The 62,224-nt window shown below is 44.2% G+C and overlaps 2 protein-coding genes and 1 pseudogene across 3 annotated transcripts; 2 read left to right on the top strand and 1 right to left on the bottom strand.

Annotated features, from left to right (window-relative positions):
- The first annotated feature begins 3,868 nt into the window (after positions 1-3,868).
- MFAP5 (microfibril associated protein 5) lies at positions 3,869-15,980 on the top strand. 2 transcript variants are annotated; one of them, XM_047868594.1, is made up of 10 exons: positions 3,870-4,081; positions 4,611-4,670; positions 5,964-5,999; positions 9,723-9,767; positions 10,019-10,051; positions 10,471-10,506; positions 12,447-12,476; positions 13,191-13,278; positions 13,860-13,933; positions 15,566-15,980. In XM_047868594.1, exons 2-10 carry the CDS (start codon positions 4,613-4,615, stop codon positions 15,676-15,678), a joined length of 513 nt encoding a protein of 170 aa, XP_047724550.1. In that variant the 5' UTR covers positions 3,870-4,081; positions 4,611-4,612; the 3' UTR covers positions 15,679-15,980. The 2 variants fall into 2 exon arrangements, with proteins under 2 accessions (XP_047724551.1, XP_047724550.1); XM_047868595.1 differs by lacking the exon at positions 10,471-10,506 and having other exon boundaries at positions 3,869-4,081.
- Positions 15,981-22,139: 6,159 nt separating this feature from the next.
- LOC125170558 (ribosomal protein L18-like) lies at positions 22,140-28,627 on the bottom strand (annotated as a pseudogene).
- Positions 28,628-37,520: 8,893 nt separating this feature from the next.
- On the top strand, positions 37,521-49,401 carry AICDA (activation induced cytidine deaminase). Its single transcript, XM_047867193.1, has 5 exons — positions 37,521-37,630; positions 44,041-44,188; positions 46,268-46,538; positions 46,818-46,933; positions 47,366-49,401. Exons 1-5 carry the CDS (start codon positions 37,521-37,523, stop codon positions 47,417-47,419), a joined length of 699 nt encoding a protein of 232 aa, XP_047723149.1. The 3' UTR covers positions 47,420-49,401.
- Positions 49,402-62,224: the final 12,823 nt, after the last annotated feature.

Raw genomic sequence — 62,224 nt, 5'->3', positions numbered from 1 at the left:
AGTTAACGGCACTGAAGGAAAACGACATGTTTTCCATACACTGATTTTACAGCCTCCCTGCCAAAATTCCTTTGTTTCTAGAGTAGCTGTTGCCCAATTAAAGGCCTATTTCTGTTTGCTCTATTTGCCTCTGATCACTTCAATACATTGGCTATTTGTTCCACTTGCTATACTCCTTGTGAATTCTCTAACTAGTTACTTCTCTAGAATTCTATCCTCTCTACATATTGGCATTTGACTCATTTTTTTGAAATGTTTTACATAGAAATAGCAATTTTACTATTTTAAGTCTTCATCTCAATCCAATTCAAATGACCAAATTTTGATTTTATTTAAATTTATTAAAAAAAATTTTTTTTGACATTTATTTATGAGACAGAGAGAGACAGAGCATGAATGGGGGAGGGTCAGAGAGAGAGGGAGACACAGAATCTGAAACACGCTCCAGGCTCTGAGCTGTCAGCACAGAGCCCGACGCGGGGCTCGAACTCACGAGCTGTGAGATCATGACCTGAGCCGAAGTCGGACACTCAACCGACTGAGCCACCCAGTCGCCCCAAATTTCGACTTTTTAAAATAACGTTATTTATGTATTTATTTATTTTGAAAGAGAGAGCTCAGTGATTGAGGGGGAGGGGCAGAGAGAAAGGGGGAGAGAGAGAGAGAGAGAGAGAGAGAGAGAGAGAGAACCCCAAGCAGGCTGTAAGCTGTCAGCACAGAGCCCAACATGGAGCTGGCTCCCACGACACGGGAAATCGTGACCTGAGCCAAAATCAAGAGTCTGGTTAACGAAGTGAGCCACCCAGGTGTCCCCAAAGTTTGCTTCTTACATGCTAATCATTCTACCTGCCAGGGATGAGTAAGACTTCACCTCTGCAATCAAGGAACTGGAAATAAATACAAAGGTAGCTCGGTAGAGAGAATGATAAGCTCTTGAGAGGCAGCGGGTGCCTGGCTGGCTCAGTCTGTAGAGCGTGCAGCTCTTAATCTCTTGGTCATGAGTTCAAGCCCCACGTTTGGATGCATAGCTTACTTTAAAAAAAAAAATTCATCAGAAGAAGAGGAGACCAGAAAAGGTTTCTGGGAAGAGGCAGAGTCTAACCTGGGCTTTGATGTACACATGAGCATTTACTGACTGGGATTGGGAAAGGATATTTCATAAAGGAAGGAACAGAAGGTGCAAAGCGCAGAGGCATGAGGTGTTACAGCAAGTATGGGTTATTAATGAGTGGGAAGTTGTCTGAGGATGCACGTTTCCTAGCTTCTAACTCCTGCACTGAGTCCATCGTTTAAGTTGGGCTGTTACTAGTTTATTGCTTCATTTTCCACACACATTGCTCTCTGCCTTTCCTCCCTCCCCACCTCGTATAACCCTCCTCCCTTCTTGCTTTCCTTTTATGGGATTTCATTTTGGCTTTTTTTTTTCTTTTTTTGCGTTTAGGCCCTGGATTTAATTTAGTTGGATTGGACTGTAGTAATAACTTTTCTGTACATTTGCCCAGAGGCCTTCAGCTAATGGGTGTATTCTTTACAGGCCAATAAACAGATGAATAGAGCCGGTGCGCCGTCTCGCTTGTCTGCCTCCCTTCTCTTCCTTTGTACTTCCCCCATCTGCCATTGACTGGAGACCCTTTTCGAACACGAAAATTTTCCTATGTGACTCAAACATGAGCTTGCCTGTATTAAGTGGCCTCTGCACCTGCCAGCCTATTCCATAGAGGACTTTCCTGTTCGCTCCATCCACAGGCGATCAGCTTGCATTGGATGGGATCGTGGACTGCTGCCCAGGGAGTTCTTCCCCCGGGGTCAGTGGGAACCTCAGAAAACCAGAGGCTCACGGCTCTGGTTGGCAGTTGTTCATTTCTGACCCGTTGGTGTTACTACTTGCGGAAACATGCAATTCGACGATAAACCGATAGTGTAATACAACGGAAGCTGACCAAATCACCTCGGGAAAAGCAAATCTGAGGTTCTCTCCCTACCTGGGCTCTGACAACAAATGGGGAACAATGCTGGAAGGAAAGGGCCACCATAACTGCAAGGAAGAGAAAATTAATCAGACCACTTCAAGACAAACTGCGTTCCTGGAAGCCTAGGAAGCCCAGCAGGAAGAAATGGTGGCTCTTACACCAGTGAGCCCATGCTTCCTCTCCTTTCCTTCTAAGCTGCTGCTCCCTGCCTGCCTTCTCCCTCTGCCTGACTCCGGACATTCTGTTCCACTGTCGCTGCCCTAACTTCAGACTCCCTCCTACGACCCCAGGAGAGCACCCCCTCCCGCTGCCTGGGGAGGCTCTTCTCTGCTATGGTCTCGAGCTGGGCCAGCACATTGAGGTCATTGCTCTCCCTGCCAAATGACTGGGCTGAGTTCAGTTTGTCCATCTGTCTGAGCTTCATGGAAAACATGATTGTTGCTCTAAGCTCTCTATTATATGTCCTGCCTCAGCTCTGCTTTGCCTCTGCTTTTTTGTGTTTCCATCCCCACCCCCACCTCCCTGCCTTTTCTTTGCCGACTCTCACCAGACTGGAATCACATCTGTTTTCCAGCCTCTGCACTCTCACTGCAGAGCACATGGGCGAAGGGCAAGTTCTCAGTAAGGCAGGTCAGGAAGAGCAGGGTTTTATGCTCAGATTTGTTCTAAACTGTGACCAGAACCCATGTGTCTCAGAGATGGAACACGTATAGCCCCTTTGGAGGAGCTGAAGGTGCTATTTCCTTAGTTCTGCTTAAATCCAATGCTCTCCCTTCGTCCCAAATAACTAGTTTCCTTCCTCCCCTCTTCCCTCCTCCGCTCCTTTCCCCCTCCCTTATTTTTTCTTTTTCTAGTCTGTATTCTGTTAACACGATCTGCTCTCTGTCTACCTGTACTCTCCTCTAATTTAGCTCCTTTGGTCTACATTGTTTATCTCCTGACGAGCCAACAGATTAACTTGAAACTTAGACACTTAAATGCGTACAAGGTCAATGATCCCTCAGATTTGAGTTTCTGTAATTCAAGTTTGTTCCCTCCAAAGTGGAGATCTATCTTTTTTTTTTTTTTTTTTTTTAACCAGTCAAAACCTCTAGGTTTCTATGAATAAGAGCAAATACAAAGTCTTAAAAGCTCCTGGATCTGAGAAAGTTATCTATATGTTACACGATGTGGGGAAAAGTATGGTTGGAGAATAAGGCCAGCAGAATGAAATCGGCTCCCAATTTCCTTTGGGCTTCAGATAGCATGTTGTCCATAAGATTCCAGAAACCAAGATGCTTAGCATAAGCTTAAACAAAGACAAAAGACAGAAGAAGGTTGGCATGTCCTCTCACAGAACTCCCTTACATTTCAAAAGGATTCAGAGAGTAGTGTATTTTTCAACTTTTCCTAAGCCTAAAGCAGCCAACCCTCCTCCTGGGCAAAGCTTATGTAGTGTCTGTGTTTGTTTGAAAATGGAATAAATAGGATGGGAAGGGAGGGGCAGGAGGGGCAGAACCACATTCTGGAACGCCTGTGTCAAGAAAGAGGCAAAGAAAAAAGAGAAACACGGGGATATAAAGGAATTTGGTGGCGCTGAAGAGGTAAATGTCAATAAAGAAAGTGAGAGGGGAGGATGGCAGGATGACTCAAACATAGAAGATGGCCAGAGAAAGGGCAGACTGTGCAATGATGAGATGGAGCTACTTAGGTAAGGAGCCCAAGGAAAAGGAGGTGGGTGGAGGCTGGGGCCTGGGGCCAGGTTGCAAGAGGGAAAAGAAACTCATGGAAGAAAGGCACATGAGCGGGAGCCAGGCCTCCTAGGGAACGGCATATCACTCACTGGTGTGGTCATAACATTTGGAATGAGGGTGTGAGTGACTGCGAATCCCAGCCCCTTCTCAGTCCAGCCCCATCACACTCCTCTAGCCTGGCTTTCTCCCTCTCTGTGTGTCTCTCTCTCTCCCTCCCTTTCCCTCATCTCATTGTTTCAGAGTAGGCCAAATTTGAAGTCCTTCCCAGGGAGTGGCCCTGTTCGTCTTATTCTCCAGCCAAAGTAGAAACAGCGAGAGAAGGAGAGACACGTTCAGCAGCCAAAGGACTCGGTGGAAAGAGCAGAGAAAAAGTACACAGTGAGTTGTCTGATTGTATATAACCCTGAACAGACAGAGGGAGCGTGTGCGCGCGTGTGTGTGTTTGTGCGTGGGTGAAGTTGAAATTGAAAGGCCGGAGGGGGGGCAATGGGAAATGCCACTGCCTTAGAATTGAGCGGATATCCCAATTATCCATGGAATTCAACAGGAGACACCAACTTAAGCAGATGATATTAAAATAGCCACAGATATCAAAAGGGAAAATTAGACACTGGGGGATGAAGGAGGCCAAGAGTAGGGGCAAGCACAGACCATTTAGAACACAAAGTTTCCTCTGACTGGGCAGAAAAAAGTAATGCGAGTTAGAATAATGGTAAGTGATCACAGAATAGAATTGGGAAAAGAATGCTGGGTGAACGAAAAGAGAGAAAGGGCTTGAGTCACATGGGGGACCAGGAAAAACCCTGGGAAGACAAGGAGAGGGGCCCTGCAGGTACCCCTGCCTGAAGTCAAAATGCTGATGTGTCCCTGAGCATCACAACCTCTACTCTCCCAACACCCCCGTCAGATATGCTGCTCTTGGGACCCAAGGTGCTTCTGTGTCTCACTGCGTTCATCATCCCCTCTGGTGAGTCCCTACCTTTGTTCTTTCCTCCCTACAATGCCAGCTCCTCAGCTATACGTGAGTGTGGAGGTGTAGGCTGGAGGGCAGGATGGAGGGGAAGTTGAAGAGGAACCACAGCAGGAGCGCCGGCTACTGAGTTCTAGAATAGCCGTTAGAGAAATGAACAGGGGTGCCCGAGTGGCTCAGTCGGTTGAGCGTCTGACTTTGGCTCGGGGTCATGATCTTATGGTTCGTGGGTTCGGGCTCCATGTCGGGCTCTGCGCTGACAGTGTGGGACCTGCTTGGGATTCTCTCTCTCTCCCTGTCTCTCTGCCTCTCCCCCACTCATGCTTTCTCTCTCTCTCTCTCAAAAATAAAAAAATAAGCTTAAAAATTTTTAAAAAGAAAGAGAGGAACAGATTTATGTCTGAGAAGAAAGGGCTAGGAGGAGATCAGAGATGACCTCGGACCCATACTAACCATAAGAGGGTCGCACACATAAACGTACAAGCAAACAAACGCCAAAGAAAAAAGAAATGGGCACACAATTGCGTGCACAAACATACAGAGACGGCTAGTAAGAAACTGGACCAAATTCAATTCATAAAGGGAATTGGGAATTCCCGTGGGAATATATACACTCCCACTTAACCAACACTGGCTCCTGCAACACACAAACATATCCACACGCACACAAAGAAACACGGGCCTAACCACACACGCAAGTAAACTCACTGAGCTAGAAGAGGGGCCATGGAAAGCGAACCCTCGGACGTTGACAAAATCCTACTCTATTTTATTTTCTCATTCTGCCAGATACAGACTGTGAGAAAATCACTTTTGAGGTTGTTCAGTAATGTAGCTCGTACAATGGAGGTTGTGATAGAACAGGGCACATTAGAAAGGCTGCTGGCCCCGTCCGCCCAATAGGACCCCACTCCTGCGGGGGATTGAGGGCAAGAAGGCACCCCCAAGCCAGGGCTTGGCAAAGCAGGGCTTTGTTCCCAGGAACTTGCTTTTCTTTGAGTGTTTCCCTGTCAGCACTAACGGGCTGAGTAATTTTGAAATTTTTCATTTTTGTGTTAAATAGGCTCCACGCCTAACGTGGGGCTTAAACTCACGACCTTGAGATCAAGGGTCGCATGCTCTACTGACTGAGCCGGCCCGGCACCCTTGATTTTGTAGGGCACTATACAGAAATCCAGTGCAGAAAAATCAAGTAAACGATTTGCCCATCATTTTCTGGTTCATCTTATAAAAGCTTTATGGGGTGTAGAGCTAGAGTCATTTATCCCTTTTCTCTTTCCTTTGCCACAGACTGGACACCACTAGGAGCCAATGGTCAACGAGGAGGTACGTAACCCCATGGATCCGGGCTCTGTGTGTATTTTTTGTGTTTTGGTTATTATTATTATTTTTTTTTTAGTATTTATTTAAGTAATCCCAACCCCCAATGTGGGGCTCGAACTCATGACCCCGAGATCAAGAGTCACATGCTCTTCTGACTGAACCAGCCAGGTGCCCGCCCCATCTGCTGGGGTTCTCATCGGTATAATATGGATTAATGGTCCCAGTTAAAGAATCTGTAATATAAGAGAGAGACATATTGCCAATTTACAGGAAATAGGGTCTAATTCACCAGTTTCCAAAATCCTAATATCCTCTCGAAAAACTTCTTTTGTTTGTCAACTGAAATACCTTTCCCAAAACCTCCTCCATGACCATCCCTCATTTTTACTCTCCTATATATATATATCTCTTAGCTTCCTCAGAATATACCACTAACAAAAGAAAGCATTTTCCCAACCACGTAACAACGGAGAAGCTAACCGACAGACAGGATAAGAAGCCATCTCAGTACGACAGTGAAATTCTGGCACTAAGGGACAGAACCCAAGTCTTGGCTCCCAAAGGGCCACTTCCTTCAGCCTGACGAAGGAAACTCCAATGAACATCTCCACTCTGCCTCCAGACAAACATAACTACAATTTATCTCTTACTTTCCCCGACCCTTGAGAGCCCATTAATGGATCATAAAATCAAATTAGCAGATCACAACTGGCCTTTTGTTTTGGATAAATTAGCATAAACTAAAACAAAAAAAGGAGTACTTTGCAAGTACCTTGCAAGAGTAAAGCGGCATCATATACATCTGGTTTCAATTTTCTATGCATACACTGGGGCACAATACGATTTCTTCCTGGGCATCCTGGTACAGTAGATAAAAATGTGGAAACATGGCATTTTCTTTTTCCACTGCTGTGGGTAAAGAGGTCTGAATCCCTCAGTTTCTGAACCCCCATTAGAGTTCTGAATTCATTTTTCTGGGCCCGTTACGGTCCAGTCCTTTTCCAGATGTTTGTGATGCTTCTTTAACAGAAATAGAAGATGTGCTAAAAATGCCTGCTTAAGATTTCTTTTCAGAGAACATGCGTGAACCCTAAAGAAACATTTACACGCTGGCTGCTCACGGATAAGGTGGGTGACCTGAGGAATACACGGGCAAACAGTACTCTATCCAGAAATTCGGAGGCGACAGCAAGGAAACACTTCCAACCCCTCCGCTCTCCCACTGGTTTGCTTCCATCTCTGTGAGTGGCTGGACTGGAATGTAGGGCAGGAAGGGAACTGGTGGGATGGCACCGTGTCCTGGAGAGGCTCCACGTCCCTCACGGTTTTTGGAATGACTCGGGTTAGTGGTTTTTCAAATGTCCTAGAGGATTGCAACAGCCTTGGATTTTTTTTTTTTCACATTTATTTATTTTTGAGAGACAGAGAGAGACAGAGCGTGAGCAGGGGAGGGGCAGAGAAAGAGGGAGACACAGAATCTGAAGCAGGCTCCAGGCCCCGAGCCGTCGGCACAGAGCCCGACCCGGGGCTCGAACTCACAAACCGCGAGATCATGACCCGAGCCGAAGTCGGACGCTTAACCGACTGAGCCACGCACGCGTCCCAGCCTTGGATTTCTTTTACCAAAATTTGTCCTGAAGTAAGAAAAGCTAATGTTCAGTGTTAGAGATAAAAAGCCCCTTCTGTAGGATCTAATGACTTTATTTCTATTTTTTTAAGAGGATGATGTGGGGTTCTGGGTGGCTCAGTCGGTTGAGCGTCGGGCTCTTGATTTTGGCTCAGGTCATGATCTCACGGTTCATAGAATTGAGTTTCCATCTGGCTCTGGGCTGAGTTAAGCTTGGAACCTGCTTGAGATTGTCTCTTTCTTTCTCTCTCACCTCTTGCTCCCCTCTCCCTCCCCAACCCCCTAGTAGGGCTCTCTCTCTCAAAATAAATTGCTTCAAAATGTTTTATTTTTCTTTGCCCTCTACCACAATGATCAATCGCTCTGGCACGCTTTATGAAAATGCTATTCTTTCCAGATTTAACCTGCCATTTAGACACTGACGGTTAAGGAAAAAAAGTCAAAGGAAACTATGTGAATTTGGTGACCCCTGGTGGGCAAAATGGATTGTGATGACAAGCCGTCTACAAGGAAGGATACTTCTAGATGGGATACTTGCTGAATATTTAGATGCTGGGGTGCCTGAGTGGCTCCGTCAATTAAGCGTCTGACTCTTGATTTCATCTCAGGTCTACATCTCACGTTTCACGAGTTCGAGCCCCCTTCTGAGCTCTGTGCTCGGCAGCGCAGAGCCTGCTTGGGATTACCTTTCTCCCCCTCTCTCTGCCCCTCCTCTGCTCACACACCCTTCCTTTCAAAGTAAGTAAACATTTAAAAAAGAAAAAGCAAAGTAACAAAGCTGTGTTGACATCTAAATATTGTTTAAGTTTGTTTATTTTGAGAGAGAGAGAGAGAGAAAAGGCGAGTAGGGGAGGTAGAGAGCAAGGGAGAGAGAGAATCCCAAGTAGCAATCTCCATGCTCCGTTAACACAGAGCCAGGTATGGGGATCCATCTCACGAGCCAGGAGACCATGACCTGAGCTGAAATCCAGAATCTGACACTTAACCGACTGAGCCAGCCAGGTGCCCCTGTGTTTTAAAGCAGAGAGAGACAGCTGGTTTTCAATAGTGCTGTTATTTGTAGTTTTGATACAGTTTGCTTGTTTATCCTAATAGATTCCACCTTAAGGCTGGGACCGCTTATTATTATGTCTCCTCCTGCCTTTACCTTCCAATGTTCAACTGCAAGGTCATTCTCTACTATCATTGGAATTTCCCCTCCCCCCCGCCCTTCACCTCAGTTCTCACTGAGCATCAGAAAATCATCCACATCACCCTTTGGGAACACGCTTATATGTAAGCGTTTCAGCAAACGGATAGCCAATTATGTCAAAATTATAATTATCATACTCAATGTCTTTGGTAAAGACAATTTTCATTTAACGAAAGCATCGCCAAGAGGCCATCAATCCATGGTACTTATAACAAGCTGTAGGACCTTGGGTAAATTTTTTGTCTGGTGCTCGATTTTATCATCTGTAAAAACAGATTTCAATGGTGCTTGGCGCATAGGAAACCCAAGCTAGCTGTATGCTTATTATCCGGTAGGACAACGAAATGATGTGATTCTTCTCTTCCTATGCTTAACCCACGTATCATGAAGAAAGGGGGTGCCAGTGGAGGATTGTCTGACGGGCACGGAGGGGAAGGCACACAAAGGGAAAAGGATATTCTAGGCTAGGACTGTGTGGGTATATTCAGGGAAGTGGCAAAGCGTGACATCTGTTTGGGTTGCAGGGAAAGGACTTGGTTTGGGAAGCAAACAAAGAAAATCAACCGTGGGATACCCGCTACGTGTGGGCAGCCGTGCTGGACAGTTTCACTTCCTGGGAGTGCGAGAAGGGGAGGGGGACGGAGAGCGCCCAAAAAATATTTTCTGGGGGGGGCACCCTGGTGGCTTGGTCAATCAAGCATCCGACTCTCGATTTCGGCTCGGGCCATAATCTGGCAGGTCGTGAGTTCGAGCCCTCCCTTGGGCTCTGCCCTGGCAGCACAGATCTTGCTTGGGATTCTCTCTCTCCCTGTCTGTCCCTACCCCGCTCGTGCTCCGGGTCTGTCTCTCTCTCTCAAAATAAATACATTGGAAAAAAATGTTTTCTGATTTTTTTTTTTTTGCTCAGATGATGTGACTCCAGTGACTCCAGAAGCATTCACAGAAGATCCTAGTAAGCTACCCTTTTTATTTCTGTGCTTTCACACTGGGGCTAGAGGCCTACCACTGATGCTGTGAACCTGTCCGATCTTTTCTCTCCCATTTCCTTCTCTGAGAGTCCCTCACCTTGGCCCAAGAGGTCACACTCTTTCACTGCGATTTTTCTTGCCTCCTTTAAGATCGTCCCTATGCCCTCCTTCCCTTTCCCTCTTTGCCACTTTTGCTTCCTGCATTTTTTTTATTCTTTGTGTTATATGTTTGCAGACCTGGTGAATGAGCCCTCTACAGATGAAACAGGTAAGTTGTACTACAGATCTCTTCAAATGGCATGATTCTTGTCAATGTTCACAACATTTATTCCAGCGTTTGACTTAATCCTGTATTTTTATCCCTGAGAAAGGGATAGAGGGATTGTGGGTATTTTGTTCAGTGACAAGTGGGATAAAAGGAAAGAGTCCCACTCGTTTTCTGAAAAAGATGAAACAAAGTGGATTAATAGCTAACATAAGGCACGTGCAATAAAGGATACTGCCAGTAGGGCACATACTCTCCAAAAAAATATTCCCCATTACTTCAGTTAACTCTATTCCCTTGGATAGAATACACAAACCCAGCCGTAGCCTTGACTTTGCCGTGATAACGTCCATTTTTCCACTGTGACTTCCCCCTTGCCAATTCAAAGCCCTCCTCACACCTGCTGTTTTGTGCCTTTTCAGTTCTGGCCGATATCGAGCCTTCCACAGATGACCTGGGTGAGTTCAGATCTGGGATCCCAGGGCCACTGGGGCCTTTCTGGGCTTTCCCCAGAGCCCATTACGGAAGGCGGTACAGCTGGTTAAGGTTCCTAAATAGCTACCACTACAGTTTGTGAAAATTCTTCCAACAGTTCAGTTTGAATTAGTGATATTTTTGATCCCCCAGTAGGTCCAGGGAGGGACTGTCCTAGGCGTCTGACGTACGAAACACCGAAGTGCGATATTCCCCTCAAAGTTTCCAAGACTGGATGGGCGAAGGCAAGATAAATACATACACAACTCACTGCTTGGGAAGATAAAAGGAAACTTTCTAGAAGTAATGGTTGAACTGATTCTTGAAAGAATTGGAGCCAGCCAGGCGGTCAAAGAAGGGACAGTATGCACAAAGATGTGAACGCAAAATAAGGCTTGGCACATTGGAGAAACTGAGCTTTTTAAATAATCAGGGCAAAAATCTACAAGGAATAAGTGGTAGGATGTAAGAAAAGGAGACAGAAACTAGATTACCTTAAAGAAATGGTTCCTGAGAACCTGCTACTAGGTTTATAGGAATATAAACCGGGAACACAAAGGTGAACGACACTGATATCCTCCTACGAGATATTTTTTGTCTAATGTACAAGATAAACAAATGGCTGACTTTGACTTCATTCGGTTTCACAAAATGCCACAATCAGGATAAGCAAAAGAAGCTGTCCAAGATGTGAGAAAAGAGTCCCCCGGGTTAGGAAAGGCTTCCAGGGAGGGCACAATGACTAAGTTGGTTCTTGAAAGACAAGTAGAAGTGAATCAGGTAAATAGGGAGAAGAGCCTTGGGGTAAAAAAAACAGTATGCGCAAAGGCTTAGGATAGAAATAAAAACCAATCGGAGAATAGTTTACACAAAGAAAGGTTCTCATCAGAGTTATGAATTAGAAACCCAGTCAAGATGCTATGGCAATAGTCCCAGTAAAAAGATGATCGCCTGAACTGAGGAAGAGGTAGTGAGAATTAAGTGTGAACTGTAAGTGAGAGGGGACTGTGGAGATGATGTCCAGTTTCCTGTTGGGTAGCTGGTGGTACCATTCGCTGAAGAAGAATTTGAATTGGTTCAAAGATAAGACAGTTTAAGATGTACTGGATTTGGGGGATCTTTGAAATACCCACAAACTCTTCCCTAAAGTGGCAGATGGATTTACGGGTCTGGAGCTTAGAGGAGATCTGGGCTAGAAGCAGAAGCTGGAGAATTCTCAGCCGAGAAGCCCGCAATTGCAACTAGGGGGTAGATAAGACCACCCAGCATATTCCTATAGTATCCTGACTATAAACAACTCTTCCAGTGGCATTTGTACACATCACTCCCATGGCTAGTGAATTCCTTCAAGACGGTTCCCTCCTTGATTTATTATTCATTCTACAAGTTAAGCCCGTGTTTAACTTGACCCTAGGTTAGGTTTGGCTATGGCTGTGACTTTTGCTATTCTTTGCTGAATAACACTTTCATCTAAGAACCCATGATGATGTATCTGATTTACAGAGAAGAACTTTTCCTTGATGAGCAAGAGCTTCTACAGGATAACAATCTCTTCTCTCCTTCGCTCTAGGATGAAGCTCTTCTGGGCATATGGCTTTTGTCCATACTAAATTTGCTTCTCAGCAACAACACAAAGCTACTCAAAATGCCATCAATTTTTCGATTCTAGAAGAGAGAGGACAGAGGCAAAATCAGATTTCCCATCCTAACTTCTAAATCTGTTCAGTTTTGTGGATCAAAGCAGTCCATTATGGGCTTTCTTTTAGAAGTTGCTAAAAGCATTATCAACCCATTTTTTATTCATGGGTGCCCCATATGGGCCCCAAGTGAGGCCCCAAGGTTACAAAGGGAAAAGGATATTCTAGGTTACAGAGGTAGTAAGTCCTAGAACTCATGATAACTGAATGAAATTTCTGCCTTCCAGCTCCGGCCAATGATAAAAATACCACAGCAGGTATGATTGCCTTTTGCATGTCTTTTTCTTCAGCTTTCTTCTTGGGGATTCCTTCTCTCCTTGTTCTTTGGTGGGTACTTGATGTACCTTCTAGTTTGCTTTCCATTCTTTCTCAAAGAGTATTTTTAATGCCCTTCATTCCTGCTCTCCTTTATGAGCTCCTGTCCTCGAGGTCATGAAGAAAAGAGGGGACCACTGTTGGATGATCCCAAAGCAGTCCTCTTCCTGAGCTACCTTTGGACTTTCTGTGGTGGTTAGTGTGTTGGGAACTGACTGCAAGGACAGGAGGACTGTAGGTGTCATGGGCAAGGTCGCTTTCTGTAATGTACTGCTGATTCTGATGGGCAGCTAGGACTGAAAACTACTGCAACAGAAGAGTTCTTATTCTCGAGAATGGAGTCAGCAGCATTTCATTTCAGTTTGGTATTTCACACTGCCGCCTGGATAACCCTAGAAAGACTTTCCTAGAAGAACTCTCAGAGATTATTTTAGCTACTTCTGGGTCCAGGTAGGAAAGCACCTAAATTTTATTTCAGCCAGTTTCCTACTGTTCTGCTTTGTTGAACAGGAAGGGCATTCCCCACATTACAATGATCCTGTGTAGAGACTACTTTGTATTCCCGCCCCCCCCCCCCCCCGCTCTCTGTACCTTCCTCCATGTCTTTAATCCTTTGTTCATGCCTCTCCCTGTTTTTCTGTATTGGACTTCTTCAGATTGCCGGGATGAAAAATTTGCTTGCACGAGACTCTACTCGGTGCATCGGCCAGTCAAGCAATGCATTCACCAGTTATGTTTCACTAGGTAAGGGATCCCAGGATGTGCAGAAATCGCCTTCCCTGGTAGTGGTTTCGTGTCAGTAACTATGCAATGAGCACCCACTGTGGAACTTCAGTCTTTAGTGGCAGAGAAATTTTGAACATGACCCTCTCAGGGCGGTGCCAGACAGAACCTGGAGTCAGACTTGAGTTACGCGGAAAACAGACTGACTATTAAGACTGGATGTTAGAAGGCAAGGGAAGTGAGGGCTGGAGAGAGAAATACTGGTACAGTGAATCTATGACCCCATAGAAAAAGGCTGAAGCAAAGGATCCAGCTCTCCATGTCAGAAATAGTGAAGAGCAGTATTAGGCTTGACTCCAGGAGGAATGTGCAAAGTGGCACTAAGAGCAATTCATACCATTCCGTCCCCTTCCCTCCTCTGGGAGGGAAAAATCAGCCCAAAATACTTAAGGAAAGAAATCGAGAGAGGAGGAAAACAGACAGGGGAGAGTGGGGAGTACAGGAGCTGACGAGGCACCCCTGGCCTATATACAGACTAGAGATCCCCCTCCCGATGGTTTTTGCTATCTCTTTCCTTAACCATGTTACTGGGACTCTGGCAGTTTACGACGTATGTACATCATCAACAATGAGATCTGCTCTCGTCTTGTCTGTAAGGAACATGAAGTAATGAAAGGTAAGATGATATCTGGTTTTTTAGTGGGGAGGGGCAATGATGAGAGAGGTAAATAGAGGCGTGATCCTGATGGATCCAAGGTCTGGCTTCGGAGGAGGGCTTTAGGTCACCCCCTGAACTCCCATCAGTGCCTGCCCCACCAACTTGTGCTAGATAAGCAATCAAGGTAAAGCAGTGTGCTTCGTATATAAAGATAACCCTAAGGAAAATATCTTGGATCTCTTTTCAGCAAGATTGTAACTCCCAACCTCTCCCATAGATAGAGCTTTCTGAAGCTGGAACTGTTTTGGAGATCATTCACTGGAGTTCTAGGTGAAAAGGCCGAATCAGGGGCACCTGGCTGACTCAGTCTGGGAATTCAAGCCCCACGTTGGGTGTAGAGATGACTAAAAATCAATAAATAAAAACTTTAAAAAAAAGGCCAAGTCAGCCATCACAAATAATAGACTCTACTACCGGCAGCCATGTTCACAAATGAAAAAAAAAAAAAAAAAACCTCTCTAAAGGAAAAAAAAAAAAACAAAAAAAAAAACCTCCACTATTTGGAGACAATTGATGTTTGGACAGGGCCTATCAGTAAATACAAAACAGGACATTTAGAAGCTGGCTACATTTGAAACAGTGTATCAATTCCAGGAACTATTTACATTACTTAATGCAAAAATTCAGGGGTAGAGGAAGGTAGAAAAACCTGATAAAAACAATTAAAAGGGTCCAACGTGTGTGGTTATACACCGTGCATTGTGGGAACAAAGATACCTCTCACCCTCTCCCTGGCCAGCCCCAAACGATAAGTGTGGTTGGTGAAGGCACCACAGACACAGCCCCTTCTGACTCAACAGCCCGTCTTGCACGGAGCTGCTGAGTAAGAGCTGTAGTTAACTTCGCAGAAGGAAACTTGTTATTTGCCCCCATTGGCTTTGTGCAAGCCACCTGCAAGGGAAGCACCTTGAGACTGAGGATGAGTATTTGGGACTTAGGCACTTTCAAGTGTCTCAGGGGACTTACTAAAGTTAGCCATTTGCACACAGTAAACACTTAGATAGATAGTGAATAATTGAATGTCACTTTTTTGCTATTTAATAAGCCCATGATTAGAAGCATCGGGAGCTAGGCGTGTAGAGCAGCCTAAAATTCACCGGCCAGCAACCTGTGCTAGGTACTTAGCATACATTATTTTGTTTTAATACAACTACACTGTTGAGGCAGGTATTTCATGCTTCTTTTACTGCAAGGGATAGTGAGGTTCAGAAAAGTTAAGTAACTTTCTAGTAAGCAATAAATAACCAGCGAGCTGCAGATTGGGGGTTCTAATCCAGATCTGTTTCTCTTCAACCTTTCACGACAGCACACTGCTGTCTTCTCTTTCTTTTTTCAAAAGTTTATTTACTTAGAGAGAAAGTGAGAGAGAATGTATAGGGAAGGGGCAGAGAGAGAGAGAGAATCCCAAGTAGGCTCCGCGCTGTGAGCGCAGAGGGCAAGGCAGGGCTCGAACTCATGAACCGTGAGATCACGGCCTGAGTTGAAATCGAGGGTCGGACACCCGACCAACTGAGCCACTCAGAAGCCCCGGGTCTTCTCTTTCTCCCAAAACACCAGCCCTTTAGGCATTATTCTCTGCTTCTCTTCTAGATGAACTTTGCCGTCAGATGGCTGGTTTACCCCCAAGGCGACTCCGCCGCTCCAACTACTTCCGACTTCCTCCCTGTGAAAATGTGAACGTGCAGAGACCCAGTGGTCTGTGATGATCAAGGAAGAGGAAGGAAGAACATGTGGGTGGGAGGAAGAGAATGCTCTAACAAGAGCAACCATTGTCAGCTAACCCATAGACATTAGTAGTTCTTAAACCAATCCCTTTGTAGTGTCTAGCTTTGGCCCCCCACTCCCTGATTTATTACCCAGACCGGTAACAAAGTCTATGTTATAGCATGGTTTTGCCGCTTCTCACTACCATAGACATAGTAGATCAATGATAACCAAGTGGCTTATGTACAAACAGTCTACATACGGTTTCAAAGGAAAATAAACGTGAGGTTCATATTTACAATTTGAATCTGTCTGAAATAGATCTTAGGGTGGAAGAAGCTGTCACTAGTTTGGCCACAGGACTTCATTTCTTTGACTTTCAAGCATGTCCTAGATGAACTCCCCATTTGCAAGTTCCTCTTTACTCTTATGCTAACTATTTTGCTGGATTTGCCTGGCGGGTCTTCCGGAAGAGTCATGGTAATGTGCGTAGTCCCAGAGATTTCTGAGGCCAAGAGTTAGACAATCCTACCAGCAATATCTAAAGACCCAAGATGAGATCTGCTAAGGCTGAGGCTAACGAGGAGTAGGCCAAGTATGGAACTTGGACTCATGGTTCCCTATTCAATTTTTCACGCGGTTGTCCCAAACAGGCAAGTAGGGCTAAAAAGTCCTATTTACTTACTCATTTATGGTCGTGTGGGGTAGGGGTTAGCCCACCTTCCCAAATTAATTAGACAACTTAATGTTGGTGTGAATTTCCTTGGCTACTCCTTCCACCCCATTACTAAACGAAATTTGTAGAGATTATTGTGCAAATGGATTCTGGAATAGCCTGATTGGGGCCTTAAGAAGGACATTCAGACCTCATCTTTAATGGGCAGACAAAGTTTACCTAGTGGTTTATAAGAAAGAATAAAAGAAATAATGTTCAGACAACCTACATTCTTAAGACATGCTGCCACTGTAGGCCCTGGTAAAAGTCCCCATCTTTACCACGACAAGGTTAAGTTTATGTGAGTTCTAAGGTTTTTTAATTCTGTGATTGAAGATTTAAATGCATTATTCATATTTCTGGAAGCCTAGATGCAATCTGATTCACAACCACCATGTCTGCTTTATGAGGGGAGAGATATCCTATATTAGGAAGCAGTCCACAACGTAATAGAAAAAAATCCCATTGTAAGTGACCAATTACAGATTGTAGCTCCTTCTACCTGAAGAACTTAGCAACTTTCCACAAAGGCCAATGAAGTTCAAGTAGGAAATAGAGGAATTTGAGGCAAGTTATACACCACAGAATTCCACTTGGTAGTGTTGAATCCTTTTCATATTGTAAGAAAACTGTAAATGAGGATCAAACTCTGGAGGCTGAGAAACAATTTAGCCTAATGGGATTTGCTCAGCTGACTGAAGAGAAATGCTAGGAAAAGACCAAAGCATGTAATCTCTCCTCCACAGCCTCTAAAAGTAAATTTGCTCCTATATAGACAGACATGTTGAATGCATATTGTAACCACTGTAGAGAAAACTCACAGGCAGAGTTTCCAAGAATCGTTTAAGAATCTCTCCACGAACGTGACCCTCCAACGGAGCACCTCAATCCCAGGATTGTGTATATTGCAAATTAAACACTCTAAAATAAATGTTTCTAATTTCCTCCTCAGAAAAGAGCGGTCTCTGATCTGTTTCTTTTTCTCTTCTATGTTTAGAAAGACCCCAACTGATGTTTTCATCCCCCTTGGGAAAAGGGAGTGCCAGTATCGCTCTCCACTATTCTCTATTGCACCCTTCCTACAATTTTGCCATTGGTTCTCCCAACACTCCAATTTACTCTCCTCCAGAAAACTCCTCAATTCACCAGAAAGTTCCTTTTCTTTCCTGCTCCGTGTGACAATCTTTACCTACCAACAGTCTTGCTAGGTAAAGCTTCATGCTTCACTCCCTTCTCTTTTGCTTGATCATGTGCCAGTGTTTTCCATTTCTCATTGTTCTTACGTGATTGACCTTTTTTTTTTCACTCTTGACATATCAACCAACACTTCTTTTTTCTGTAATGCTTATTTTTGAGAGAGAGACAGAGACAGAGTGTGAACGGGGGAGGGGCAGAGAGAGGGAGACAGAATCTGAACCAGGCTCCAGGCTCTGAGCTGTCAGCACAGAGTCCGATGCAGGGCTCAAACCCACGAACCTCGAGATCACCACCTGAGCCGATGTCAGACGCCTAACTGGCTGAGCCACCCAGGTGCCACCAACATTTCTAACTTGCTTCCCATTCTGTCTTTCCTCCACAACTTCCCCCTAAGGACAGTCCCAGGTCAGTTTCAGGATGTTTTTTGGTCCTGTTCTTTCCCCGTGTACCCTTGCCCCCTGGCAGAATTTCATTCACCTCCTTTTTGTTGTTTTTCACCCTTGCCCCCATTTCAGGTTCCTGATGCTCTAGTTTTCGTCTCTGGTCACTTCCATGAAAGGATCTGCAAGCCTTGTTCTCTTTTAGGCATTAATATTATCCCTTTCCTGGTGAGCACAGATGACCATATTTTATAGCAAGGAACTTATAGTTTGACGAAAAATGATTTTTTTTTTAATTTTTTTTTTCGACATTTTTATTTATTTTTTTGGGACAGAGAGAGACAGAGCATGAACGGGGGAGGGGCAGAGAGAAAGGGAGACACAGAATCGGAAACAGGCTCCAGGCTCTGAGCCGACAGCACAGAGCCCGACGCGGGGCTCGAACTCACGGACCGCGAGATCGTGACCTGGCTGAAGTCGGATGCTTAACCGACTGTGCCACCCAGGCGCCCCGAAAAATGATTCTTTGAAACAAAACAGTGCAACTTTAATGTTGGAACTAAAGGATTTTGTGAAAGTATCTCCAGGCAATTTTTGAGATTGTATGCCTTCCTGGCACCTTGAAAGATGGCAGCGTCATCTGCCTATCCATGAAGTCTACTCTTGTTTTCTCTGCCCAGATTGAGTTGATCTGGCTCTGAGCCTAACTTTTTCTATAAAACATGCTTATGAAAATTCTCCTTTCTCCTTGAATGGGAAAAATTCAAGTGTGCACTGTACTCTAAATATAGTTCCATGCACACTTTCTCTGAGTATTCTTTTGACTCACAGGCAGATGGTGCGAACCCCAGCTGGTCTCCCCACTTCTGAGCCTTACTTTTGATGACATCAAGTCGTATATGTTGCTAGCCACAAGCTCCTCCCTCCTCTGCTTCGGGGTGTTTGTGTGTAACCAGATATGTTACACCCGGTCCGAGGCGCAAACAACTTGCAACCTCTAAGATGCTCCTTCCTTCTGTACCGAAGCAACCGTAAGAAAGAATTCTGAGAAGAAACAGAAAAGAAGATAGAAAAGCATCAGACAAGGGGAGTCAGCGGATGGGAGAGGAATGACAGGTTGACATCAAGACAGGGGACCACGATGCTTGAAGACGGGAATCCACAGATCTGATGGGAAAAGGGAGTGCAGCGAAGAGGTTCTGAGAGACCTGGAACTTTCACAGGGTAGAGTGGAAAGACATCAGGGGCACAGTGGAAGGGAGGCAGGACTGTCCTTATGGATTTGTCCCCTCCTGGAGGCAAAGATTTGGTTAAAAATACAGAACTCTAATCAAAATCAAAATCCTGTATCATTTAGCATTTTCACTAACCAAACATCAGGGAAAGTGACTTGTTGAGGTTCTCTGTGGTAGAGAAAGGAACGTGTGGCTACAGTTTTTTTCTTTCTTTTTCTTTTTTTTTTTTTCTCTCTAAAAACCAGTCAAGCAGAGCCAGAAGCAGCAGTCAGACGACAACTTCTGGGCAGAACCTAAGATGGAAAAAGCAAATGCTGTTTATATAAATAGAGGTGCAGAACCGTAACTTCCTGTTGACAAAATAAGCTTCACTTCACCTCAAACCCTCAATTTCTTTTTTAAATAGTTGATAAAGGCTTTTTTTTTTTTTTTTTTTTTTGTCCTTTCAATTTGTCCGATCACTTTCAGCAAGGTTCTGGTTTTTTCCTAAGCCAGGGGTCCTGCATTTTTGGTCTCTATCTCTGGTATTTTTCTTTCCTCTCCCTTTTCCTTTCTTCTGTGGGATTACCTCGTCATATATTTGTACTATGTAGCTTTATGGGGTACATTATTAAATTTACATAATAAGCCATGAGGATTGAGTTCGGGATGATCTCCTAAATTTGTATGAGATTCACCTCCTCTCCTAACCGCCCCCCCCCCAAAAAATAAGGAACAGATGAGCTTTGAGCAAATATAAGGAACTGTTTAATGGAAAATAACAAGAATGATACTTAAGGGATTGATGGGCATTGAGATATCAACTGTGTCATTAGATACTATTTCCTAACAGGGTGTTCTGTTCCTAAAGGTCAAGCACAAGGAGTTATAATGAAGAATAATGAGGACTGCACAGGAAAACACTTCTTCCATTTGTATAAAATTACATCTATCTATCTATCTATCCATTCATTCCTGAAAACTGCTGAAAGTTTGGGGGGAAGAGAAAGTTTTGGGTTTTGTTTTGTTTTGTTTGTTTGTTTTTTCGATTTTGTGTATTTAAGAAATCTCTACGCCCAACACGGGGCTCAAACTCACAACCCCGAGATCAAGAGTTGTAAACTCCAGGGACTGAGCCAGCCAAGTGCCCCCCAAAAAGTACTACTAACACAAAGAAGCTTATGAAAATGGGTAATGTTGACCTCAAAATCAACACGTGTTGAAAACAAAAATTGCTTCAAAAATGTTCACATAAAATCAGGAATGGCAGCTCCTGAACTGGTTTTTCAGAGAAACTAGTTTGCTGGAAGGTAATCTATAACTTGATAATGTTAAACTATGTTCTTCTGTTGCCAGTATCTCACAGAAACGGGGATGGAAAGATCTGGCACAGGGTAATAAGTGGTAAAGTACAATATTTCATAAAATAAATTATGACTTGAATTTGTAAGTACAATTCCTTAGTAATAGGTTCTGATGACAGGGGGCAGGAATAATTTCTCTCTTGCCACACAGCGACTGAAAAATATATCATGGAGCACCTAGGTGGCTCAGTCGTTTGAGCGTCTGGCTTCAGTTTAGGTCATGATCTCATTCATGGTTTGTGGGTTCAAGCCCCGCATGGGGCTCTGTGCGGACAGCTCAGAGCCTAGAGCCTGCTTTAGATTCTCTGTCTCCCTCTCTCTCTACCCCTCCCCCGCTCACACGGTCTGTCTCTCTCTCCCTCTCAAAAATAAACATTAAAGGCGCCTGGGTGGCTCAGTCGGTTAAGCGTCCGACTTCGGCTCAGGTCATGATCTCACGGTCTGTGAGTTCGAGCCCCGCGTCGGGCTCTGGGCTGATGGCTCAGAGCCTGGAGCCTGTTTCAGATTCTGTGTCTCCCTCTCTCTCTGCCCCTCCTCCATTCATGCTCTGTCTCTCTCTGTCTCAAAAATAAATAAACATTAAAAAAAAATTTTTTTTAAATAAACATTAAAAAATATATACATCATCTATGCATGGGGCATCTACACTCAAATCAACATGGTTCTAGGTATAATAATATATACTTATATATTCTTGTTCATTTTCTTTTCTTAAGGTTTACTTATTTCTTTGGAGAGAGAGAGCATGCGCACACAGGGGAAGAGCAGAGAGAGAGGGAGAGAGAATCCCAAGCAGGCTTCATGATGTTAGTGCCACCAGGGGCAGATCTCACCAACCATTGAGATCATGACCTGAGTGGAAACCAAGATTCAGGAGCTCAACCAACTGAGCCGCCCAGGAGCCCCCATCTTGCTCGTTTTAACATAAAAGAATCTGTGTTTGTTTCAGGGCCAGTTCTGATGTAGCATTCACTATGTGTGTGTTTCTGAGTGAATGGCTTCTCTACTGTCAATTTATGGGAGTACATCTATGTTAGGAGTGGTTCTGAGAATTAACAAGGTCATGTATTCAAAATGTTTAGCACCTGTAATATTACATATTTAAGAAAACAATACGATTTTTTTCCGCTTAAATGCACTGCTGTCTTCCTAACTGTTCTTGACCAGGGTGACTCTTCTGTTCTTTTCCTTGTAACATAATGAGATAACCCATGCTGACTCACCACTGAGCAGGAGGGTGGGGAAGCCTGCAAAGGGTGTTTAATGTCACCAATGCCAGTTTCTCTACAGTTTATGGTTTCTAACTTTAAATTTTTTCAGCACCCAAAATCTTCTTTTATTTTTTTTTAACGTTTATTTATTTTTGAGACAGAGAGAGAGACAGAGCATGAATGGGGGAGGGGCAGAGAGAGAGGGAGACACAGAATCGGAAGCAGGCTCCAGGCTCTGAGCCGTCAGCCCAGAGCCTGACACGGGGCTCGAACTCACGAACCGCGAGATCATGACCTGAGCTGAAGTCGGACGCTCAACCGACTGAGCCACCCAGGCACCCCACCAAAATCTTCTTTAATAAGTCCGTGGGATCTGGGGTTAGTTTTTGTATCCCCTGGCAGGCCCCTCCGTCTCTGGCACATTCCGCCCTTGGAATGAACTTTGGGTTTGGTGTGGCTGTGTTGGGTTGGCGAGACCTTGCCCAAATGCCTGTACACCTCTTGGCCCTTTCCAGGACGGCGCCACAGCCCTTGGGGGAGTCCGGGGCCAACTGGTCGAAGGTGAGGATCTTGCCCCGGCCTTGAGGACAGGGCCTCAGGGGCAGCTGTGCGCGCGCACTACCTTGGGGACATGCACGTCATCCGTTATTGTCCCTACAACCACAGCTGTTTTGTCATCTCGGCCAGGAAGGTTCAATTTCCAATGGTCTGGGAAGGACTGAGGCAACTGGTTGGTGCGACACAAACCTGTTCATTAGAACTCTGTTGAAGGTGTAATTGCCTCATCTGACCAGAAACCTATTCAGCTCGCCCAGCCTTGGGCAGATGCTTGTGTTCCTTGCGCTCAGGTTTCCCGACCTTGTGGCAGATGGCAATTCGCAGGATGCGACCTTTGACCGCAACAATCCCAGACTAAATTTAACTTTATTTATTTAAAAAAAATTTTTTTGGGGCGCCTGGGTGGCACAGTCGGTTAAGCGTCCGACTTTGGCTCAGGTCATGATCTCGTGGTCCGTGAGTTCAAGCCCCGCGTCGGGCTCTGTGCTGACAGCTCAGAGCCTGGAGCCTGTTTCGGATTCTGTGTCTCCCTCTCTCTGACCCTCCCCCGTTCATGCTCTGTCTCTCTCTGTCTCAAAAATAAATAAACGTTAAAAATAAAATTAAAAAAAAAATTTTTTTTACCGGTTATTTTTGAAAAAGAGAGAGAGAGAGCAAGCACAAGTAGGGGAAGGGCAGAGAGAGAGGGAGACAGAATCCGAAGCAGGCTCCAGGCTCTGAGCTGTCAGCACAGAGCCCGATGTGGGGCTCGAACTCACGAACCCTGAGATCATGACCTGAGCCAAAGTCAGATGCTTAACCAACTGAGCCACCCAGGTGCCCCCTAAAATTAACTTAAAATTTTTCTTACCAGGTTTTCTTTCTTCCTTCCTCTTCAAAGATTGTATTTCATTCTGAAAGCAGCCCCCAAGAGGTGGATATTTAAAGGGATCATTGCTCCTATGATTCCACTGCTGACTGGAAACAAGATTTCGAGAGGCCAAGAGGTTCTGCAGACTCCCTAATATTTAGTGTCATGGAACCACAGCTGAACTTACACATTCTAAAACTTAGGTTAATGTTTGTTCCACTGCAAAAATAAGATTCAGAGACAAAGGTGTTTAGAAATCAGAAATATTTGGCCTGCCAAAGGTTTGTGTAAGAGAGTCTAGACTTAAAAAAAAAAAACCGGTGGGGGCACCTGGGTGGCTCACTTCGTTAGGTGTCCGACTTCGGCTCAGGTCATGATCTCACATTCGTGAGTTCCAGCCCCGCATCGGGCTCTGTGCTGACAGCTCAGAGCCTGGAGCCTGCCTCGGATTCTGTGGCTCCCTCTCTCTCTGCCCCTCCCCTGCTCACACTCTCTCTCTGTCTCTCTCAAAAATAAAGAAAACGTTAAAAAAAAATTTTTTTAAAAAGCATGCATAAAAAATACAGCATATTTCAAAAAAGAAAACAGACTCCTGAGGTAACTAAAATTTACTATCAGTCTGTTCCTGGTGGAAAATCCACAATTTTAAAAAACATGATTACCATATTCTCAAAGGCTACCTTCAGACGTCACCTTTGCCAAAGATAGGGATACAACTGCTGTTGCCAGAGGCCAGTCATTTACAGGAGACTGAAGGCTATATTTATTTTAGACAATAGAACTAGATGGTACAACGCTGCAAATTTCTTTTGTGTATCTCAGGGTGCAGAACGTTATTTTGCCTGCTGAGGGATATGATGTGTGCTCCCTTATTCAACGTAGAGGCTGAAAGAAGGTGTCGCTTGCTTTCACACACTGCCATTCACTACTCAGGAACTAGGTTACTTGGGAATTGTTTGCATACAGCTAGTTCTTGAGAGCTATGAGTCTGGCCAGAAGAGAGAACGGGGAAAATGCCAAAGAGGTTCATAGTTTTTCCTCTTCTAAGAGGGATACAAGAGAATCCATATGTTTGCTGACCAGTCTTTTAATCATTGTTTTTATTATCATATTTTTAATGCCATCAGGAAATATAACAAGCGTTTCAGAACATCAACTCTGGAGCTAGACCATGGGGGTGCAAACCCTAACTCTGCCATGATGACTGTCACCTTTCTGTGCCCCAGTTTCCTCATCTGGAAAAGGAGAACCCCGGGGGCACCTGGGTAGCTCAGTCGCTGAGACTCTTGATTTTGGCTCATGTCACGATCGTGTCTTGGGATCAAGCCCCCACATCGTTCACGAGCTCTCTCTCTCTCTCTTTCTCAAATATAAATAAATGGTTGCTAACTTTATTTAAAAAGGGGGTGGGGGGGGAGGGAGAACTCAATGACACCAAACCCTGGATCATTGTAAGATTAGGTGCATCAGATGGTTAAAAGACCTGAAACATTGAGAACTTTTGACTATCAGTGCCTGGCACAGTGCTGGGGATCCAAAGTTGAGTAAGCCATGCCCTCTGCCCTCAATAAGATCAGAGTTGCTTCTTGGTTACTCAACTCGTTTCTTTCTGCTTTGAATAACCACTTTTGCCGCATACAATGGCATACATTTTGTTTTCTTTTCAGATTTCATTTCTGATTAGAGATAAAACAATGCTTTAATGTATACTGCAAATGTATTGTCTTTCCTCCTGTTCAGAAACTACGGGCACTTAATTCTGTGCAGTCATGCCCACGGCCTTCACTTTCCCATTAGCACCGGCTCCCTAAGTGTTGGTCAAATGAACTTGGCATTTACACCTGAGTTCTTCCCTCCTATACCCACTACTATTCGTCTCCTCTGTCCCTTTACTTCCCTTACTTATGGACTCTCTCCTCTGCTTATACATACTAATGGCTAACGGTATGCAGGAAGAAAGAATAGCCGTGTCATCATTCTCATCCATTTCCTGGCTGTTTAGTCCCTTCAGTCTCTGAATTAATCCACAATTTTTTTTTCACATGAGGTGAAATTCACATAACATAAAACTATTTTAAAGAGGACAATTCAGGGGTGCCTGGCTGGCTCAGTCAGAGGAGCGTGTGACTCTTGACCTCCGGGTCTTTAGTTCAAGCCCCACATTGGGTGTAGAGATTACTTCAACAAACTTTTTTTTTTTTTTTTTTTTAAGAGTACAGGGACACCTGGGGGCTTAGTTGGTTAAGTGGACTCTTGGTTTTCGGCTCAGATCATGATCTCACAGTTCATGAGTCTGTGCCCCACATGGGGCTCTGTGCTGAATATGCAGAGCCTGCTTTGGATTCTCTTTCTCTCTCTCTGCCCCTCCCATGTCCTTCTGTCTCTAAATAAATAAATAAACTTATTAAAAAGATACTAAAAAGTACAATTCAGTGACATTCAGTACATACATTATATATATCCAGTAATAAAACGTTATCGCTGTGGAAGAGAACTCCATATCCATTATGCAGTTACTCCCTATTCCTCTTCCTTCTAGCCGCTAAGCAAGCACCAATCTGCTCAGTTGGTTAAGCATCTGACTTAGGCTTAGGTCATGATCTCACAGTTCATGAGTTCAAGCCCCGCTTCGGGTGAGCTTGAGCCCCGCTTCTCTCCCTCTCCCTCTCATGGGATTCTCTCTTTCCCTCCCTCTCTGCCCCTCGCTCACTTGCGTCCTCTCTCTCTCAAAGACAGAAAGAAAGAAAAAGAGAAAAAAGAAAGAAAGAAAAAAGAAATTACAAAGAAAGATTATCTATATGGGCATAAACAGCTAGTTACAAAGCATATTCAAGATACCGTCTCAACAGGGAGCCCTTGGACTTTACTTTTTTTAATGTTCATTTATTTATTTTTATTTTATTTTTTTTTTCAACGTTTATTTATTTTTGGGACAGAGAGAGACAGAGTATGAACAGGGGAGGGGCAGAGAGAGAGGGAGACACAGAATCGGAAACAGGCTCCAGGCTCTGAGCCATCAGCCCAGAGCCTGACGCGGGGCTCGAACTCACGGACCGCGAGATCGTGACCTGGCTGAAGTCGGACGCTTAACCGACTGCGCCACCCAGGCGCCCCAATGTTCATTTATTTTTAAGAGAGAGAAAGAGATACGGCGCAAGCTGGCGAGGGGCAGGACGAGAGGGAGACACAGAATCAAGAGCAGGCTCCAGGCTCTGGGCCGACAGCACAGAGCTCACGTGGGGCTCAAACCCATGAACTGTGAGATCATGACCTGAGCCAAAGTCGGACACTTAACCGCCGGAGCCATCCAGGCACCCCAGGACTTTTCTTCTTTTTATGCTATAGCCGTACCTCCTCTATGGAGCCTGTGGATGGAGGTCTAAAGTAACCAGGATGTGTGGGAGGCAGGACCATGTTGAATAAATTAACCAAGTATTGAGTGTATTGAATGGGTTGGTGGTGTTTTTTTTTTTCCTAATACTGCTGATGTAGTATCTCCCAGTTCCCCTGGTAAAGGGAAGAGATCCTTGTTGGTACTTTCAGCCAACGTATGGGTGAGTGGAGGAAGAGAAAAGATGTGGGGGTAATGGGGGAGGAGGAAACCAGGCCACAGAATTTGGAGTTGCTGATATCAAGTAGTTTCTCAAATCTCATCAACCCTACCGAGTTTAATTAAATCAAGGGGGTTGTGATTTAATTACTGGAGACAGAACAATTATTGAGAAGAAAAGGCAATGATCAGCAAAGACCCTACAAAAGAAGAGGAAGAATTTGCCAGTATGGTGCCAGGACTCCACCATAGCATAGACGGTAATTTGATTTCAACTGTCAGGGACTATTTAGAGAGAAACAGAATGGCAATTCTACAGATAACATATTGTCCCTATAATGCTACACCTTCTCTACAAACTGTCCCTTATCCCTTTCAGAGCTATTTTGTCAAGATTGGAATCATCATTCCTTAGATTACATCACTGAGCAAACAAATAACATGGGATTTGGTCTTTGGTATGCACCTACCCACAAAAAGAAAACAGATCTCTGTTATTTAGAGCATCTCTAATTTTCCCTGGCATTTCAATGGACTAAAAAGCAATGAAGCGAACACACACCAATTTTTCAAAACTATATGAGGTCATACACACCCAGAATTCTAGACAGAAGTCATACAAACACAGAATTTCGGAGCTGGGAGAGATGTGAGCTCTTCTAGGGCAGTATTTTTCAAAGCCAGGTTCCCAACAGACCACCTGCTTTGGAATGAATGGCCGCTTGTCAGAAAGGCAGAGAACCTGGGCTGGATTCCAGACTCGCTGAATAAACTCTTGAGGGATTAAACACTGGAATGTGCAGTTTTCTACACTCACTCACACTGAAGTGTGAGAACCTCCGAACTCCTCACTCACATTTAATTACCAATCACAAAACTATGAGCTCCCGTGACGTGCTGGATCACAATCGATAGTTTTGAAGTGGCTGGTCTTCTAAACGTATTCGTTTTGTAAGATAATCTTTAATAAAGCCAGGTCCGTACAGAGTACGTTCCATGCACTAGGCCACATGCAGAGCCCCTTGCTTGCATCATCTTTAACAATCCCGCCAGCCATGAGCCTCAGTGTGCCTGTCTGAAAACTGGGATAACAGTCCCTACTTCTCGGCTATAAATAAGATAATTCACGCAACACGCTCAGCACAGAACCTGGTATGGGCTGCACGCACAGTGAGGGACAGCGATGACTACTATTTTTTTGTTCACACTTCACACGTGGGGAAACTGAAACACAGTCAGACACCTTGCTAGGAAACAGTGACGATTCGGGTCTTAACGTACTTGCTTTCAAAACCTAACTTTTCCCACTGCTCTATGCTATTTTTCATTATGTGCATGATCAATGAAGCTTCTTTAGCCATTTTTCCCAGCAAAAATAGCTCTTTTTCTTCAGCCCTCTGCCCAGCCCTCAGGCTTTTGACGAATACTTGTTTTTTTGTTCTCTCAACCTCAGTGAGTCCTGGGCAGCTGCGAGGCAGAAGCTGAGTGAGTAATTCCTGTATGTGTTTAAAGGTCCTTCCCTCTGCTTCATACCCCAGAGAAATTCAGTGATGTGTCTGGCCGCCAACTGAGAAAAACAAAAATCAGGAAATGCAGAAGTTGAAGCACTCCAAAAACCGCACTTTCACCCACACGGATCCCTTTTTTGGGCTTTTTCAAAAACAAGAAAGTATCGTATTGAACAATCTACCTGGTGTCCAAAAATAGTGGCCTGGGGAGTCATTGTCTGAGCATCTTGGCCCTCAGACCCGGGAATGTATGCTCTGGAAGATCCCCAGGGGGCCTGCTGGCCTCACACGCTGGCCAGAATGAAACCTCACCTTGGGCTAACCATGCTGAAAATCAGCAGTGGTGAAGTCCAGATGTCCAAAACTTCACACAGCCACGAGAGGTACAATTTCCAAGTCATATTGTGTTCGTTAAAAATAAACTGACCAGGTTGTCCTGTGGTTTTTCAAGAGAAGCTGGTGAAGGGAGCAGGTAGCTAATAAGGAAAACAAGTTTTAAAAACAGCATGATGAAACCCCACAAAATTGGCTTTTTAATCACACTAACGCCAAATGCCCGGGAATGAAAAATGCCATTGTAATTATAAGAGAGTAATTTTCCTTCCTTTAAAAGAAAAATAAACAGGGAAAACGGCTTTCTGGGGGGAAAAATGTTACTCTCAGTATGCTGGACAAATCACACTTCTTCAATAGCTTTTTAAAAATTAAGAAAAAAAATTTTTTTTAATGTTAATTTTTTTTGAGAGGGAGAGAGAGAGACAGAGCACAAGTGGGGAAGGGGCAGAGACGGAGACCCAGAATCTGAAGCAGGCTCCATGCTCCGAGCTGTCAGCACAGACCCCGACACAGGGCTCGAACTCACCGACTGTGAGATCACGACCTGAGCAGGAGTCAGACCCTTAGCTGACTGAGACACCCTAGTGCCCCTACGCTTTTTTTTTTTTTTTTTAGAGAAACAAGGGAGAGGGGCAGAGAGAGGGAATCTTTTTTTTTTTTTTTTTTAATCTTTTTACCTTTACTTATTTTTGAGAGACAGAGTGAGACAGGGCACAAGCCGGGGAGGGGCAGACAGAAGGAGACACAGAATCTGAAGCTGGCCCCAGGCTCCCAGCAAGCGGTCAGCACAGAGCCCGACGCGGGGCTCGAACCCACGAACCGGGAGATGACCTGAGACGGTCACTTAACCGACTGAGACACCCAGGCTCCCGAGAGAGGGAATCTTAATTAAGCAGGCTTCATGCTCATTGTGGAGCCCAACATGGGGCTCGATCCCTCAACCCCGGGCCAAATGACCTGAGCCGAAATGAAGAGTTGGACGCTCAACCGACTGAGCTACCCAGGCATCCCCTTCAATAGCTTTTTATTTACAGCCGTTGTGCAAGACTCTCGACTTTGTTCCAAAAGTTTCCTTAATAAAAAGCTTAAATGAAATATGAATTACATCGCAGTTTTATCTGTCATCATTGTTTTCTTACGAGCCATCGCGCAAACCAAACTAACCTAAGCTACTCATTGTTGCTAAAACCTATCAAGCACATCACACAGTCCTTTGCTCATGTGGTTTCTGTTACCTGGAGAGAGGATGAAAAGTTTTCATCAGAATTATTCCATATATTCCAAGTACCATGCTTTCATATTCACACATTATACCTATCTGAGCCCATGGCATTAAATAGGTGATGCACATCCTGTTACTGGAATTATATAAGCATTTGGGGTACTTTAGGATCCGTGCTTTCTATAGAGAATTACAGAACCATCGTGTCTCGAATTTGTCCCCCATTCAAATATCCTGTAAGACAGTAAAATTAGGGGCGCCTGGGTGGCTCAGTCGGTTAAGCGTCCGACTTCAGCTCAGGTCACGATCTCGCGGTCTGTGAGTTCGAGCCCCGCGTCGGGCTCTGAGCTGATGGCTCAGAGCCTGGAGCCTGTTTCCGATTCTGTGTCTCCCTCTCTCTCTGCCCCTCCCCCATTCATGCTCTGTCTCCCTCTGTCTCAAAAATAAATAAACTTTAAAAAAAAAAAAAAGACAGTAAAATTAATGCTGAGCATCTGAGGATATAATCCCAAACAACCTGCGTTCGGCTGAAATATCCCTAGAATCTATGTTTTATTCTTAACACTTCCATGGTCCTATATTAGCAACCACACGTGTATGCCTGCCACACGTGGGCTCACTCTACATACAAGGGAGCATAATAATCTTTGAAATCGTCCATGTTTCGAGCACTTTTACTTTTTACATGGGGATGGGAGAGGACAATAGGGAAAAGCCACAAATGTGAGGAAAATGAATGTGCATGTTATATTCTACTCTAAATAATTTTTCAGATAAAAATGCTAGGGCGCCTGCATGGCTCAGTCAGTTGACTGTCCAACTCCTGATCCTGGCTCAGGTCATGATCTCACGGTTCAGGAGATCAAGCCCCGAGGCAGGCTCTGTGCTGACAGTGTGGAGCTGCTTGGGATTCTCTCTCTCTCCCCCTCTCTCTGCCCGTCCCCTACTCTCACTCTGTCTCTTTCTCTCTCTCTCAATAATAAATTTTATTTATTTATTTTTTCAACGTTTATTTATTTTTGGGACAGAGAGAGACAGAGCATGAACGGGGGAGGGGCAGAGAGAGAGGGAGACACAGAATCGGAAACAGACTCCAGGCTCTGAGCCACCGGCCCAGAGCCCGACGCGGGGCCCGAACTCACGGACCGCGAGATCGTGACCTGGCTGAAGTCGGACGCTTAACCGACTGCGCCACCCAGGCGCCCCAATAATAAATTTAAAAAAAATTAATAAAAATAATAAAGAAACAAATAAAATAAAATAAAAACGCTCTTTTCTCATACCTTTGGAAACCATTTATATTCTAGAATAGCATGACAAATTTATCCTGTGGTTTCCATCTACTTCTGATGTATTGTCATCCACTCATATTTAGGCCTATCTCCAAATATGCATGTCATTTTGAGAAACGTAGGGCTAAGGTTCCTGCAACTCTTTTATATTGTCATTTAAGTATTACCTACTTTTGAAGCTTTAAACAAAAGTATGAATTCCTTGAAGAACTGTCGTGTGAATCACTGTTCCCCTTCAAAGCTCAGTCTTATGCTTTCTCATAATAGGCCTTCAATAAATATTAACTAATTGAGTGAATTTCAGTTTTCAAAGACTGTGTCCATAAATTACTTACACAAGCATGTTTTACATTGCTCTCAAAGGAGTAGAACATCAAAACAACCACAACAGAATTTTTTTTTCCCCAGCACCTTCATTGTCAAGTCATAAAGATTTAAAACATTTACACTTGTTGGAGAAAATCTTGTGTATAGTCTATACACTGAAAAGTAGGATTTTAAAATAGAAAATGCAAGAATGCACAATGAGTATTCCATGTTGTGTTTATAGATTTTGCCAGCACCGTATCAAATCTACATCATTTGTAAAGCAAATATCCAGAGATAATTCTGCTTCAGAAACCAATCTGGAAGAATTGACTCTCCCCTGCCCTCTAGTCTTGTATGGTTCCCGATATGCAGCATTTAATTTCCCACTGGTGCCAGGCTGGGACTCATGCCCCGTATTTAAACTGAGAGATGAGAAAAACATTCTGGCTAAAAACACGTCCCATGGATAGTCTCTTGACGAAATAAAGGGCTCCAAAGTGTATGTTTCAATTATATTTAGATTTAATTACGTGCTGGACATTTACGTTGTTGTATCTGGGAGAGAACTTGTATCTCACATAAGTAGTTCATTGAATTTGCTTGACATATGTAACCAGACTCAATTCTAAATGATAGAGTAATACAGGGGAAAAATCCTCTGCAGCTCTTATGTGAAGATTCCCAACCTGATATGGTCAACCCGATTAAGGTCTGTGGGACTGGTTTTCCAATATGACCTTATTGCATGGACAGGACGGCTGACTCGGGTTCAGATCTCAGGTCTAGCTTTTCTACTTCCCAGCTAATGGCTGAGCTTGTTAAATAACACGTTCTGAAGACAAGAATAAAATCCCTCCCCGGCCAGAGGCTGAGCAGAAAGGATGGCCCTTAGGGTGGCTAGCTCAGGCAGTGGAGTGTGCCCCTCTTGATCTGGGGGTTTGAGTTTGAGCCCCACACTGAGTTACTGGATGTTCAGATTACTGAAACGAATAAATGTTAAAAAAAAAAAAAAAAAAGAAGACGAAGACCCTCATATGAGGAGCTATTGAGTCTTTTAAAAGTATAATTTCATAATTTCGGCCATAATTTTTAAGAGAGAGTGTGTGTGTGTGTGTGTGTGTGAGTGTGTGTGTGTGTGTCATTCAGAGGAAATGCCATTCAGGTGACTCCACTTCTAGTTATGAAAACAAAGACTCATGCTTATACACAAAGCTTCACTGCCACACTGCACAATAACCAAAGTGTGCAAGCAACTCGAATGTCTATCAACACATGAATGGATAAGTAAGATGTGCTGGATACACACAATGAAACACTATAAATGTATAAACCATAAAAAGGAATGAAGTTTTGACACACACTATAACATGGATGAATCTCGAAAACGTTATACAAAGTGAAATGAACCAAGCACGAAAGGAAAAACATTGTATGGTTTTCACTTCTAGGAAGTATCTGGAATCAACAAATTCATAGAGAAAGCAGATTCAGGGGCGCCTGGGTGGTGCAGTCGGTTAAGTGTCCGACTTCAGCCAGGTCACGATCTCGCGGTCTGTGAGTTCGAGCCCCGCGTCGGGCTCTGGGCTGATGGCTCAGAGCCTGGAGCCAGTTTCCGATTCTGTGTCTCCCTCTCTCTCTGCCCCTCCCCCGTTCATGCTGTGTCTCTCTCTGTCCCAAAAATAAATAAATGTTGAGAAAGCAGATTCTAAGTTACCAGGATCTAGAAGGAGGAGGTAATGGTGAGTTCGTGCTTCATGGTTATGAAGTTTCTTTTTGGGGTGACGGAGACGTTTTGGAAAGATAGGGGTGACGGTTGCACAACACTGGGAACGTAATTAATGCCACTGAGTCGTACAATTAGAAATGATCAGAATTGCACAAAATAAAAACAGACCAAACCAAAATCAAACATAGGGGCATGGGGATCAGCAACAGGCCAGTTTTCTTATTTCCAGCTAGAACAAAGGGGCATCATTTTTAAAATTTTTTAAACGGTTTTATTATTTTTGACAGTCAGAGAGGGACAGAAACAGTGAGGTCATGACCTGAGCCGAAGTTGGAAGCTGAACAGACTGAGCCACCCAGGCGCTCCCAAAGTGGCATAATTTGAAGAGAGAATATACAAAGGCCACTAAGAGTCCAAACTGTAATATCATTTGGGCGACCGGAACATTTTTTTTTTTTTTTGAATTTAGAGATACTACCATCGCTAAGAATTAATATTGATCTTTTTGGAGCATGTGTGTGTGTGTGTGTGTGTGTGTGTGTGTGTGTGTGTTTCTCTGGACACCTGGATGAAAACACGGTAAAGGCCCACCTCATATATGAGGAGACAATTTAAAGGGGTCAGATCACCCATGGCCATGCCCCATCGTGGTCTCTGCAGAGGAGTTTAAAGTCTCCTCTACCCTTTCCCTGGCCATCTGTCCCTTCAATTCGGTGCTAAAGGTGACTGGCTATCATCTACTATCTTTCCTGTGCCCTGAGAATCTTTTTCAAAATAAAGACTTGGAGAAATACATGTCTACAGAGAAACATGGATCCATGGGTGAGAATAATCCTGGAAAATACAAGGCAGAGTTTCCCTGTGGAATTGAGAAAAAGAGGCTTTTGGACAGGAGTGGACTGGAGGGCAGGAGAACAACTCTAGGAATGGGATGTGGTCATGAGCAGATCCCTGTGAAGAGACTCATTCTTTTGAAATTCTTTCTTAAGCTATAAAAAGCCATAATTAACCTATTAACTAATATGACTTCTCTCACATGTATCATTCCCTTAGATTTCTCCAACACTTCAGTGAGATCTGTGGTACCTTGATATTTTGGTTGGTTTATTGGAGGCAAGTGAGAGAGCACTGTAAGGCTTGCTCACATTAGATCCACTCACTCTCACTTAGAGAGTCCTTGAGAGTGAACTAGCATCGGGCCATCCTTGGCTGGGTACCCACGGTGAAGCAAAGTTGAATTTGCAATCCATAGAATCAGGGACCATGAGCACAATTCAGGAGCCTATAAGAAACTTTATCCCCATCACAGTTTTCCTAAATATGTGTACTTTGTCTTGAAAGGGCTTAGTGTAATGTCTAACCACAGTAAGCACTCAAAACTATTAGCTGTGATTTGAAATAAACCACTTCAGAAATTTCCCTTAATGTTCCTTCCAGGTTTAATAGAGTGGAGAGAGGAAGGGTAGCGCAAATAGGAAACTCTAAACTTCTGTGTTTGACAAAGGGTGTGATTAGAAAGTTTCTGGGGGCGCTTGGGTGGCCCTGTTGGTTAAGCATCCGACTTCAGCTCAGGTCATGATCTCATGGCTCGTGAGTTTGAGCCCCACATCTGGATCTGTGCTGACAGTTCGGAGCCTGGAGACTGCTTTGGATTCTAACATTTCTCTCTGCCCCTCCTCAACTTGTGCGTGCTCTCACTCTCCCGCTCTCGCTCCCTCTCATAAATAAACAAACTTAAAAAAAAAGAAAAAGTTTCTGAGTCAGGGCACGGAATGTTAAGACGCAGTGGTAAATACTTCCTTTCTTCCATAACCCAACCATCAAAGAATCTCAGACAGAGAAGGGAGCTAAGACATTGGCTATTACCATTTCCCAATCAGGAGTCCTCCCACTGATCACAGACCGGTCAGTCTCCTGTTACTATGTGTACTTGTCTTTCGTAGCAAATACCAGTTTCAATGACATAGTTACAGGTTCAGTTACTTGATTAATGCGTCTTTCCCACTCGAATGTAAGTTCCATGAGATCCTTATGGATTCATTCATTCAACATTCATTCAGCATCTGCTATATGCCAACATTGTACTAGGTACTAGGAATATCTTGGCCGGGCGAAAAGAAAGACAAAAATCCCTCTGTTCATAGACCTAAGAGTCAATGAGGAGCACAGATCACAATATATTTTAAGTGATAAGTGCTAAAGAGAAATATACATTCGAAAGGGGAACGGAAATGCTAGGATAGTGGGATAGAGTTGAAATTTTAGATATGGTCACTAGGAAAGGCCTCAAGTATAAGGAGGTAGTTGAGTAAAGACATAAATAAGGAAATCAAACTGTGATGATCTAACACCTGAAGCTAATATGATATTGTATGTGAACTTATACTGGAATTAAAAACTTAATTTTAAAAACCCATAATGAAAATGAATTAATTAATTAATACATAAATTAGTCAATAAAAACCCCATAATGATGTACAGGGAAGGAGCACTCCGGGCAGGAGAGCCAGTAAGTGCAAATGAGGGGGCGGGCATGTGTGTTCTGTGAATAAGCAAGGGAGAGAGTTGAAAGTATTTATTTTAAGATTTCATCTTTTTTACAGTAATCTCTACACACAAAGGGGCTCAAACTTATGACCCCTGGACCAAGAGTTGCGTGCTCTACCAACTGAGCCAGCCAGGTGCCCCTAAAAGTGATAATTTAGAGGCAAAGCAGAGGCAGATGATACAGGGTCTTGTGTGTCATGGAAGGATGTTGACTATTACTGAGAGAATAGAAAACCATGGAAAGTTTTGACAGACGAGTTATGTGATCTAAAGTGTCTCAAAGGGAGGCACCCGGGTGGCTCAGCTGGTTGAGCTTCCGACTTCGGCTCAGGTCATGATCTCACATTCCGTGAGTTCGAGCCCCATGTCGGGCTCTGTGCAGACAGCTCAGAGCCTGGACCCTGACTCCGATTCTGTCTGTCTGTCTGTCTCTGTCTCTCAAAAATGAATAAATGTTAAAAAAATTTTTTTAAATAAATAAGCATTAATAAAATAAAAATAAAGTGTTTCAAAAGGATTATTCTGATTGCTGTGTTGAGAATAGACTGTAATCGAAAGACAGGGAAGCAGGAAGACCAGTGGGGGGCGGTAATCCAGGTTGCTTGCACCAGAGGTGGTGAAAAGTGGTCAGTCCTGGATTTATTCTGCAAGTAGAGGCCACAGGACTTGCTAATGCAATGGACTTTAGAAGGAAGAGAACCACCAAGGAAGACTGCCAGGTTGGCCTGAGCCGTGGGAGGGACGACACCGTCATGGAGATGGGAAAGATGGCCAAAGGAGCAGGTGTGTTGAGAGAGAGAACAGGGGATCAGTTTGAGGCATGTTGGCGATGCCCCTCGGATATTTAAATGGGGATGCTGAGGTGGCAATTGTTTGCCTCTGTGTTGAGTTCAAGGAAGTGGTCCAAGCTGGAGCGACAGATCTGGGAATCAATGCCTATGGGGTATTCAAAGCCTTGAGGCAGGAAGGGAGCAGAGACCTTAGCTGCTTTACTCACGACTGTACCCCCAGCACCCAACAGTTTCTCTCACGTAGTTAGGCACTGAGTTTCTATTGAATAAAGAAATAGAAAGGATTTATACTGAGTTAGGAGGGAGAAGCAAAATCTTTAATAGACCAAATTGTATGAGGGCAGGAATTTAAAGCCTTTTACTTGAAAAGCCCAAACGGTTTTCCAAGTTCACTGGAGTCATCTGGATGCTGATTCCGTCTGATGAAATAAACATTTTTTAATGCTTTGGGATGCCGCTGCTTCTGACTTCAAAATATATGGCTTGTGGAAAAGACAGCTTTTGCAAAAATTACTCTTGTGCAATCGTCTAGTCTTCTAGCAATTCTTGTAATGCAATCAGAAAGGGGGGGGTGGAAATCAGTGGTTTAGGGTGCATAATTTCTATTCCTAAGTCCTACATAACTGACCACATTTACTTGCTTGGCCACAAAGCAGGAGGTGTTAGTGCTGGTCTCTACTGAGATTCAGAAAGTGTGCACTTACACAAGGGAACAGATGCCTTCAGCTCACAGAAAACAAGATGCTATTTCATTGAACATTACTAATATTATTATTGCACTTTTAAAATTAAAGATGTTATTGGCCACCAGGCTTACAATTTCCTAAGTGTCTCTGGCTATTGTTTCCTGATCTTTGTTACCTGTGGAGCATAGACTGGATTTTTACAGCTGTAGCCCTAAAGGAGCCTATACCTTAAGCAGAACGGCCCTCAGTCATTTACCCACGTGACTTTGCCAATGACAGCCCCGCCTATCTTTTTTGGACCTAAACAAGAGGAAGGCTGTTGGGGTACCTGATGGTGATGATGCCTTGGGGGGGGCGGAGCCTAAGAGGGTAAGCTCAAATTTGAATGTGTGGGGCCAATGCACTGCCAGACAGAGTCAGTGAGGCAGCAGGACTTGAGGCAAGCCTTCCTTGGCCTAAGACTAAGAAAGACACCCTGGAATCCACAATGGACAGGTAAAGCCATCTCCTCATGGGGCGGGGGTGCACTGGCTTTCCTCTCCGAGCAAATCTGAGCTTTCAGATTGGTAGCTATCTGCTTCTCTCCTCTCACTATCTGACTCACTGCCTGGGCAATCTGCACGTTTATTTCTCTGGATCTGTCACATCTGTTCAGATCTTACACGCTGTCTGCCTGATTCTCTCTGTTCTCTCTCTCTCTTCCATATTCAAAAGAACTCCTATGTGCCACGTATGGACTCGTCCTGAGATGTGTCGTGCAGTCAGCACTAGTTTAGAGATTCAATTCATGGAAAGGTATAGCAAGACTATAACTATATTACAAACGGTAGTGGAAATTGTACTAATAATTTTGTCAGCATTCACCTACAAAAGGACTTGTAAACCTTCCTGGGGACTCTTTACTGAAAAATTTAGTTACAGAGTAAGGAGATTATTTTTTAATGCCCATATTCAAAATTAACTGCTTGAAAGTCACTAGGATGATATGTATCTGTTACAGGGAGAAAAATCAGTCAAGCATCAGGAAATAACTTTATTTAGTGTTAATTGTTAGGCAGTTAGTGGCATTTTTACTACTTATCTAGTCTTCCTTTTAATTTTTTAATTTTTTTTTTTATTTTGAGAGAGAGAGAAAGAGAGAGAGAGCAGGGGAGGGGCAGAGAGAGAGGGAGAAAGAGAATTCCAAGCAGGCTTCATGCTGTCGGCACAGAGCCCAATGTGGGGCTTGATCTCATGAACTCTGAGATCATAACCTGAGACAAAATCAAGAGCGGGACGCTTAACCAACTGAGGCACCCAGGCGCCCCTACGTATATAGTCTTTCAGTTTCGTTTAACTTACTTCTTAAATGTATTTTTAAGATTATCAGAATGTTTTCACAAGCAGTTTATAAGTTATTATCACATAACTTATTTTATTCCTACTTACTACAGAAGTATGAGAATCATACTTAATCCTTATGCTTTATCTCAACGCTTTTACAAAGCGTTTACACTACAGAATTGATTGTTTAGATTAAAAAAAATTTTTTTTCAAAAGATTTCAGGTAATCTTTATACCCAATGTGGGGCTTGAACTCACAACCCCAGGATCAAGAGTCTCATGTTTCATCGGCTGAGCCAGCCAGGTGCACCCAGAACTAAGATTTTTAATGGGAGTCTAAATGTTCTTCAGCAAATTTTCTTGAGGGCAAAAATGTCAAATGTCTGCTCAGTTTGCAATCAGATTTTGAAAATTCATCTGAGGTATAAAGAGGTAAAGGGTCCACTGAAAATATTCGTGCATAATGAAATGCAAAGCAATGATTAAATTCGTAGTTGAAGTTCAAAGACACAAAAAGGAGAAAAGATGAAATTCAAGAGGAGAAAAGGGGAAATATACAATTATCATTAAGGAAAAGAAAATCTGCAGAGGGCATTCGTCAGGATTATTTTTAACCCATTTGTCTCTGTTTGCATTGCTGGGGATACAGCGATGTTCTGCCTCACGGGGCACAGCTGTCCAGAGCAGCTGGCAGCCCGCGACCTTGAAGGACTACCTCTACAAAGTCCTTTGTACCCAAAAGAGAAACCAAGAGAACAGGATACTGGAAATGGGCTCCTAGCTACAGTTGAAGGAAAGTGATGGACCTAGAGGGTTAACTAACAGGTCACAATCAAGCGATTCGCTTCACTGTGGTCGCTTCTGACAAACAGTAACGGACTGCTGTATTTCCCCGTGAGGCAGAAGGCAAAAGTCCATCTGAATTCCCTCACCTATCTCACATCCCTTCCAGAACACCTTTTCTTCCTCCCAGCAGCGGATCCCTGCTGTGTGTGATACGGTACCCCTCTCCACACTTTGCTTGGCCATAGAGCCCAGGAGGGTACGTTAGGTGTTTAAAGAAATGTCTCAGTAAGAGATGATGCTTAGTCTGTTTAAAACCGAGCCCCCTGGGGCACCTGGGTGGCTCAGTCGGTTGAGCGACCAACTCTTGATTTCAGCCCAAGTCATGATCTCACTCACGGTTGTGGGATCAAGCCCTACGTTCAGCTCAGCCTGCTTAAAAATCTCTTTGCCTCTGCCCCTCCCCCCGCTTGCTCTCACATGCCAATTTTTCATTCTAAAATGACATGATTAAGCCATTCTTAAATTGCTTGATATACATAATGTGTAGACTGGTGATAAACCCAGTTCTCTGCCTCAGGATTTAAAGTGTATTTCAAGAAGCTTCACGTGTGTGAGGCGAGACATTTTAAATTGAGATGGCTATAAAAAGCTCGTCCTTGCTCACCTAATTGATAAGGTTGACACTTGGATACTTAACTCTTGAATTCAGGGTCTATCACAGGTATTGCATTAAAATTAATTCTCAAGCCGTGTCATCACAAAGACTGGGACATGTTTGTAAAACCTTTATTCACAATAGCCTCAAAGTGGAAACAGTCCAAATGTCCATCGACAGGTGAATGAATACACGTGCTCTAAGCCATGCAATGGGATATTACTTCGCAAAACAGAGGATCAAACTATTAACACATGCAACACTACAAATGAATTTCAAAGTGAAACGAGTCGGACACAAAGGAAGAGATAATGTAGGACTTATACGGAATTCTAGGACGTGGATAGTGACATACGGTGACAGAAAGCAGATTAATGGTTGCCTAGGAAAGGGGGGGAAGAACTGACCGACATAGTGAATGAGGAAACTCTGGGGAGGCGTCCCCTGGAAATGTTCTGTATCCTGATGGTGGTCTCAGCTTTGGGTGTTTACATCTGCCAGTACTCACAAAATTGTACATTTTAAAAGGGTGACGTATGTAAATTATGCCTCAATGGTTTAAAAAAAAAAAAAGGTGAAATAAGTTTCAATTCTCTTGCCAGCCAACCGTATTCAAATCCTTGCCTCGCTCTTTGTTTTTACAAGTTCACTGCACTTTTTCTGTTTGTTTTAATTTGAGAGAGAGAGAGAGAACGGGGGAGAAGGGCAGAGGGATAGAGAGACAATCCCAAGCAGGCTTCACACTCTGCACTGAGCCTGACTCTGGGCTCCATCCCACGACTCCAGGATCATGACCTCTGGGACCGTGACCACAGCCAAGCCGAAATCAAGAGTCAGACGCTCAACCCGAATGAGCCACCCAGGTGTCCCTACAAGTTTACTGCACTTCTGCCCTGGGCCACTAAGTGGCAGCATTATCTCCACAACTCGATAAATCCATTTCTGGAAGAGACTAAAGACAAAACTCGGAGAAACCATCAGTGCTTTGGTATCAACCATACTACAGAGCTTGTGTTAAATCCGCAAACGCAAGGAAACTTGAGTCAGCACAGAGTATTTCCACCAATGCAATGCAATTTAGTGCTCGTGACAAGTAAAACACTGCTCTAGGAATAAGGAAAACAAGGGCATGTGAGCAACATAACGTAATGTTTAGATTATATTGCCAAGTTTAAAAAGCAGCAGAGTGCAAAATTCCGTATGAAATCAGTATAATCCAAACCATGTAAATATGACTGTAAAATACTAGAAAAACATAAAAATTTTTAACTCTTAGATACTACCCTAAATATTGAATTAGGAACATTTGTTTTAATTTTTAAAATTTTAATTCTTTAATATTTATTTATTTATTTATTTTTAATTTTATTTTTTTCCATTTACACCCAAATTAGCATACAGTGCAACAATGATTTCAGGAGTAGATTCCTTAGTGCCCCTTACCCATTTAGCCCATCCCCCCTCCCACACTCCCTCCAGTAACCCTCTGTTTGTTCTCCATATTTGAGTCTCTTCTGTTTTGTCCCCCTCCCTGTTTTTATATTACTTTTGCTTCCCTTCCCTTATGTTCACCTGGTTTTTATCTTAATGTCCTCATATGAGTGAAATCATGATATGTCTTTCTCTGACTTATTTTGCTTAGCATTAATACCCTCTAGTTCCATCCACGCAGTTGCGAATGGCAAGATTTAGTTCTTTTTTTTTTTTTTTTTTTAATTTTTTTTCAACGTTTATTTATTTTTGGGACAGAGAGAGACAGAGCATGAACGGGGGAGGGGCAGAGAGAGAGGGAGACACAGAATCGGAAACAGGCTCCAGGCTCTGAGCCATCAGCCCAGAGCCTGACGTGGGGCTCGAACTCCCGGACCGCGAGATCGTGACCTGGCTGAAGTCGGACGCCTAACCGACTGCGCCACCCAGGCGCCCCAAGATTTAGTTCTTTTTGATGGCTGAGTAATACTCCATTGCATATATATATATATATCATCCATCGATGGACATTTGGGCTCTTCCCATACTTTGGCTATTGTTGATAGTGTAATTCTTTAGTACTTTGAAACGTAACACTTAACTTTTTGTATTCAAGTTAACAACAGCCAAGTACTACTCTTACGTTAAAAAGAGATTTTTTTTCCCTCATGAAGTGACACTTTTCTGCCTCAAAACACAAAGTCTAAATGGGGAGACAGGTCAGCAATCAATTGGTAACCGGGGATGAGAGATTCGGTAGGGATGAACTGGAGAACCAAGGGAAACTACAGGAGGGTTTTTCTTTTGAATGTTTATTTATTTATTTTGAGAGAGAGTGCCCATAGGCCCAGGAGGGTGGGGGGGTGGGGGTAGAAAGAATTCCAAGCAGGCTCTGCAGAGTCCTATGCCGGGCTTGACTCCACGAACTGTGAGATCAGGACCTGAGCCAAAATCAAGAGTCAGGTGCTTAACACACTCAGCCACCCAGGTGCCCCAGGAAGGTCTTTGTCGTTGTTAAGTGTTCGATTTTTGCCTAGAAATTTGGGGACGGTGGTCGCAAGAAAAAAAAATAAAATAAAAAAGAGTTGAATTGTGGTCAGGCTGTGAAGGATATGTAGGTTTTGTCCAGTGAAAAAGACAGGAAAGCATTCACCGGGAGGAAGTGCATCAGCGAGGTGATGGGAAAGAAAAAGCCTCAGAACACACGAGTACCACAGGCACTTGAAGGCAGGGAAGGGCAGGGGGAAGGTAGTAGGAAAGGAGGCTAGAGATGTAGACTGATAACCAAATGTAAAAACTGGCCTAAATACCACATTAAAGAGTTATGGGCAGGGGCTCCTGGGTGGCTCAGTCAGTTGAGCTTCCGACTTTGGCTCAGAGCATGATCTCGAGGTTCGTGAGTGCGAGCCCCGCGTTGGACTCACTGCTGAACCCGCTTTGGATCCTCTTTCCTTCCCCCTCTCTGCCCCTTCCCTGCTCACGCTCTCTCTCTCAAAAGTAAAACACAAAGGGGCGCCTGGGTGGCTCAGTCGGTTGAGCGTCCGACTTCAGCTCAGGTCGCGATCTCACGGTTCGTGAGTTCGAGCCCCGCCGTCGGGCTCTGGGCTGATGGCTCAGAGCCTGGAGCCTGCGTCCGATTCTGTGTCTCCCTCTCTCTCTGCCCCTCCCCCGTTCATGCTCTGTCTCTCTCTGTCTCAAAAATAAACATTAAAAAAAAAATAAGAAAAAAATAAAAAAATAAAACACAAAAATAAAGAGTTATGAGCAGAAGAGATTCACTGGGAGCTTTTCAGCATGGAAATGACATAGTCACGCCTGGGTTTTTGCGAGATCACTCTGGCACAGCACGGAGAATGTTCTTTTGGAGGGTCTGAGGGCAGTGAGACCAGCTTAGAGGCCAGAACAACATGACAACAGAAGGCAGGGGCTTGGACCGAAGCAGAGAGCAGGGGGAACAGTGCAGATACAAACTCAAGAAATGTTTGGAGGTTTAAAAAATAAAAATATTAAAAAGCAAAAGAGAAATATTTGGAGAACTGAATCAATATATTTAGATCATTACTTAAATATGAGGAGTTAAGGAGAAGAATCAATGACCCCCAAGCTTTTAGCCTGGTTACTTGAGATGGAAAAGTAAGGAGAGACAGGATAATCAGGATGGCGGGCAGTTTGGGAATTCTGTTTTGACCGTGTTGAGTTTGAAGTACACACTGGGCATTCAGGTAACATTTGGAGGGGAACTCCGAAAGAAAAAAATTATGGAACCCCAGGAACAAGTTTGTAATTCCAAGCTGTCAGCATCTAAAAGACAGCTGTGGGAGGAGACTGTCCTGTGAGTGCACATGGTTTGGGGGTTCTGGCTACCTGTCAATTGGTCTTAAATATAAGCACGAAGAAGGGTTAATAATGGAGTCCAAGTTCAGCTCGGGTCCTGATCTCACGGTTCATGGGTTCGAGCCCCGCGTCGGGCTCTGTGCTGACAGCTCAGAGCCTGGAGCCTGCTTAGGATCCTGTGTCTCCCTCTCTCTCTCTACCCCTCCCCTGCTCGCACTCTGTCTCTCAAAAATAAATAAACATTAAAAAAATTCTTTAAAAAAAAGCCTGAAGGAAAGCCAGGAGTGACCAGAGAAGGAGCTGTACTCCTGTATGTTCCTCCCTCTCTCATCCACAGCCTCCTGATGAAGCAGAGGAAGTTTCTCTACCATTTCAAGAATGTCCGCTGGGCTAAGGGTCGCCATGAGACCTACTTGTGCTACGTGGTGAAGCGGCGGGACAGTGCCACCTCCTTCTCATTGGACTTCGGTCACCTTCGAAACAAGGTATCAATTATTTGCTTCCAAGGCAATTAAAAGCTAGACGATGGGCACTTTTAAAACCATCTGCTGACGGTACTACATTTCAGCCTGTCTCACATTTAGGTCTTCAGATTTCTTCCTTTCTTTTTTTTTTTTTTTTTTAATTTAAGAAAATCGTAGGTTTGTCTATTTTGAGAGAGAGACAGAGACAGAGAGCACAGGATAGGGGCAGAGAGAGGGAGAGAGAATCCCAAGCAGGCTCCGCACTGTTAGCACGGAGCCCACACGGGGCTTGAACTCATGAACTGTGAGATCATGACCTGAGCCCAGATCAAGAGTCAGAGCTTCAACCAACTGTGCCACCCAGGCGCCCCAATCTTTTTCTTTTTTAAATGTCCACGAAATTCAGGGCGCCTGGGTGGTTTAGTCAGTTAAGTGTCCAACTCTTGATCTTGGTTCAGGTCATGATCTCACAGTTCGTGAGTTCGAGCCCCGCAGAGGGCTCTACCCTGATGGTGCAGAGCCTGCTTGGAATTCTGTCTCTCCTTCTCTCCGCCCCTCCCCCACTTGTGCTCATGCAAGCTCTCTCTTAAAATAGATAAACTTAAAAAAAATACATAAATGTCCATGAAATTGTAATTGTTATGCCCCAAAGCGTGTCATCCAATGTCCTCCCCAATCATGCTGGGTACATTACTGCCACACCTTGCTTCAATGCCAAGAGTTAACTGCCCCCAAAATCTCTCCCCTCTCCCCAGCAAATGAATTGCCTTTGAGGTTAAGGAAGAAATCAAATGTAGGAGCCTTTTGATTTAGGAGAATGTTATCAGCTCATTCAAGCTAAATCTTAAATGTGAAAATCAAATTTTCTTTAGAATTTTTGAAAAGTAAGGAAGAAAAATTGAGGAAACATTAATAATGACTCAATTCTGTTTGCCAAATGATTCCTATTCCCTTCTGCTCACACAGATCATAAGCCAATGAGTACATTCAGTATGAGACCCAGAATACTCAGGGAAGCTTCAATTGGCTGATTAATTAAACCGATCTCTCAGCATCTAGAAGATCAGAGAATTACACTTCCAAGAGACTTCTTCACCATAACCAGATGGGTTTACATAAGCTTCTGCCAACGATTATTTCCTGTCTCATAACAGGCAGTGACATCTGGTATCGGTGGGAGTCCCAGGGAAGAATCCATGGGTGGAAGGACACTGACTCATTGTTTAGTGTTTATCTGACTGTTCAGTTTCCTTTGCCTCCATTTATATTGCGTAAATTATCTCACTACAATTGTTTAACATCCTAATCTCTTTCTTGTTTGCTGATGTGGCACATTCTACGTATGGAAGGCTTTGCAGTTACCAACCCTTTATTTCTTTCTCATTTAAGCCTCACACCAGCCTATTTCACTGGTGTGGAATTAGAAGATCCAAGAGTTGGGTAAATTGTCTCAGTCACCTGAGTGGTGACGCCAGGAACCGGAACCTAGATCATCGGATTCCGGGGCTAACGAGCTTCCCGCAACACTAAGCCGACTTGCTGTATCTCACTATTGTGAGATTATTATTACAATCGCAGGGATCACACAATGCGCAAACACATTCAATTGTTCTTAATCCTTAGCAGTGCCTATTACCTCTCTTACAACACCCCTCTGTCGGCCTTACTCTAATGTGTTTTGCCCCTTCATAAGTTTCCTACCTCCCCCTAGCGGTCTGGTGTATTTCCACGATGTCAAGCAACAGGACTTCCTTCCAAGCCATTTTCTTTCTCCTTAAAGGTGCAAAAAGTTAACCTCACAAGCGCAGCTTAAAAAACTCCACGACAGTGTGATGCTACTTCAACCAGGCTCATTTCATCCTGCCGGTCCACAGAAAAATCCATAACCTGTCTCCACGCCGCAGGGCCACGGCGGCAAAAGGGTTCGGGCCTCGCCGCTCCTTCGGGGAGTTAGCAAAACGTTTTGCAACGTTAAGGCCCAAAACTGCGGACACCCCATAAGAGATTACTGTGGGGAGCAGGTGAATCAATGACCGTAAAGCTACCGGCGCCGCAGTCAAGGTCAGTGAACGTCACCTAAGTCGTCTCCTCTCTCCGCAGAACGGCTGCCACGTGGAACTGCTCTTCCTCCGCTACATCTCCGACTGGGACCTGGACCCTGGCCGCTGCTACCGCGTCACCTGGTTCACCTCCTGGAGCCCCTGTTACGACTGCGCCCGGCACGTGGCCGACTTTCTGAGGGGGTACCCCAACCTCAGTCTGAGGATCTTCACCGCGCGCCTCTACTTCTGCGAGGACCGCAAGGCCGAGCCCGAGGGGCTGCGGCGCCTGCACCGCGCGGGCGTCCAAATCGCCATCATGACCTTCAAAGGTGCGGAGGGGACGTCTGCTGCGCAGGCGCCGTGCGGCAGCTCTGGTTCAGGATTGCAATTCAGAATGAGAAACGTCGGGGGCGGGATCCAGCTGAAAATTATCAACTAGAATTGGAGGAAAAGAATTAAGGGCTTGGACACCAGGCTTTGGGGGAGATGAGAATTAAGGGGGAGGGGGTGTGGGGGCATGAGGGGGGCAGGGTTTTCTTTCTTTTCTCTTGATTTGGGATCTGAACTGTCTTCTACCCCATCTCCCTCTTTTTTTTTTTTTTCTAAAGATTATTTTTATTGCTGGAATACTTTTGTGGAAAATCGTGAAAAAACTTTCAAAGCCTGGGAGGGGTTGCACGAAAATTCAGTTCGTCTATCCAGACAGCTTCGACGCATTCTTTTGGTAAGGGGCTTCTTGGCTTCTCCTTTCCTTTCTCTCTCCAAAGTCATCTTTTCCTGCAGCGACTTGTGTTTTCCTTTCTTATATTTTTCACACTGTCGTTATGTGCGCGTGTGTGTAAATATCACTCCTTATTTTTCCCCCGGTGAAAGCCTATTTTCTGGCTTTTTTTGTTGTTGTCGTTTCTCCCGCATTTGAGTTTGCTCTTCTGTTTCAGAGCCCTCTGCCGGGATGCCTTTCCCTTCCCCTCTTGGATCCCTCACATGTCTCTTTCTTGGTTAGATTCTCAAGAGCTGTCTTTTCCTCCTGGTAGCGTTCCTTCCTCTTCTCTTCCTGTCTCTTCCTAGTCCCCCCCCCCCCCCCACTCCCTCCCCCCTTACTTTCTTGCAAAATGTTACGAAGTCATCCCCTGAGTCTCCTTCTCTTTCTCCACAGCCCCTGTATGAGGTTGATGACTTGAGAGATGCATTTCGTACTTTGGGACTTTGACAGCAGCCTCCAAGAATGTCACATATTATAAGCTATCTCCGAAGACAATGGGTAAAAGGACGATCTTTCAAGAAGTCTGTTTTTCTTCAACTCTCACTTCCTTAGAGTTTAGAGAAAAAAATATTCGTATACAGGGCTTGTTTAAAAAACATCTGGAAAGTAGACCAGGAGCACAGGCCCACCGAGGTAGCGGTGCAACCGGTGCAGGTTTTAATGCAACAGCGCCCTCTACTGTGAAATGGCAGAATTGCAGGGCCTGGGAGCGCCTAAAGTGTCCCGTTCTATGACTTTTAGGCTGGGAGGAAACAGAAGGTAACTCCCTAAAAGCATGGTGAGAAGATCAAATATTTTTATAATCAGTTTCCTCTATTATTCGTTCTGAGTTTTTCAAGGATATTACTGATACATTTTTGTACTCTTTGCCTTTGGGGTTCACTTTCAAGTGAACAGACCTCCACCAGTCCATGATCTATGTAGAACCACCTAATGAAAGACTCTGGGTGATTGTAAACCCCCAAACATCTTCTCAGAGCATTAATATCTAAGCATGTGCTGTCTGTTTTAATTGTCTGAGGCACGTTTCCCTGTTTGTACACACAACGGGTTTTTTCTTGGTATGGAATATGCGCGATCACCTTCAGGCTATTTTATAATAAAGGATCTTAAAATGAATATGAGGACTGACGAAGACGCGCTGAAAGTTAGTTGGTGCTTCAAGTCACACATCTGGAAACACAGATCCTTTTTAAAGAAGCCCATAGTTCAGAAAACACAACCACACATTTCGCGGGTAATCAGGTAACACTTGAAGAGGAGTTGCTTCCGTGTTAAAACCAGGCACCTGTTCTCCCCGATGGGTCTGTTGACTTGAACAGCGTCAACCAGGCCAACAGGTTCCTACTTTATGTGATGCTTCTCTCAAAGAAATGTTCACTATTTAAGAGAGTGTGATAAAAAGAGAACAATATTTGGGAAGGATGACAGAGCATAGCAAAGAAAGAGTGTTTTATCCAGCAAAATGTAAGGGAGCCAGCCTATGGCACAGAGACTGCCTAGGTGTAACAACTATCCTTGACTGTGAGAAAAATAGTCAAAGCAACCACGTCACTGTGCAGTTATCTCCTGGAAACCCTTGCAATGCAGATAAATAGATCCACAGGACAAGTTGAATGCACAATCGTATTGTCCTACAAATACAAACGGGTGCCAGGGCCAGTCAGTAAAAGAATATAAGTTCTTTCAACAAACAGCTAGGACAATGGATATCTATAGGCAAAAGAATCAGTTTGGGTCTCTACCACATGCCATATATAAAAGTTAACTCAAAATTTATCAACTGCCTGCATGTAAGAACTACAGACTATAAAACCCTTAGGAGGAAACATAGGTGAAAATCTTCGTGACCTTGGATTAGACAACAGTCTCTAAAATATGACACCAACAGCACAAGCAACAAAAGGGAAAAAAAATAGAGAGATTGGATTTCATTACGATGAGAAGCTTTTGCACATCAAAGGATAGTAGGAAGGAACTGAAGAGACAGCTTGCAAAATGGGAGGAAATATTTGCAAATAGTGAGTCTAGTATGCAGAATACATAAAGAACTCTTATAACCCATAACAAAAATCAACCTAATTAAAAATGACCAGAAGACTCGAATAGACATTTCTTCAAAGATGAAACACACAAATGTCTAATAAGCACATGAAAGATACCCCTTAGTCATTAGGGAACATTCTTAGTCATTAGGGATATGCAAATCAAAGCCACAATGAGATACCACTCATACAATTAGGATGGTTATCAACAACAAGAAAAGCAATAATAACAATTGTTGCTAAGGCTGTGGAGAAACTGGAACTTCTATGTATTAACTGGCAGAAATGCACAACTGTGAGGCCACTCTGAAAGACAGTCTGGTGGTTCCTCAAAAGAGAATAAAAGACAGAATTATTGCATGACCCAGCAATTGCACTTCTAGGCATTTATCCAAGGGATTAATGTTTTGTTTTTTGCTTTTAATTTAAGAATCTCTAAACCCCACGTGGGGCTCAAACCCGTGACCCTAAGATCAAGAGTCTCACACTCTACCGACTGAGCCAGTCAAGCACCCCTACATCCAAGAGATTAAAAGCAGTGCTCACTTCGGCAGCACATACACCAAGAGGTTAAGAGCGTTGTGTGGAAACAAAAACTTGTAAGTGAGTGCTTACAGCGGGAGTATTCGTGCTAGAAAAGTAGGAACACCAAATGTCCATCAGGTGATGGGTGAATAAACAAACGTGGTATCTCCATCCAATGGTGTCGTATTCGGTCATAAAAAGGAATGAGGTACGGATACATGCCACAACATGGACGAATCTTGGAAACATGATGCCAAATGAAAGAAAGCCAGACGAAAATGCCACACGTCGTACGATTCTGCCTATTTGGGAGGTCCGGAGCAAGCAAACCCACAGAGGCAAAGCTTAGTGGTTGACAAGAGGGAGAAGGGCATGGGAATTACTGAACGCATACGGCGTTTCTTTGTGGGGTGACGAAAATGGTCTAGGATTTGATAGTCGTCATGGTTGCGAGCCATTCTGAATGTCCCCCCAAACCACTAACTTGTATATTTTAAAGTGGCTAAGATTTGCGTGTGTGTGTGAATCGATAGATGAATTTACAAATGTGGATTTTACGTTATGTGAATTCTATCTCCACTTTTGTTTATTTATTTATTTTTTAATGTTTTATTTATTTTTGAGACAGAGACAGAGCATGAGCAGAGGAGGGTCAGAGAGAGAGGGAGACACAGAATCCGAAGCAGGCTCCAGGCTCTAAGCCGTCAGCACAGAGCCCGACGCGGGGCCCGAACCCACGGACTGCGAGATCGTGACCTGAGCCGAAGTCAGATGCTTAACCGACTAAGCCACCCAGGCGCTCCTCTATCTCCACTTTTAAAACAAGTCAGTGATGGGGCGCCTGGGTGGCTCAGTCGGTTAAGCGTCCAACTTCGGCTCAGGTCACGATCTCACAGTCTGTGAGTTCGAGCCCCGCGTCAGGCTCTGGGCTGATGGCTCAGAGCCTGGAGCCTGTTTCCGATTCTGTGTCTCCCTCTCTCTCTGCCCCTCCCCCGTTCATGCTCTGTCTCTCTCTGTCTCAAAAATAAATAAACGTCAAAAAAATAAAAAATAAAACAAGTCAGTGACTTTGGAGGTGAACCTGAATTTGAATTCTGTTTCTATGCGACAGCGGGCAAGATATGTTTAACCCATCTACAACTTTAATTTCCTATCTCTACATGGGTGACAACGTGAACTTTTCACATGTTTTTGTTAGGTATTAAATTAGAAGATAAGACAAAGCTGGTGCTCTCTCAATAATGAGCATTGCCACCCTTTCTGTTGGCAGGACAGAAACGTAAGACATCACCCTCGACATCACCCTCTGCTCCCATATCCCGTCCTCCAGACTTTGTATGCTAAACACTTCTTGAATTTATTTACTTTTCTCTCCCTCTCCTCTACTAGTACCTAAGAAAGGGCAAAATAAACACCAAAACAAATGTAAAAATAGCCCTTGATAATTGAAAGCTGGTCCCACACTTAGAGCCAGGCCGTACTATTTTCGTATTGGACAGAAACAATCTCATAGAATACCAGCCTCAGACAAGTTCACTCGGACTGATAAAAATGAGAGAAAGCAAAACCATTTCATAATTTGTCTGAGCCACCCCCAAAAATACCAAACACCGCCTCTCTGGGCTGGAAGGAATGACTGCTACTTCTTTGCCGATTACAGCTTTATCCTTGTTCCACTCAGCCCTCCCCAAAGATTTGACACACCCAGTTGTAGAATTGACCCCATTTCCTCACCATATCTAATCTAACACAAATCCCCAAGTTCTTAGACCCTCCCTCAAATCACCAAACCAAAGCCCAGATTCTGTAATTAAATTCCAAGCCATGAAGTGGCTCAGTAAGAGAAAACACCCTCTGACTGAGAGACTTAATGGCTTCCCATGATGTGTCTTCTCCCTCACTACAAGAGTAATAAATCCCACTGGTTCAACTTCAGGAGCTGTGTCGCTCATGGTCTTTGGATGGAGGCCATTGACACATCTCAGCTGGAACTATCGACTTCTCTAGTCTATTGTAATAGTTATGATATTCACTAATTATTACATGCTAACTGAGAAGTTTCGAGGCCACTTTTAAGCCACTGGCTTGCGCAACGAAAATTTGAGTGAAGCAATGGCCCCAGTTGACGCAAACAGGGTCATTAAGCGACCCACCTCAAAATCGCCAGAAGCCCCAGTGAACCAATCAGCTACTTACAACCAGGCAGTTTTCAAACAAGGGAAAATGCCCTATGTTCCCATACCTCCTCACTCTGCCCTCATCACTGTGGTCTCTCACCACTGCTTCGTGGCAGGGTATTCAATAAACTTCTCTTTAGTTTGCCTTGGGGTGAATTCTTTTAACGTCAGTGCGGTCAGCCCCCACCCAGTTGGGATGCCTCACGAGAAGCATTCTGTGGTGGTGAAGATATGGTTGGTTTTGTTTTGTTTGAGAGAGAGAAAGAGAGACAGAATATCCTAAGCAGGCTCCACACCCGACACAGAGCTCCATCCCATAACTCTGGGATCATGACCTGAGCCGAAATCAAGAGTTGGGTGCTCAACAGACTGAGCCACCCAGGCGTCCCATATGGTTGTTTTTTTTTTTCAACGTTTTTATTTATTTTTGGGACAGAGAGAGACAGAGCATGAATGGGGGAGGGGCAGAGAGAGAGGGAGACACAGAATCGGAAACAGGCTCCAGGCTCCGAGCCATCAGCCCAGAGCCTGATGTGGGGCTCGAACTCACGGACCACGAGATCGTGACCTGGCTGAAGTCGGACGCTTAACCGACTGCGCCACCCAGGCGCCCCCCATATGGTTGTTTTTAAGAAAGTTTCATGACAGGGGCACCTGGCTGGCTCAGTCAGTAGAGTATGCCACTCTTGATCTCAGGATTGTGAGTTCAAACCCCGTGTTGGGTGTGGAGCTCCCTTAATTTTTTTTTCATGAGAAATAAATGCTGGATCTGTTATTCATTCTTCTTAACATTTACTGATCAACTACTAGATGCATAGCATTGTGACCAACATATATATACACATATATATATATATACACATATATATACACATATACACATATATATACACATATATATACACATATATATACACACACATATATAAATATACATATATATACATACATATACATATATATACATATATACATATATATACATATATACATATGCATATACATACACACACACACACACATATATATATATATATATCCCTGTGTTCTAAAAACATTCCAAGGGTGCCTGGGGGGGCTCAGTCGGTTAAGCGTCCAACTTCAGCTCAGGTCATGGTCTCGGAGTTTGTGGGTTCAGGTCGCGGTTCATTGGTTCAAGCCCCGTGTCCGGCTCTGTGCTGGCAGCTCAGAGACTGGAGCCTGCTTTCAGAGTCTGTGTCTCCCTTTCTCTGCCCCTCCCCTGCTCACACATACTCTCTCTCTTTCAAAAATAAACATTAAAAAATTTTTTTTTCTAAAAAATAAAAGCTTACGTTCCAGCCAGAAAGACTAGCCATGTACATGAAGAAAATACTGTATGTGGTTTTATTTATTTTTTTTTCAACGTTTATTTATTTTTTTGGGACAGAGAGAGACAGAGCATGAACGGGGGAGGGGCAGAGAGGGAGACACAGAATCGGAAACAGGCTCCAGGCTCCGAGCCATTAGCCCAGAGCCTGACGCGGGGCTCGAACTCACGGACCGCGAGATCGTGACCTGACCTGAAGTCGGACGCTTAACCGACTGCACCACCCAGGCGCCCCATGTCTCAATACTCTTTACAGGCTTAACTAAATTCCCTTAAACCGTTCAGCTTAAAAGGCCAAGATCTAATATGAGATTCTTTAAATCACCTTTGTATGCACATTATCCTGAACTACAAACAAAGTTATTAATACAATTGGTTTGACCTATTTTATCATCTACAGATTCAAGCCTGGACTTTTATAGGGTTGCAAAGTAGTTCATGTACTTAAGATGATAGAACTTAACATCTAAGATGGGCTGGACAATGACAGTGATATAGTTACTTTTCCATTACAACGTTTGAGATTCCAGACCAGCCATGGAATCTGAGAACGACATAGTTCCGGGTTTATGCTATTACAGTAGGAATGGACCCATGGGCCCTTTTATAGGGTTGATTTGTTAACAGGAGATCTTCAGCTACTCTCAGCAACTAAATAATAGTTACCCAGTTTGGGTAGATGGAATTTGACACCCCCTACCATGTTGCAGCTAACTTCCATCACTACTTGGATTTAACTAATCTCCTCACTGATCGATTTGACTGTGAATTTTTTCCATAGTCTTGGCCGCCATTCTATAATCTAATGTTCGGAAGTTAAATTAATAATGCAACTACAATGCAGCTTGAGAAATTGCCAGTCACAATATGACTTAATGACAAATAAGTGGTAACAGTGATGCTTTGGATTTCTGGAAGGAAGAGATTATTGTGGGTGAAGAAGCCAAGAAAAGATAGAGGTTGAAATTTACCTGGACCTTGGGAGAAATGTTAAATACTTCAGCATGTTTCCAAAAATCTCTGTGAATAAGGTGATGAATGGTTCAATAGTGACCTTTATAAATTCCGTTAAAAGTATCTTTTTTTTAAGTTTGTTTACTTTGAGAGAGAGCACATGGGGGCACGCAAATAGAGGAGGGCAGAGAGAGAGAGAAAGAACTCCAAGCAGGGTCCCTGTTGTCAGTGCAGTGCCCCATGAGGCTCAATCTCAGAGAACATGACCTTAGTGGAAATCTAGAGTCAGACGCACGATGGACTGAGCCACCCAGGTGGCTCATAAAAGTATTTAAAAAAAATTTTTTTTTTTTTTGGAGAGAGAGAGACACAGAGTGTGAGTGTGCGGGAGGTGCAGAGAGAGACGGAGACAAAATCCGAAGCAGGCTCCAGGCTCTGAGCTGTCAGCACAGAGCCCGACGCCGGGCTGGAACTCACAAACCGTGAGACCATGACCTGAGCTGAAGTCAGACGCTTAACTGACGGAGCCCCCCAGGCACCCCTATAGTATTTTAAATATATGTACCCTTTAACCTTACAATTTCGTTTCTAGGAAACGAATCTGAAGACAGAAATCCCTCTCACTATCTGTACCCAAAGTTACATAGACAAGGGCATGTATGTATACAGCCCTGTAGTAGGGAGAAACTGTAAGTAATCAAGCCACTAGTGAGACGGTTAATTATAGAACAGTAGTAGGAGTCGGCAGCAATTGTAAAAGAATGCTGGAAAGCTACACAAATGTATATAGGCAGACAGAGGACCCCTCAGCGACAGTGGCCATCCCCTCCAGCCGCCCTCCCGGTAGACGAGGCCGGCAAGCAGCAAACAGAAGTCGTCAGGTTCTTTCATATCAAAACAGCAAAACACCGAAAAAGGGAGTTAAGGGAACCCCGTTCTTCACTGTCGAAGCCACAGACAAGCCTTCCTGACACCCTGTAACCGCACCTTGCACCAAGTGGCAATTAAACTCCAAGCAGCCATTGACATAGGAAAATATCCAAAACATATTGCTAAGTGAAAAAAAAAAAAAAACTTTTAAAATGCTTCATATAGTTTGATCTCATTTATGCTTTAATGGGTATGTATGTGTATATGTATACATACTTTTTGTTTTTACATATACAGATACATATTCATAAATATACACTTAAGCAAAAGGGCTGAAGAGATAAAATCCGAACTATCAACTGTGGTTATATCCAGAGAGAAAATCTGTATGGGAGGAAGAAGGCACGGGAGAGGGAACTTTTTACTTCACATATTTCAACAAAAGAAGTGTCACCGTAAATTTTTAATCATTAAAATTTAAGCGAAGAAAATACCATTTAAAACATAGGACTGATCGGGATTCATTACTTCATATTCTCCAGTGTTTATTTACTAACATATAGAATATTCCACCAAGAGGAATTCTACAAGAGTGATTAGATATTAAGGAATTGAGAACATTCCAGTAAAATAAGTCTAGCAAAGGCATGGGTCTTTCTTTGACTGTCTAAAAGCTTTCCTCCTACTACCGATGATTTATGAAATGCTTTTTAGAGGGTTGAGCCATCTGTAGGAAAGAGTCCAGTAGAGTTGGGCCAGCAAAAGAGAAACAGAGATATATATTAACGGGTTGGCTTACATGACTGTAGGCTCAGCAAAACAAGTCTGGAATCTGAGTGCTGGCTGTCGGAAAGGGCGGGCCGGGACGTTAGGGCAGGAGCCGAGATGCTTCAGTCCCCAAGTGGAAGCATCTCTGTAGAAGCTCCCTTGTTCTTATATCCTTTAAACTAATTGGATCAGGCCCACCCAGATTATCTAGAAATCTAACCGTCAACTGATTATGGACCTGTAGGAATATCAACAAAATATCCCAGAGTAACACCTAGGTTAGTCTTGGAGTAACTGGAGCCTAGCCAAGTTGACTCATAAAACATACATCACACGGGGCTCCTGCGTGGCCCAGTCGGATGAAGCATCCGACTTCGGCTCAGGTCACGGTTTGTGGGTTCGAGCCCCGCGTCAGGCTCTGTGCTGACAGCTCGGAGCCTGGAGCCTGCTTCAACTCTGTGTCTCCCCTCTCTGCACCTCCCCCGCTCATACTCTGTCTGTCTCTCAAAAATAGAAACATTAAAAAATATAATTAATAAAACCCCACATGTCACAGTATGTATATGTAAAAAGCAAAAACAAACAAAACTCCTTTTTCCCCCCCAAAAAGCTCCCCCCTGTTCACCTCCCTTATTTTTCTTTAAGATTTTATTTTATTTTTAATTTTTAAAAATGTTGGGGCGCCTGGGTGGCCCAGTCAGTTAAGCGTCCGACTTCAGCCAGGTCACGATCTCGCGGTCCGTGAGTTCGAGCCCCGCTTGGGGCTCTGGGCTGATGGCTCGGAGCCTGGAGCCTGTTTCCGATTCTGTGTCTCCCTCTCTCTCTGCCCCTCCCCCGTTCATGCTCTGTCTCTCTCTGTCCCAAAAATAAATAAAAACGTTGAAAAAAAAATTTTTTTTTAATGTTTATTTATTTCTTTTGAGAGAGAAAAGAGACCTTGGGTAGGGGAAGGGCAGAGAGAGAGGGAGACAGAATCCCAAGCAGGCTCTGAGCTATTGGCACAGAGCCTGACAAGGGGCTCGATCCCACAAATTGTGAGATCATGACCTGAGCTGAATCAAGAATTGGACGCTCAACAGACTAAGCCACCCAGGCGCCCCTTTAAGATGTTATTTTTAAGTATTCTCTACAGCCAACATTAGGCTCGAACTCACAACCCTGAGATCAAGAGTCTCATGCTCCACCAAATGAGCCGGCCAGGCAGGCATTCCTGTTCAGCTCCCAGCGATGTTTTCAAATTCCCCAAAGAGACACAGTTTACCTATGTTACCTATGGCTTTACCTATCTTTTGGGCCGTTCAAAATACGTTTCGACTGAGTTGGTATCAGTGCGAATTAGAAATGAGAGGCATAAACCAGTTTACAGACTTAGAGGGGAAGAGTGATTAGATATGAACGTTGCAAAGGGGACAGTGAATTAAAAGCAAATCACAGATTTCTACACTGACTGGAGTATCACTCCTTGATGATAGTTGTCTTTGAAAGAAATACGTTGTCTCTGAACCCTTACATCTCACCCAGTGGCCCCAGTTCTTGCCCAACCAGCTGTCTCTCTATCCCTTGACCCCATAAGCCTGACTTGTGCAGGTAACTCACACTTAAACTCTAAACTCAGAGCCCAAATCACAGCTCGGGTTTCTCGCCATCACCAGGACCCAACTGGGCTTATTTCTGTCCTGTCTATGCTCTAAACTTGGTCTCCTTGAATTACCTCAATTCTTAACTTTTCTTTTTTTATGCTTTATTTATTTCTGAGAAAAAGAGAGACAGAGCATGAGCGGGGGACGGGCAGAGAGAGAGGGAGACACAGAACCCGAAGCAGGCTCCAGGTTCTGAGCTGTCAGCACGGAGCTCGGCACGGGGCTCGAACCCACGAACTGTGAGATCATGACCTGAGCCGAAGTCGGACACCTAACCCACTGAATTCCCTCAATTCTAATCTCTGTTGCCCTAGGCTTTGAATCTGTTATTTGCACGTGGCTTCTCCTCTACCCAACCCTAGCTTAACTCTTCAGTTTCTAGTAAAAGTTGTTGATTTTGGTGGGAGCAGAATTCTATCTCAAAACTCTAGAATCAAATTCCATTTTCTGGTGACTACAATGGATCGGGCTGGCCACATTTCTTCCAAGCAGAAGGAAAGAAGTCATTTGTCTCTGTATCATCTATCTTCTGAGCACTTATTAGTTTGCCAAACACTGTGGTAGGTCCTCCTGTTACAAGGATAATGAGAAATAGTCTTTCCCTTTAAAAAGCCCCTAGAGGAGGGGCGCCTGGGTGGCACAGTCGGTTAAGTGACTGACTTTGGCCCAGGTCATGATCTCACAGTTTGTGATTTTGAGCCCCACGTTGGGCTCTCTGCTCTCAACGCAGTGCCCCCTTTAGATCCTCTGTCTCCCTCTCTACCCCTCCCTAGCTCGTGCTCCCTCTCTCCCTCTCAAAAAAATAAACATAAAAAAGAAAAAGAAAGAAAGAAAAGCCCCTAGAGGAGAGAGAGACCAATAACCCACAACTGCACACAATTTGACACAAGTACACAGACATATGTATGGAGGAGGTTAAGCGCATGAATCACAAGTGACAGTTTGAGGATTTTCAAGAATGTACGACAAACACCAAGATGAAGAAATAGAATGTTACTGGCATTCCAGAAACTCCCCTCATGCCCCCTCCCAGTCCTCTTGCTTACATTAAAAGAAGTTAGGGGGACGCCTGGGTGACTCAATCGGCTAAGCGTCTGACTCTTGATCTTGGCTCAGGTCATGATCTGGCGCAGTTCGTGGCTTCAAGCCCCATGTCAGGCTGTGCACTGACAGCATAGAACCTGCTGGGATCTCTCTCTCCTCCTCTCTCTGCCCCTCCCCTGTTCTCACTCACTCTATCTCAAAATAAGTAAATAAAATACACTTTAAAAAAGTAAGTTAGGAGTGAAAAGTGGTGAGGATACACTTGGCAAGAAGAATAATATGTTTAAAGATTGAAAGGTTTAGGGGCGCCTGGGTGGCTCGGTCGGTTGAGCATCCTGACTTCAGCTCAGGTCGTGATCTCGCGGTCTGTGGGTTCGAGCCCCGCGTTGGGTTCTGGGCTGAGTGCTCGGAGCCTGGAGCCAGCTTCGGATTCTGTGTCTCCCTCTCTGTCTGTCCCTCCCCTGCTCATGCTCTGTCTCTCTCTCTGTCAAAAATAAGTAAACATTTATTAAACAATTTAAAAGATTGAAAGGTTTAAAGTAGTGCAGAAGGGGCGGCCTGGGGGGCTCAGTGGGTTGAATGTCTAACTCTTGATTTTGGCTCAGGTCATGATCTCATGGTTCGTGAAAGCAACCCCACCCCGCATCCGGCTCTGTGCTAACAGTGAGGAGCCTGCTTGGGATTCTCTCCCTTTCTCTGTCCTTCCCCTTTGTGAGCATGCGTGTGTGCGTGCTCTCTCTCTCTCTCTCTCTCTTTCAAAGTAAATAAATAAACATTTAAAAAATAAATCAGCAAAGTAGTACAGAATGTAGAAGAAGGTGTGACTCATGTGGTGGAAGAAGAAGGTGGTTGGAGATAAAGCTCATCTCCTCCATCAGCAGGAGCCTGATTATGAAAATCCTTTCCATAAGTTGAGGAGTTTAATTTTAAACCTAAAGGCTATGGAGGGTCTCTGGAAAGTTTTCCTCAGGGGAGAAATAACTTGATCCAATTTGCCATTCAGAAACATTCTGGGGGCGCCTGGGTGGCCCCGTTGTTTGAGCCTCTGACGGCGGCTCAGGTCATGATCTCGCGGTTCATGAGTTCGAGCCCCGCGTCGGGCTCTGTGGTGACAGTGCAGAGCCTGGAGCCTGTTTCAGATTCTGTGTCTCCCTCTCTCTGACCCTCCCCCGTTCATGCTCTGTCTGTCTCTGTCTCAAAAATAAATAAACATTAAAAAAAATTTAAAAATAAAATAAAATAAAAACACAATTGCCGTTAGGCCTGGATAAAAGGGTTGGAGGCTTTCAGGCAAGACTGGGGTCATGGATAAGGGAGGGAGCTGGCGAATGTTAGGGAGTAGCTTCTGCCTTAGCCAATTAGTCTTGGAAAAGGTTGTAGTTGAGGATAACTGCTAGGTTTCCACTTTGAAGAATGACTTGATGGTGATCCCGTAGCGGAGAGAAAAAATAAAGACAATGGGTTTATGTTGAGACACATGTAAATAAAAGGTGTGGGTTGGAAAAAAAATAGATTTGGTAGTCATCAGCCTTATACTTTCTTTTTTTCTATAAGCTTTTATTTTTCATTTTTGAGAGAAGAGAGAGCAGGGGAGGGGCGGGGAGGGGGGGGCAGAGCGGACAGAGGATCTAAATCTGGCTCTGCCCTGACCACAGTGAGCCCGACGCGGGGCTCGAACTCCCTGCGTGAAGAGGGGTGAGATCGTGACCCGAGCTGAAGTCAGCTGCTTAACCAACCGAGCCACCTAGGTAACCCCAGCCTTATACTTTTTTAAATGAATTCATGCCTGTGTGTGAGGTCCCCAAGGGGAAAGTATACAAAATGCAAATGAGGACTGGGGAGCACAGACATGTAAGATGCAGAAGGGAAAAGAAGAATCTAAGAATGGGTCTCAGAAGAGACATCCGGAGGAAAAAAGGGGAACCCAAGGGAGGGGTATCCATGGAGGCAAAGGAGTGGGGAGTTTTCAGAAAGGCGTGTTTAGAGGCAGATAAGATCATAAATACTGAACACATTTAGCAAGATGGAAGTGAACAAGGACTTCAGTGGAATGGCGGACCTTTGGGTGGAAGAACTAAAAGTAAAGAATTAGGGATCAAGAGCAACAATCAGAAACTGTTCTCTCATGGGGCATCTGGGTGGCTCAGTTCGAGCCCCGCCTGGAGTCTGCTTTGGATTCTGTGTCTCCCTCTCTTTGCCTTTCTGCTCTCTCTGTCTCTCTCTCTCAAGAATAAATAAACATTAAAAAAAATTTTTTAAAGAAATTGTTCTTTCGTAAAGTTTGTCTGTGAGGGAGAATTATAGGATTTGTAATTTTTTTTAATTTTTAAATGTTTATTTATTTTTGAGAAAGAGAGAGGGAGACAGAGAATCCCAAGCTGGTTCCACACTGTCAGCACAGAGCCTGATGTGGGGCTCAAATCCACGAACAGTGAGATCATGACCTGAGATCATGAACCGAGATCATAACCTGAGCTGAAATCAAGAGTTAGACGCTTAACTGACTGAGCCACCAGGGGCCCCAGGATTTGTATTATTTTGTCCACTATTGTCTTAGAAGAGTGACTGAAACGCGATACTCCCTTGATGCAAGTTGTTCTGATTGACTGATTGATTGAATGATTGTATCTTACACTGGGCTGTATATAGGTCAAGCTCATCAGCAGATTCTTAACTCTACTCAGATTGCCTGCAACCAGGCTACAACTTCTCTTGCCTGGGAGGCCACAAATAATAAGTATCTGCTGTACTGTGAGAGGGCCGGGTGGTAGCCTTACCTTTTCTAGAGCAGATCAGATCAGGTGATGCCTAGTATCACAGCAGGCCACGGGATTGCACAGTGCATTAATCAAGGGTGAATTTGTCTAGTCTTACTGAGTGGAGGGGTGATAAAATACCCATCAAAAGTTGAGACTGCTGAAGTGCCTGGGTGGCTCAGTCGGTTAAACGTCTGTCTGACTTCGGCTCAGGTCATGATCTCACAGTTCGTGAGTTCGAGCCCCTCGTTGGGCTCTGTGCTGACGGCTCAGAGCCTGGAGCCTGCTTCGGATCCTGTGTCACCCTCTCTCTCCCCTTCCCCCACTTGTGTTCTGTCTCTCTCTCTCTCTCTCTCTCTCTCAAAAATAAAATAAATATGAAAAAAAAAGTTGAGATTACCGCAACCAATTACTCCTAAAAAATGTGAAGGTAGATTAAGTACATCAGGCGATTTGGCAAACTAGGCTATGGTCTGGATTCTGAGCTACCCTTAGGCCTCATAAACTTTTCAAAGGTCTAAAAACTATCTGAGACCTAAAAGCAAACACCTCTAAAATACCCAGCCATCCATTGCCAAATTCCTGAAAAGCAAAGTAAATAAATATTTAATTAAATACCAACAAAACGGGGCGCCTGGGGGCTCAGTCAGTTAAGTGGCCGACTCTTGACTTTGTCTCAGGTCGTGATCTCATGGTTTGTGAGTTCGAGCCCCGCACTGGGCTCTATGCTCACAGCACGGAGTCTGCTTTGGATCCTTTGTCTCCGTTTCTCTGCCCCTCCCCCACTGGTGCTGGCTTTTTCTCACTCTCAAAAATAAATGTTAAAAAAAGCCTCAAATACTGGGGTGCCTGGGTGGCTCAGTCGGTTAAGTGTCTGGCCTCGGCTCAAGTTCGGGCCCCACGTCGGGGTCTGTGCTGACAGCTCAGAACCGGGAGCCTGCTTTGGATTCTGTGTACTCCCCTTTTCTCTGCCCCTCCCCCACTCGTGCTCTGTCTCCATCTGTCTCTCAAAAATAAATGTTAAAAAAAAATTACAGGGGCGCCTGGGTGGCTCAGTCACTTAAGCGCCTGACTTTGGCTCAGGACATGATCTTGCAGTCTGTGAGTTCGAGCCCCGTGCTGGGC

This window comes from Prionailurus viverrinus, chromosome B4 (assembly GCF_022837055.1).
Source record: "Prionailurus viverrinus isolate Anna chromosome B4, UM_Priviv_1.0, whole genome shotgun sequence".
Classification (NCBI taxonomy): domain Eukaryota; kingdom Metazoa; phylum Chordata; class Mammalia; order Carnivora; family Felidae; genus Prionailurus; species Prionailurus viverrinus.
The sequence above is the reverse complement of the archived record's forward strand: the minus strand, read 5'-3'. Positions and strand labels throughout refer to the sequence as shown.

Coding starts and splice junctions, on each gene's coding strand:
- MFAP5 (XM_047868594.1), top strand. CDS start 4,613: ATGCTGCTCTTGGGACCCAAGGTGCTTCTGTGTCTCACTGCGTTCATC. Junction 6,000..9,722: donor AGCCAATGGTCAACGAGGAG/GTACGTAACCCC, acceptor TTTTTTGCTCAG/ATGATGTGACTCCAGTGACT. Junction 12,477..13,190: donor TGATAAAAATACCACAGCAG/GTATGATTGCCT, acceptor GGACTTCTTCAG/ATTGCCGGGATGAAAAATTT.
- AICDA (XM_047867193.1), top strand. CDS start 37,521: ATGTGTGGGGCCAATGCACTGCCAGACAGAGTCAGTGAGGCAGCAGGA. Junction 37,631..44,040: donor CTGGAATCCACAATGGACAG/GTAAAGCCATCT, acceptor TCTCATCCACAG/CCTCCTGATGAAGCAGAGGA. Junction 46,934..47,365: donor AGCTTCGACGCATTCTTTTG/GTAAGGGGCTTC, acceptor CTTTCTCCACAG/CCCCTGTATGAGGTTGATGA.